A 57,454-nucleotide genomic window follows, 5' to 3' on the forward strand; every position below is an offset into this window, starting at 1 on the left:
GGATTTTTATCCATTTGAAAGATATAAGTTGGAAACAAGGAAGCCAACGTAACTGAAATCTACTTGAAACTGTGTGTCTATCTGGGTTGCTACTAAATACATTTGAAAGTGATGAGCAACAAAGTAATCCTTGTGCTTAAAGAACCATGGACCTCCAGAAAACCCTATTAACAACAGGCTGAAACAGGCAATGTAAAATATTTTAAATAGTCATTGGATTTCAGTGAGGTAAATATTTCACTGCAGGAAATATGGTTAAAAAGACATTTTGCCTAGTCTTTAAAATAATGGTATTATCTGCTGTAGAATTATGCATGATTGGGAGAAATGCTACTCCTATTTGGCTAAAAATGGTCAAATAGCAAATATCGACCATTGTAAAAGCTCCTGGCTTTTGTTGACGACACCAAGTCCTCTGAACCCTTCCATCTACAAGCAAAGAAACATCAAATACCGTTCAAAGAGGATTTCACTCAAAATGAAAAATATTAAAATTATTAAAATTTAATACTAAAAAATTCAACTTACATGAGTCGTCTACAGAGCGTGGACCTGATATAAATCGTCAGCTCTTCCTGACCTCCTCCCCTCCCTCCCTCCTTTCCTCTTTCTATAATGAGCATATTGTGGACCCACCACGTGTCCAGCAATGTTCTAGGTGCCAAGGAACCATTTCAGTTTTGACATCAGTTTGGGCAGAAATCACAATGGCAGGACTTGGCTAAGATCAGTTTTGAAGTTTGCTACCTACCTATGAAAATACAGCTCCGGTGTCAGGTGGGAGTGAGGATCACGGGCCAAGCCTGGAGCTTACTCTCCTTCCCAAGATATTTCTGGGCTGAGTTTGCACATAGGAACCCCAGCTCACCTTCTACCATAGCCACCCACACGTTTCTCAGGCCTGCCTAACCCAGGGAGTGAACCATCATTCTGGTTGCCTGAACACGGGCCATTATTCATTGCAGCCCAGCAGGCAGCTTCCTTTAGAGGGATTCCCACAGGAGGTATCCCATTGCCTGCGCTTCCCGGGGCCAACTGTTACTCACACCTGCAGCCTCCCCGTGATCGATGGGAGGCCACAGGGATGCCACCTGTGAGGCAGAGAAGTCTGCGTTGACGAAGGACAGAACCTAGGCTTACAGGTTGACTGGGTCTGCAGGGAGAAGTTTCAAAAAGCTTCAGATTGGAGACACTTTGCTTTTCATTAATTTTTCTAGAAGCAAGAAAGGCAGCTGCGTGGAAGACGATGACTCACTTGCTTTGGCTGTACTGCTTCGTGTTTCTTTTGCCCACAGAGTCTTGCAGGATGTTATGCCAGGTAAGAAAAGGGAGGTGGGAGGAGAAGCCTGGTGGGAAAGCAATGGGAGCGAAAACCCATCTGTGAGGCAGCTCCTACTTATCTGTGCTCAAGTGGAGGGAGAATGCAGTGGTCCAGCCAGAAGAAGTTGCAACGACAGGTATCCAAAACCCACTTTGGCTAATAGCCTCAAACTATTTTCGCTTTGATTTTTTCCTAAGAGTTCCTGAGATGTGACGAGACTCAAATGATTTGAGGTTGATAAACTCCTTTTTTTTCCTCATATCCTTTGATGGTGAAGCTTGTCATTGCTCATAACCAGGGAAATGCTACTTCCGTGGAGGCACATGAAAATGTGGGGGTGGTGAGGGCGTGTCACAGTGACTGGGAGATACTTAACGGCAGTTAGTGGGCAGGACCTAGGAATGGTCTGGCTCAATGAAGCATTGTCCCACCCAAAATGAGATCTCTTTGAGAATCCTGAGAGTGAATGCAATGGATGGGCCGGAAGGAGGAATGAGCCCCTCAGATAGTCAATGGTTAATCAAGGTTTAACTGGGATGAAGTTTGTAGCAATGTACTGGTTGTAAATTTTGTTGGGGCAGTGAGCCCTATGACGCTCTCTAGAATATTTTCCCTCATACCATAAGTTATTTTAATGTCCTTAACAGTTACTTACTTAAAATAAGGTGTGGAGGATCATTGAGATAGATAGATGGAGAGAGAGACATCAAACTACTTTGATGTTCTTGGGAATATCAAATTATTATTATTATTGGACTACAAGATCTGGAAGGGAGATTTGAGTGGTGAATCTGGTGAAGCTCCATCTCTTACATGAGAGGGAAACTGAGGCCCATGTCGTGGAATGTGATTTTCTTGAGGTTACATACTGATCCAGCCACAGGACCACCAAGGCAGGACCCCTGTTTCGTTAGATTCTGTTTCTTGTTCTTTCCATTATATTATGTGCCTTCTTGTAGAAGCCTCCTTAGGAAAGAATGACTTTGGAAATTCTTTGTAGGAGTTTCCAAATGATACTTACTTTACATTTTAAGTAGTGTGCCACTGACCGGGAGTTTTCTCTATGACTCCCCTTCTCCCCAGCACTGAGCTGGTGCCTTGCTTTTGGGACAGGCTAAAGACTCCTTCAGAAAGACTTCCAGAAAGCATTCCAACCCCACAACTTGGTTCTCCTTCCCCTCTTCATTTCCTCATCCATATTTTCCCACAAGACAGAACGTGGAGCGTAGACAGGGCCTGGGATGTTGGTTTTATTTTCTTGGTTATTGGGGACCACCTTACGAACACTCCATACTTTTCTTCTCAACGTACAAGTTGCTGGATGCTGAGCTTCTGGGTGCTACCCCTCTCCTGACCTCCCTTCTCACTCAGGCCGCTTCTCAGGGTTAGCAGATTACAGGTTTCCAAAGGGTCTTTTTCATAGTATTCTGCAGAAGATTGCAGATGTCTGAAGCTGAAGGGGCTCATATTGGAGGCCACCCTAGAAGTGAAATGAACAGGAGGAGTTGGATGTGGATGTGCTTTGGCAAGTTAATTGGGAGGAAGTGAATCAGGTCCTTCACTTAAGAAGACAGAGTTTCCAGAATTCCTTGTAAATAGCACACCATGGTCTTCTGCCCACATATCTGGTTAATATAATGTGACTTCATGGGGTTCTGTTTAATGGGCCAAGGGTTATCCAGAGTTGTTCACTTTGAAGTGCTTTATTGTGGTGTATTAGGGACCATGGCCCTCTCAGGATGGGTTTAGGGCATCACTTCCCCACACCCTACGTCCTTGCACGTGGGCTGACTTGGTGGAAAGGAAAGGACAGTGTCATAGGATTGAGAAGAGCTGTGTTCTAGACCCAGGTCTAAGAAGAACCCTTTGCGTGGCCTCAGGTAAGTCACCTCTTCTATCAAAGACTCACCTTCCTTACCTTTAAAATAAAAAGGTCTTTCAAAATGCAAAAAATTACATTTTATTATTCTTGTTGGGTCAAAAGCCTTTAAGTCTTCCAGGTATATAATAAGGCTTGGATCTCTAGACTGTGAAACGAGAAGTCATTTTACATCAGGGCTTTGAAGGACATTGTATTTCACGAATCCTCGGTGATACCTTTTTCCCCTTGAACAGACCCTAAATGCTCAATTCAGATTTTCCATAAATTCTTATTGGTGGAGAAAATGGAAGATTCAGGCTTATTTCTTGATAACATAGAGAGAAACAATATTTTGAAGGGGAAAGGGACATGAACTCCACATGTTACTCACATAGCTAAGTCACTGAGTTTCTAGGTTCTTCCCTGGTGCTTTAGATCTTGGAATGCAAGTTGGAGAATTGGACCATGGCTCTTCCTAGCCACTAGAGAGCAAACTTCTGGCACAAAAACAGGACATTTCAGTCTCCTTTTCATTCTCTCTTCGCACACACACAAACACATACATGTATGCACATGTCAGTATATACATACATGTTTATGTACACATACACACATATGTGTGAGACACAGAACTAGCAACGTAGGGGGATATAAAAGACACAACACACAACCCATGTTCTTAAGGAACATACAATTTAACTGAAAAGATAATATGTGCATATAAAAATGGTTAGATAGTAAATAGCAAGTAAGTGAGTATGTGCATGTATAAGAAGCATTGAATGAGTGCTATAGTGGTATATATAATAAATCTTACAGGAGCCAGAGAGAGAGAAGGATGTATCATTTAGAACTGGATCAGGAAAGACTTCTTGGAAGGGACAAACTTGAGCTTTGTATGTCATAGATATTCAGTAAGTCCCTATTCAGAGAGTAATAATGGGAGCTAAGTCTTAAATACCACTTCCAATATTCCAGGCCCCATTCTAAGTGTTTTCCATAGGATGATCTCATTTATTCTTCATTAAAGTGCTCTGAGGTATCACACAATTATAATACTATCATTCTTACCCTACTTTACAGATAATGGAACTGAGGCCTGGAGAGATGAACTTTTCCAAGGTCTCAAGTAGTAGTATTGGGATTTGAACCCAGGTAGTCTGTTCCCAGAGTATACCCCTTGACTACAATGTGTGACTGCCTCTCAGTGAAGGTTCCAGTCTGATATGAATGGGTGGGATGAAGAGGGGTTTTTACTCAGGAGAGGTGGGAAGTACTCATGATAGGGGGAAGCCTAGATTTGGAGGGGGTTTCCTTAAAGAACAGGAATACAAAATTACAAATACAAAATTAAGGGAAAAGTGAATGTCTACTTAAATTGAGGAAAGTAATTACAATAAATTTCAAATTTTACAACAAATTTAGAAATGCTAAAGAGTTTTACATTCAGCAATTACTCAGCATTATTCAGTAATAAACCCAGTAAAATCACAGTATTTTTATTCATAAACTGCCCACATCTTTTTCTCTACATTTTTGGCTCCATACTTGCATGTCAATAATTTTATAATATTTTTTTTCTGTAGAGAAAATAGAAAGATTATTCAGTTTTTCCTCCAGCATTGCTGATCAAATTTGTTTTTTATTATTGCTAGTTTAGAAAAATATCTTTCAGCTTCTCCTTTCATTATTAGTAATGCCATGTAAATATGTAAGACTGTTGTCAACTTTGGGAAAGCATCTAACAAGTTTCTTTCAAATATGAGCTACCAGGTGTCCCAGAACACTTAGAATTTTCTAGTTCTGTGACTCATTGTAAATACTATATTTTTAAGAATTGTAAATATTCTAAAAACGAATGCCACTTACATGTCGATGTCCCCATTGTAATGTGGAAATGACTGCAAATTTCATAACTATATCCTATTAAATTCAAACTAGATGGATCCCCAATTCAACCTTTCCTTGTCCAGATTCCATAAATACCTACAGCCTCTCTGGTGATATCCATCCAAAATGAGGGAGAGTGCAAAGGAAGGCAAAGTGGAGTGGCAAAAAATAGTGGTCCGAACAGAAGATGGTTAAACTGTTTGGCTTTGAAAATTTAATAAAATATACAATTGTGTGAACACATTGCTGGACCCTCTGTCAGTGTTTTGAAAGGGCCCATGCAAGCAAGGGATTCCAAAGCTTAGCCTCCATTAGCTTCCACGTAATTCTACCTCTGCTCTTGGTGTATTTCTTGGATAGAATGCTGGTCCTTCTTGCTGGAGAGGAAGGAGGGATCCTGCTGAGTTGCAGCAGGAGAGAAAACCGTCCAGACTGATGACAAAATGATGACGTACTTCATGGTCTCGGCTGTTGGTGGTGGCCTGGCATCAGAGATGATCTGGATGTGGTCATTAGTCTGTGACTAAAGTGGATCTTCGGGCTGGCATTGCAACAGTTAGTTTTCATGTGGATTTTGATTTTCCCTTTCTAGGTTGCCAACAAAAGCAAGGAGAAGATCTCTGCCAGGCCACATGGTATGTTGGCAGTGGTTAGTAATCAAATGGAAGTTTTTGTTTATTTATTAGGACAGAGAGCCATGCTCAGCCCTCTCTTGATGGTATGACAGATGGGACTCCCTGATGGCTCGCATTTGGACTCTTTAGTTTTAGTTTTCTCATATTAAATTGTACCTTTGGCCCCTGCTCCCCTCTCCTCCCAGGACCCTCTGCGTCATCCTGGCCAGAGAGTTCTTTGCCATGAACTCTTTCAATTGAGCCAGGCCAGCCTGGAGCAGTGGCCAGAGCAGGGCTGTGAGAACTCATGGATGATATAACTCATTACGAAGTTCTGGAGCTGAGAGCTTTCTCAAAGAACACGGGGTGCACTGGCTTCCATACTGTGTTCTGGGGAGCTGGAGAACTCTGAGGGAGTTGTGGGGTATGCGAGACCTCGTGCACTGAACGTGGGCTCTCCCTTGTCACTTCAACTGGGGAAGTTCCACTTTTATTTGTTTTATACGTTTGAGTTCTGGATAAGAGTTTGTTGGAGACAACAGGTGTTTGTCACTGAAATAGATGACGATCACTGATCTCTTGCAATCTTCCTCCACTTTGTGAAGAAAATACATCTGATGTCCACGGGGTTTATGTGTCCTCCTTATGCTGACACCTTGGTGATTGGCCCCTTCAGTGCAGAGCCCTGAGCTCTCCATCTGATGCTGATACCTTTTATTTCCCCAGGTGTATGTGATGGTGTCTGTGTAGACAATTCCCACTGCAGCCAACCTTGCCCTCCTGACACTCAGGGGAATACGGGATTTTTATGCAGGCAAAAGAAATGGCACAAGATCACTGAAACCTGCCGGACTCTTAATGCCTTCAACATCTTTGAGGTAGTATCCTTTTTCTCACACAGAGGGGAGCCCCAAATTAGCAAAGCCTAGCGTGGTCAATAAGAGAGAGGGGGAGCATGAGGCAGGGCTGGTAGGTGAGTGCTTTTTAACGTGAATAAACACCTACTCATTTTCTCTCTCTGCATGAGAATGGAAGTCCTAAATTTGGGCATCTGAAAGTCTGTGCTCTGGGCTCCCACATGCTTCATGACACAAAGGAACCTGATCCTCAGCTCAGAGCTACAAGAGCTGTCGAGAATGATCATGGCCTACTTCTCCACCTTTGCTCTTAGCTCTTTACTACAAAGCCTCGGTCCTCAAGTACCCTTCTCTGACCAGCAGCATGGGCCACCCTGAGAACTTTTATTTGTTCATTTTTTAAAAAAAGATTGTATTTATTTATTTATTTATTTGACAGAGAGAGAGAGCAAGAGAACACAAGCAGGGGGAGCGGCAGGCAGAGGGAGAGGGAGAGGGAGAAGCAGGCTCCCCACTGAGCAGGGAGCCCAAGGCGGGGCTGGATCCCAGGACTCCGGGATCATGACCCGAGCTGAAAGCAGATGCTTAACGACTGAGCCACCCAGGTGCCCCTACCCTGAGAACTTTTAGATATGCAGGCCCCACCCCAGACCTGCTGAATCTGAAGCTGCAGGTTATCAAGATCCCCAGGTGATTTCTGTGTTCAGTAAAGCATGAGGAGCAAGCTGACCTAAAGGGAAGGACTTCATTATCCAACAAATGAACCTACTTCCATACATACTTAAGTAATGACACATTTTAAAAAAATCAAATTTTGATAAATAAAATCAGGTGAAATATTATTTCTTCTCTTTTTGTTTCTTTCACTCCTCTTCTCCTAGGGGCTTCACCTTTCTGAAGTTCAGCTCGATTCCTTCAGAGAAATCAGCGCTTTTGCATCTCTTTGGTCCTAGGGAACATTCCCCATTTGGTGGTTTTGGGGGTGACCGGGGGAGTGCCAGTGGATGCTGTACCTGAAGTCCCCGACCAGACTTCAAAAGACTGCCCACCCCAGGGTGTCCATCACCGGGCCCCCCCTAATTTGAGGAATCTGGGCAAAGATACACATAGAGACCCATGTACCATATGTTTTAATATCTAAATGCTTTAAATCAAGCTTCCAGACTGCTAAGTAAAATATGTTCTGCTGGCCAAAACAGACCAGCAGAACATATTGGGGGATAGATGTTGGGGGATAGAATCCCCCAACAGATTCTATCCTGCACCTTCAGGGTGGTGGAAAGCCAAGGTCACATGCTCATAACCCTGAAAACCAGTGTCCCTTGGCCATCTCTCAGGCCTAGTGGTGAGCATACTGGTGGCATGCTCCATCCTTGGTAGCATAGACTTTGGGAAGAGGCCCATGCAGGCCCCGGAAGTGGGCTTGGGGTTGCTGAGCAGGGAATTTGAGTGTCTAGATGCTGGGACATGAGTTCAGAGTGGGCATATCCTCTAGGCCCCACAGTCTCTTTGTCTTGTGAGGGGGCAGGCCAAAGGAGGCCAAAAAAGGGTCCTCTAAAGTAAGGGTTGGCAATTTTTTTTCCTGTAAAGGGCCAAATGGTTAATATTTTAGTCCTTGTGGGTCATAGGGTCTCTCTTGCGAGTATTCAACTCTGCCACTGTGGCAAGAAAGCCGCCGTGGACAATACTTCAATAATGAGCAGCCTGGGTCCCAGTAAAACTTTATTTACAAATACAGGCAGCCAGTCGGGGGCCATGTTTGCCCCCCTGCTCTGAAGTGTGGGACCCAGAGCCTGAATCTGTGGGACAACCTGTTTATCACTATTTTCAGTCACTCTTTTGTGCTGGTGTCAGTTGATTCATCCAAATCTGGTTCAGAATGTCTATGTTTAAAATATGCTTAGTAAAAATAAGCTTAAATGACATTAGAAATTTATCAGATGTCCAGGACATACATACGGTGTATATACACAGAAGCACTCTGAAGTGCTATGGTAGAGATAGCATTTGTTCTCTGCAGGGGGAGGGTTTAGGTGCAGTCAGCTGGCAACCTGGACCTTCGGTTTTCTGTTCACCTACCTTGGTATGGGGCAAGTTATCCCACAGCAAATTGTAAAATTGAAAAACATTTTGCAATGTACAATTGCATGATAAGGCTATGCCACATTTTATTAAAGGTACTTTCATATTCAAAGCAAAAGTAACCTAATACAAACTTTCTTTTTGCCCTTTCTTAGACAAATTCATATTCGGTTCAACCATTTGGAGGAAATACAATAGTAAAAGAGTATGCCAGAAAGTCTGAGACCATCACAGACATGCTGATGCAAAAGTGTCCGGAGGATTTGTCCTGTGTACTCAGAAACATTCGGCAGTCTCCCCGGATCCCGGGAAACATCGCTGTCATCGTGCAGCTCCTACACAACATATCCACGGTGCTATTGACAGGTGTTGATGAGGCGAAGATGCAGGTGAGTGACCTTGATTCAGTAGAATGACATTTTGGTGCAAAGGAATGCAGGTTCGCTGGAGTATTCTGTGGGCTTTTCGGGGTCTTTCACATCAGTGTCTGTGATGCCTTGGGTAGCAAATGCTCAGTAAATGTTCACCATAGAATAAGCAAGGGAAAATGGAAAAGGTGAACACAATCAATATGCGTTTAGAGACAGAACTTAACGGGTGCTGGGTCCGACATAGGAATGTTTTCCAACGTACATTTCAGCTACTGAACACCTATAAGAACCATTCTGGTTCCTGCAGAGAGAGTCTTTTCCTACTCTCACTTGTGAGTCAGAACAGGCTGCTAAAATGGAAAATAGCCACATGCAAAGAAAACAGCCACACGTGTTTGCTGCAGAAGTGTGAAGTGGACCTGGATTCACTTCTTTTATTTTTGATCTTTGAGGCAGAGGAGAAAAAGGAGGTTCAGCCTCTGGTGTCACATTTCGATTTGCTACGTTCCTGTCCAGGGTCCTGCATACAGTTGGGACTTAATAGATGTTCGTTGCATGATGGGTCCTCTGAGCAGGGTAGACAAGTGGCTGGCTTCACCCTGGTGTGAAGGGAAACCGATGATGTCAGTGAGCTTGGGGAAAGCTGCCCACTTGCCTGCCTCACAGGGAGATGCTTCATACATGACATGAGGGCAATTCCTTCCTTGCTCTATTCTCCGGCTCAAACTTCCGTGGCCCGCGAGTACCCTGGGGATTTCATTACGATGCTGATTCTGATTCACTAGCTCTGGGGTGGGCCCCGAGATTCCATACTTCTTTTTTTTTTTTTTTAAGATTTATTTATTTGAGAGAGAGAGAGAGCATGAGTGGGAGGGGCAGAGGGTGAGAGAGTCTTAAGCAGGCTCCATGCCCAACAAGGAGGCCCACACGGGGCGCGATCCCACGACCCTGAGTTCATGACTCAAGCCGAAACCAAGAGTCGGAAGCCCAACCGACTGTGCCACTAGGCGCCCCGAGATTTCATACTTCTAAGAAGTTCCCAGGGGATGTCTATGTGGCTGGCTGGAGGACCACACTTTATAAAAGTGAATCCTGACTGTCCTGGCAGATTTGGGTAGTGGCTCAGTACTAATGCTGCTTCTTCACTGGCAGAGTTACAGCATCATGGCCAACCACATTCTTAACAGCAAAAGCATCTCAAACTGGACCTTCATCCCTGAAAGAAACAGCAGCTGTGTCTTGCTACACTCGGTCAATTCCTTTGCAAGAAAGCTATTTATAAATAAGTATCCCATTGACATATCAGACGTCTTCATTCATACTACGGGCACCACCATATCCCGAGACAACGCTGGGAAGAATTTCACTTTTTCAATGAGAATTAACGACATGGGCAGTGAGGTCACTGGGCGGGTGCTGATCGGTAGAGATGAACTTCAGAAGGTGCCTGCTCCTTCCCAGGCCATCAGCATTGCATTTCCGACTCTTGGGGCCATCCTAGAAGCCAGTCTTTTGGAGAATGTCACCGTCAATGGGCTCGTCTTGTCTGTCATTTTGCCCAAGGAACTTAAAAGAATCTCACTGATTTTTGAAAAGATCAGCAAGTCGGAGGAGAGGAGGACACAGTGTGTTGGCTGGCACTCCCTGGAGAGCAGATGGGACCAGCAGGCCTGTCAAATAATTCAAGAAAACTCCCAGCAAGCTGTTTGCAAATGTAGGCCAAGCAAGTTGTTTACCTCCTTCTCCATTCTTATGTCACCCCACAACTTGGAGAGCCCGATCCTGATTCATATCACGTACATAGGCCTGGGCATCTCGATTTGCAGCTTGATCCTTTGCTTGATCATCGAGGCCTTGGTCTGGGGCCAAGTGACGAAGACAGAGATCTCGTACTTACGCCACGTGTGCATCACCAACATCGCGGCCACCTTGCTGATGGCTGACGTGTGGTTCATTGTGGCTTCCTATCTTAGTGGTCCCGTGACACACCACAATGGATGTGTGGCAGCAACATTTTTTGTTCATTTCTTTTACCTTTCTGTGTTTTTCTGGATGCTTGCCAAGGCACTCCTTATCCTGTATGGAATCCTGATTGTTTTCCATACACTGCCCAAATCAGTCCTGGTGGCCGCTCTCTTTTCAGTTGGCTACGGGTGCCCTTTGCTCATTGCTGCTGTCACAGTTGCTGCCACTGAGCCCAGCAAAGGCTACCTACGACCTGAGGCCTGCTGGCTCAACTGGGACATGACCAAGGCCCTCCTGGCCTTCGTGGTCCCAGCCCTCGCCATCGTGGTCGTAAACCTGGTCACAGTCACACTGGTGATTGTCAAGACCCAGCGCGCCACCGTTGGCAGTTCCATGTTCCAAGAGGTGAGAGCCATTGTGAGAATCAGTAAGAATATCGCCATCCTGACACCGCTGCTGGGACTGACCTGGGGATTCGGGATAGCCACCGTCATCGATGACAGCAACCTGGCCTTCCACATTATCTTCTCCTTGCTCAATGCATTCCAGGTAAGTCTAGATGGTACTGACCAGGTAGTAAGTGTGAGAATTCAGGAAGAAGCTTTGTTATCGGAACTTCTGCAGTCATATTTCTTTATAAAAGACAATATATTCGGGGTAGCATATTGAGTCAGGAAATAAGCTATTTTTCCCCAGAAAGGCCTGGGTTCAAATCTTGCCTCTCTCACTTACTAATGTGTAAGGATCTCTTAAGATACTTGCTTAACTTTTCTGAGCCACATTTTTCTCACTTATAAAATGGGTATAATACTGCCCACCTTATAAGGGTGTTAGGAAAATGAAATAAAACACCGAATAGGAAGCACCAAGTACCAAAATGACCTAAAGATCATAAACAGCACAACAGTAAGGCTGAGCTCCTACTGTTTAGAAATTAAACATCACCACTTCCCCCAAATCCAGATACCTAACTGGAGGTATTAAAATGTGCATCTTTATTATATTTCTTTCCATTTAGAATTTTTAATTCCCATTGGAAACTATCTTATTTTAACGAGGCAAGTCATACAGAGTGATATTAAAGAGTTTCTCTTCTCTCACCTCTATGAATTAAGCAATGTTCACAGTTTCATGTGTCTCCTTGCCAAATTTTTATGCTTATATACAAATATATTTTGACATATTATAGGGGTTAAAAATATACATTATTATGCACCTTACTTTTTCACTTAAAAATACATAGTAGCTTTCTATGAGGTTACTATGTATAAATATGTCTCTTTAGTGACTGTATAGTATTTCATATTCAATAATTCCTTACTGAAATTTGTTTGTTTTTCATTTTTTTTCTGTCATTGTGTACCAATGAGCCAAAGTTTATTCTACTGAATATTAAATATGTAGATAGGAACTGATTGATAAGAAAGCTTTGATTTTTCTAATGACCTTTAAAATAATCCTTTTTTCTGAATGTAGGCTTATTTGAAAATAAATGTTTTACCTGATGGATAATAGAGATTTGAAGTCAAATATTTTCTCCTTTTTCTCTTTCAAAAATGAAGCATACATAATTTCGTTTTACAATAAGCATTTTGACGCCTTCGCAAACAAGGTTAATAATAATAGGGGTGCCTCATCTTTTGAATCTCTGTTTTTATGCATTTCTACAGGAAAAAGATGAAGTGTATCCAACATTTTTTGTATAGCTTTTACCCGTGTTTATGCAGCTAGTCACAGATAGGGCTGGGATAACCACCTAGTGTTCTCAAATTTCTGTTCAGTGTGTCCCATGGCTGTCAGGAGCCCTTAAGGAGTTCATGTATCTACTCCTCTGCATTTCCCTTTCCTCGCCTCCCCGGGGGCCATCTTGACTGTGAGTTTTGTTCTGGACTAGGCTGTGTGCATTTGCATTTTGTTACCATGAGCTCCTTTACCTGTGGTGACAGAATTAATTTGTAATTTCAATTCAGTTTCTGCCTTGACTCCTGCCAAGGAGGGTGGAGCTCATCTAAATGCTGGTACTAATGGAGGTGAGAAGCTGAGAGCGGGGTGTGGGTGAAGGGTAGACACTGGGGCAGGCCATAGGCACTGGTGTGCTGGAGCTGGTGTGTACTGGTTCAAGAGAAATGACTTCTATTTTCAGGAGTTTTGCCAACTGACCTCATTAAAAATTAAATATGTAAGCTTGTAATTAAATAAAACAAAAGTTTTGTGTAAGGTCCTACATCCTCAAAAGGCATTACTTACTAATTATTTGTCTACATTTTCCTATGCTCCTGAGGTTATTTGCGTCTGTTGTATCTGTACGGTGGAAACACTGTATAATGATGTGTCCGCCGCTTCCTAACTCCACGTTTGGTGATGTTGCATTGCTAGATTCAAGCCAGCCAGTGTGGGAGTATTTAACCATGGAGACTGGCAAGTGCTACAAATTAGGAGAGCTGGTTATTGCTATTTGCCAGCAGGTCAGTGGGCCAGGGACACCCAGTGTGGGAGGAGAGAAAGGAGAGCCATCAATCTGCTGAGGTGGGGGACACAATCAAGCAAGAGGAAGGAAGCGGGACGAGCAGAATCTTAGGATGAACTGAGATGAGGGGCGCTGATGGAGCAGACAGAGAAGAGAGACCCCTGAACACACGGCGAGGTCCAGAAGATGTAGGAGAAAGACTTTTCTGGAGGTTTCCCGGTCCTAGCCCTGTTCCACTGGTTTTAAAGCGCCAACATCCCCGCCCTCCGCCCCCCCTTTGCTAGGGAACGATTAGTATGTAGTCAGTTGTTGACTTGACTGCTTACTTTGTAACCCACAACTCCTGGTTGGTATCCTCTCTTGTATTTACTGAGAGTAACTGTAGGCTGGGTAAGATTTTGGGGACCCCCTCATAGCTGTTTTGGTGGGAGAAAAGTAAATGTCTCAGTCCATTTGGGCTGCTATAACAAAAACACCAGGGATTGGGTGGCTTTTAAATAAACAAATTTATTTCTCACAGTTCTGGAGGCTGGCAAGTCCAAGGTCAAGGCACACACAAATGCGGTGTTTGGAGAGAGCCCGCTTCCTGCCTCATGGACAGATAGCCATCCTCTTGCTATAACATCACATAGCAGGACGGGCAAGGGAGGTTTCTGGGGTCTCTTTTAGAAAAGCACTAATCCCTTTCATGAGAGCTCCACTCTCATGATCTAATTACCTCCCAAAAGCATGCCTCCAAATACCTTCACATTGGGTGCTAGAATTTAACAGATGAATTTTGGCGGGGGGATACGAACATTTCCTTCCATAACAGTAAAGCATATATTTTAAAAATTTGGAGAATACCTTGAGATTTATGTGCTCAAATTGTGCTTTATCTACCAAAAGAAATGCAAAGAAGCTGCTACCAGTGAATTTTTATCAATCAGATACTAAACCCTTGATTAATAATTTATCCACATTTTCTGAATGATGCTTTGTGTAACTTTTCCCAAGGTGGGACCAATGAAAAGTGGAATATTTCCCTGTTACATATTTATGACTGTACAAATGCAGGTTGCATAATAAAGCCATTAAACACACACACAGATGTAGACACAGGCACACACACAAATAAATACACAGAGACATCACATTTACTGATGATTTTGTGTCAAGCATTATGCTAAATTTTGCAGATATGAATATACTTAGTTTAGCCTCGAGAAATTGAAAATCTTATAAGGAGAGAAATTCCTCTTCATCCTTTAGCCAGAGGAATGTATTTTTTGGAGGAAACAGGCTAAAATTATGGTTCCTAGATATTTAAAAAATTTAATTCTTAGGCAAAATTCATGGAGATTCTGATTTAAAAATGTATTCCTAGTCCTGAAACCAGGCCTGGATGTATTTGTCCCAAACATCTTTATACAAATGACACTTTGTAACCTAATGGACCTTGCTATCTATGACATTTTCTTGGTAGACACAGTGACAGATTTCAATAGTTATCTTGTAGGCTAAGAGCATCACACAGAAAAGCAATCCCAAAGAAGCTCTCCAAGCTTTGGAGTGCTTGCTGGACTGGCTGAATGGATAGGTATATTTAGTATGTTTGGGGGGAATGGATGAGTTTTATGGCCAGCACCAGTCTCTGTGAAATCCTCCACTTCTCAGGTAAGCTTTTCTTACAAATAGAGGTAGCAGTGGGTTTGGTGTTGTTCCTGCTGAGGACCACAGGGGTGCAACATCTTTATGATGCCATTTACATGAAACCCATGTGTCTTAATAGACCTCTGCCTGGGTAAGGGTTCACATTCGATTATGAAATCAAAGCAGCTTAACAAGGTGATGCCTTGTTAACCAAAGGTCATTATCTCATTTCTCTTCTCAGGTGAGCCAGGACCTGAGTAACCACACCTTCAGGAGAAACTGTCTAATGAATGTTGCAATCTATCACATTTTGAAAGTTGAATCTCTGAGTTTCTTTCTCCTTGTCTGAAAATGGGACAAATACTTTTCCTTCCTTCTTCCAGGGTGGTTTTGGGCCAATTCAAAGGGACTGTATCTATAGAGGAACAGCTTCCTTTTGACTTTAATGGGGTCTGTGTTTGGATGGATGGTAAGGGATCTGAGAGCTAAGGAATTCCCTCCATGTCCTCATATCTGGAGCATCTGTTTCTGAGTACATGTTATGTGCTTAGCAGCTCAGTCTGTTTTGGGTCTTAGTCTTCTGAGGGTCCATGCAATTGATTTTTCTTTGCAAGTTTTATAACAATCTTTGGCTATGGATGGGGAAGGAGGTTGAGAGTGTTAACAGAAGCTGAGCATAGCCACTTTTGCTTTTTTTTTTTTTTTTTCTGTGGAAGTTTCTTTCCTTATAGTTTGTCCAAGGATTGCAAGGTGCTGTCCATGGTTAAACATCTCCTCTAGCTCTTGCTCAGACTATTATATTCTGGTGAGATATACATTGTGGTGAGCTCCTGATAAATGCAAAAACACTTTTATTTTGCCCAATTTAAAAAGAAAATCCCATCATCTGGTATGGATCATGGACCTTGGTCTGTTTGATTTACTGAGGTATCCCAAGTGTGTGGCACATGCAAGATGCTCAGTCAAAATTCGTCAAATGGATGAATCTAGGTGTTGTGACCTTAAGAGAGTCAAAGATTTAATAAATTGTTTTTATTTTAGGTGTTTTTTTTTTTTTTTTTTTACCAGAATAAGAACTGATGAGTACTGGTATTTAAAATGACTCTTCTTCCCTCTTCTGTCTTTCTCAGGGCTTCTTCATCTTGGTGTTTGGAACAATCCTGGATCCCAAGGTATTGTAAATTCTTCTTCTTCTTCTTTTTTTTCATTATCAGTACTTGGCCCTGAAATCCTCACTTGTAAAGACCACTTATTGAGCATCTTTGACCTCAATCATTTGTGCAGACACTTGCACACAGCATCACTCTTCTTTATGATGCAAGTAAAATCGACCCTCTGGCAAACTCCTACGGAGCTAAGCATTTTATGTATGTCAGCTCTAATCCTTAAAACAATCTTGGGTATTTTTATTTTCAGTTTTATAGATGTGGACACTGAGACTCAGAGTGATTAAACTTGCCCATGAGCTCTACAGAAACCCATTCTAACAAGTTGAAGGAGAAAGAGGATTTATTAAGTCTCACAATATCATCTTCGGGAAGGTCTCTCTGGCTTGGAGGCTCAGAGGCTACACGCCAGGAACAATTCCCAATCTAGAGCACAGAACTAGACCCTAGGGCTCCTCCCACTTCCCTGGGCACAGATAGCACAACTCATTCTCAGGCCCATGTCAGGCAGCAGATGCTGAGCTAGAATTGCTGTTCCTGTTTGTCCTGGAGGTCGCTTCCACCTAGCCTGTTGGGGTCCACTGGCACCTGCTTCTTTGCACTGTCATGACTGATTGGCTGAGTCCAGATCACATGGCTGCACCTCCGCAGCAAGGGAGGTTGGGACAGTGAGTTCCACCTTAAAGAGCAGGAGACTCAGGGAAGGGAATTTTCCAATTGCAGATCGAGTGTGTATAGGTGGTGAAAGGAAACATGCGTGAAATATCAAACGTTTCCTCAGGCTTCTGCTCTCACCCTCTTTCCTTTGTACTGTGCTGCCTCCTAGAGTGAGCAAAGTAAACAACTCTCTCAAATGTAGATGCAAACACCTTCACTGCAGGGTTGATTTTTAATTAATTCTATTATTAAGTTAATAGCTGAGGTTTATGAAAGAGGCATTTCACACTGGTCCTTCCTTTATCTTGTTATTAGAACACCATATTGACCTAATAAAAATTATTTAGAGGTGGTAGAGTATTGGTGTTTCAGTCTTTCTATTTCTGTGTACTAATTCTGCGCCACTGGGAGAGTTCCTTAATTCTCAGGAACCCAGATCCTCCAAACGGAAAGCAGAGATAATGATGATTTTCCTGCCTCTTCTGCTAGATCCTGGTAAAGAACAAATGTGATTTTGCAAGTGAAAAAACACAGAGCATTTAAGGTAGTACACAGTTGTATACCATATGATTATTTTTTTTTAATCATAATACCACAACTAGCATTTATTGTCAAAGCATCAGCAGCAGAATTATTATTAATTTACCAAGTGTCATGAGATGTGCAAAGAACTCTAAGACATAGAACTTTCTATCAAGATCAAAACCTCTTACATTTAACATTATAGTGTAAAAGGTCAAGATTCAAAGATGTCACAGGACCATATATGATTAATTGACATAAAGTTGTTTATGCCAGTAATCCTCACATTTTTTTTTAGGATCAGTAAAAAGCAGTGAACATATGTCCCCAGATGGGTTTATTATCAATTTACAAAGTATGTATTTTGCACATAATGAAACATAAAATTTAAAAAGGATGAGAAAGAAAGAAATGTAAATAGAAGGTCCAGGTTGTCTCCCCATATCCCCATGGACCCTTGAATGCACAGCCCCCAAGTCCCAGGGAGTGCTTCTCCCCCTTTGGATCTCATGTGTGACAAAGAATACTGCATTTCCTGGGAAGCGTGAAGTCACTCTGAGCTGGAGGAGTTAGGTACCTCTTAGCTGTGAAGGCCTTGGAAGGTGAATGACATTTTATGAAGTAGAAGGGAAGATGGAATAGAAATAAGACAGCGCCTGCATTCAGCACAAGAGATGTAGGGAAAATGACAGGCTGGTCTGGAGTCTGGACACATGAAGTCAAGTCTCAGTTCTTCTCAGGAGTCAACTGACTTTGGATGTCACTTCATCTCCTGATCTTACTGTCCTCAGTTGTAAAATGGAAATAATAGTATCTATTTTACAGGATTATTTCTTGAATAAAATGAGATGATAGGCATGAAAATTGCTTTGAAGAGTTTTTAAAAAATATATGAATATAAAACAAAATATAATTTAAGAAACAAAATGTATTTGATATATTAATAAATTATATATAAGCATGCCTTATTAACATTATATTAATATATATTATATATCATGTTAGTAAAATATACGATATATTATATATTATATTACTTAATACATAAACATGCTTTATTAGTATATTATATCAATTTATATTATTATTGATTACATTAGCATTAATATATGATATAAAATTATATATGATATATTATTTAATATGTATTAAATATATTTACATTTCATATTTATATTTATGTGAAATCTAGTTAATATATATTTAGAAAACAAAATATAATTGTTATTTATTATTCTTATTTTCTTCATTCCACGGACTTTTGCTAGGTTGCATAGGATTCTTTTTTTTTTTTTAACTATGGATCGGCCTCTAGAAAGGGTTGTTTTTTTTTTAAAGATTTTATTTATTTGTGTGAGAGAGAGAGAGCATGAGCAGGGGTAGAAGGGCAGAAGGGCAGAGAGGCAGAGGGGGAGAGAGAGAGAGAAGCAGGCTCCCCACTGAGCAGGGAGCCCGACGCGGGGCTCCATCCTAGGACTCCGGGATCATGACCTGAGCCCAAGGTAGACACTTAACCGACTGAGCCACACAGGCGCCCCTAGAAAGGGGGTTTCAAATAACAGACAAGCTATGGGAAATGTCTAACTATTCAAGTGCTCCGAAAACCTACTCCCAAAGCAAAATCAAAGATTCCTCCAACTTGTGGCAAACTGTATTTCTTAGCCACGGGATTCATGTTTAAGGCCTCTGAGTAGGAGCTCCTGTGCCAGCCTCATCTCCTTATGTCTCTCTCTCTCCCCACCTTCTCCTGAAGCACTCCTCCCAGTTACTGACCCCAACACAACCTACGGCCAGGGCCTGGCTGGTCACACACTCTCTTACCAGAGTGTTCGCCCCACTTGAACACCTGTGTTGACTTCTCATAATCTTTTAATTCTTAACTCCTTTTTTTCTCTCTCCAGATAAGAGAAGCTTTAAAGAGTCGAGTAACTTCTGCAAAATGGGTCTCCAGAATATCTGAGGTAAAGCCTTCATACTCATTATTGCATGTGGAGGGTTGCTAAAACTGTCACCCCAACGCTCTGTGGTATGGGTGTTTCCGAAGTGCCCCGTGAGTACCTCTTTGAGCTGTTCAGATTCTTTCTGGAGCAGTGGCACCACATCCAAGGAGAGGAAGGCAGACTTATATGCATTTAGAAGAGAGTGGCCAGGCAGGGGATGGGGGTGGGGGCTTGCTGCGGGGGGCAAACCTCAACCTAGGCAGCAGGAGAGCAAGCCCATGCCGGAGCACAGAAACGAGAGCAGAGAGAATCTGATCTTCCTGTGACAGCCTGCTCCTTCTCTCTGACTCCAGTTGGCTGAGCCACATACAAAGTGAGGAAGTCCAGGGAAACAAATTCTGCAGCTACACAAAGAACTTCCTAATAGCTTGATTTTCAAGAGGGGCTGGTTGCCACAGTTACTGGAGGTGTAAAGGAAGGCTGGGGCTGGCTCAGCGGTGTGGTAGAGAAGGCTCTACAGTCTAGTAGCATACGTGCCCTTTCCTTGACCTTCACTCACACAGTGCAGAAACCATGTATTGTTATGCCAAGCTTCGACCCCTCAGCTGTTCTGAGTGAGGGAAACATGGGAAAATGTTTGAATAGCAGCAAAAGGGACATCAGCGTTGGCCCAGGGGACATTCCCAATCACAAGAGAAGTTTGGAGTTTTCCACGCCAACACTGGATGGGATCCATATCCACAGTAGGGCCACACCCTGTGGCCCTGAGTGGCAGCACTGCCCCGCCCCGTATCCCTTGCCTTTCTAGTCTCTCTTTTGATTTCCTTCATCCCCCTTTTACCTTCCCTCCTTTCTCTTCCCTTTATTTTCCTAGGTCCTTTGGTGTTACTCCTACCCAAACTTGGTCCTTGGTCTCCAAACCTGGGGGATTGTTGACCCCTCCATATCCTTTCCAGCTGAAATTTTAAAAAGCTACATTTTATTGAGAATAAACATCAATAGTGATTTAAAGCAGTGGATCTCAACCTTAGCCAAAGATTGCAGTCAAGTAGGCAGCTTCCAATCATGTTGCCTGAGTCCCACCCCTGGAGAGGCTTACTGGATTGGTCTGTGGTGTGTCTGGGAATTTTACGAGCTCCCGAGGTTGTTCTAATGTAGTTGAGGCTGGGACCCTCTCATCCACGCCTTCCTGAAGTACCTAGCATTGTACATATTTGCTCTAACCAGCCTGCCTGGCGAAAGTACACCCCGCCCCCCCCAACCCAGCACCACACTGGTCTGCCTGGTGCTCTCTCAGAGGCTGGGCTCTTGCAATCCCTTCGGATTTGGCATGGCTCCTTTCTGATGGGATTTCAGTACCAATCCATCCAGCCACACAGAGCTACTCCGCCCTTCAGTGCTATCCAGAAATAGTCATTTGGCCCACTTCTCTTGGTGTTTTTACATAAAAGATAAGTCAAGATTATACCCAGAACTTTATTATCAGTTTGTTGGTTGTTGGAGTCCGTGGTTTTCAATGTGGGCTACACCTTAGAAACACCTAGAGAACTTTTAAAAAATACCACATACACCCAAGAAAATTTAAACCAGAAACTCTTGGGGTTAGGGCCTGTCACTTTTTAAAAAAATTTTTATTTATTTATTTTTAAAAGTCTCCAGTGATTCTGATGAGCTCCCAGGGCTATGAACCACGGGTCTAGGAACTGGGTAAATTTATGCTAACTTCTTGCAATCCTTCCTCTGCCCACTAGCTTTAGGCTCTTGCAAGTCAGTTCCTCCTCAGAGGAAGTAGGCTTATCATCTGTCTTCTCTCCTGCCTTGTAGACCTGGGCTCCCTGTGTAGCAAACTCCCACAGGCCAGACTGAACTCTGTCCCCTCGCAGTACCTGCCTGTGGGGTGTCAGTCCTGGCTCCCCATACCCAGGATACAAAATGTGCTTGTCTGCGTTCTTTTTACATCCAGTGTGGTGCGTTAGTCTATGCTCATGTGGGGATCATCCTACTGGCGAGTTAACGCATTACCTGTCCTAAGCAACATTTCCCGAAAACACGAGGCTGTTTTAGACTCAGGTGCATTATAAAAGGATGACTGTAACATGGAAGGTTCCAGCAGACCAGCTGAGGAGAGCTATTTGAGGGCTAGGAGGCATTCTAGTGTTGCTCGGTCTCTCCACACCACTCAGCTGCCTCCTCCCACCTTCCTCCCACACTAGGGACCCCACAGGCGAGAGAGCCAGGCCAGGTGTGGGTGGAGGAGTCCTCACACCAGCTTGTTCCTATGTTGTCAGCAGTGCTAATATAAAGCAGGAGGGGCTGGAGTGAAAGGATAAAATCAATTGCTGTAGGTCACCATTCTCTATGTGCTTTGAATAATTGTGATAATCGAAAACAGACTAATGATGATTAAGTGCAATTGTACTTTTGTCGTCAACAGAACCTTCCTACTGATTTCTCTTGTCACCCCACCAAAGGGCCAAGCTAACAAACCCGGCCATGCTCCTAACTTGGGAGGTGAGTGCGAAAGAAGGGGGTTCTCAAAGACATGCCATCTGTATGACCTTTCTTTTAAAAACAGCACAATGTGAGTCATAATTAGGAATGATTTCTTTCTTGATTGAAAGGATTCTTATACAATCCATTCTCATCTAGGTATGGTTAAAGTTATGTTCACACTTCTAATGGTTGCACTACTGAAATTTTTGTTGTTGCTGTAAAATAATGAGGCGTATCTGAGAATGGTTGTAAGTCAGCCTGAGTGCCTTTTAGGGGGGCAGTGAGCAGAGGTGCCAGTTCTCTGTGGCTGCCGCCCCCTTCCTTCTCTAGTCCCCCATCCCCAGGGCGTGAGACCAACAATATCTGCACATATCCCACTGTGGCCCCTCTCTTTCCCTAGTGTGAAAAGATCAAGGAATTATCATAAACATTATCTGTGTGAGGCCTCAGGGATAATGTAGACGTTCACTCACTTTTGAGGTAATGTCTGAGAGACAGAGACATAGAAACAGAGGGAAGGGGGAAACAGAAATACAGAGACACTGAGGGGCGTGGTGACTCTGGGTTGTAAGAGAACCACCCAGATATGTGGACATGTGCAGACAAGTCTTCCAATCCTCCGTGTCCGTGTCTCTATAGATCTAGAGAGAGAAGATCAGACAGGGAGATGGAGACACCCACCACAGGATACCCACATTCACAGCGAGTCAGAGAGACGCAGAGAGAGGCCAAGGGTTACAGAGAGAAACCCAGAAAAATACAGAAAGAAACAGAGATGTATAGAGAGACTGAGGCTCACTCAGAAACACATAGAAAGTGACAGAGACAGAGCAGAGGGAGATACAGAGAGAGGTGCTCAGAAATCCAGACAGAGCTTCCCTCCCCCAACCCCAGTACATCGGGGCTCCAGTAAGCCGTGTGTGGCTCGGTGTGGCCGAGACTTTCTGTGGCGGCCCAGGGCCTTGTACAAAGAAAGGGGTCTTTTCCAAGAGGAAAGGAAGTGGTCCAGCTTACAGAAAGACAAGGGTTGTAACTCAGTGTTTGTAGGCAACAGAAAACCAGCCTATTCCCTGGATTCCAGTGATTTAAGAGACTCCCATTTGCCCAGGGGACTCGACCCAAAGGGGCTTATTGTTCAAGAAAGAGTGAGCCCAGAATGCAGCTGTTGTGAGGCTTTGGGTTCTTGCTGCTTGTACATTAAAGTTGTGATTTTCTCTTCTTGACAAGGTCATACGTTCCAGGAATGGCAGAGCCCCAGGAAAAATGTGCTTCTTCCCGTCTTCTTGCCTCCGGGGAGTATGAAGGAAGGCTCCCATGCTGTGGTGCTGATGGAAGAATGCATGAAGTATGGGAAGGCTGGAAGGCCCCCCTGGCTAAGCTGTTCTTCTCTGCTAAACATTTCTCCCCAACAACTGTCAACATACATGTATATATGCCATGCCAGGCATCCACAAGGGAACAGAAAGACAAAATGAGCTGCAGCAGGACCTTGGTCCTGTTGGAGCCTCCAGCTCCATGCTGTTGGGTCATGTTTATCCTCAGGACAAGAGTCTGGTTCATCTTGGCCAAGGTGGCCTGGGATGTCACCTGGCTGGTTTCTGTGGGTTGCTAAGGGAGGGGCCCTCATGAATAGTCACCAACAGTTGGGCTGACTCTAAGTAGGTCATTGCTGGTTCTGTGTACAAAAGGAATCCAACTGCCAGCATAGTCCACCTGTCCAAATTTAAATGGATTACACAGTTAACCTGGCTTGGTCTTGGATGAAAGTTGGCCGTGAGCTAAGTGAAAAATATAGAGCTTTTGAACCAGAAAGATGCTCGTTGTAAGTTATGGAGTCTGGAGCCTGCAGTGATGGGTCATAGCTAATCCAGAGCTAGAAACTCAAGTCTGCAGGCTTCCAGCTCTGGACTTGCTCCTCAAGACACGGAACCACTGAGGGACTCGGTCTACTCTGATGATGTAAGATTAACCCTCACCAACAATATGTTTTTTTGAAACCAGTGATGAGGAAGGGAGACTATCATATTTCAAGTACAGAGCTGCTCATTTTCTTAATCTTGTAGGTAAACAAATCGATGTTCAAACAAGGAGCCCCCCAATAGGAGAGCACTGTAATAGGTAGAAGCTCCTTTGGGGGTGGGGGGAAGCTCCTTTATAAAGCAGGCACCCAGGCTGATGCATCAGAAGGAAATGAGTGGATAAAGGAAAAGGGGGCAGTGAATAGCCCCTAATTATCCTAGCAAGAAGCCAGTGTTAATGATGTTACATTACAAAAGGGAAAGTGAGACACACTTTGTGAATGAATGGGGTCTCTCTCTTTCTTTTTTACTGTAAAAAACTTTCTCTAAGTAAGGAAGATTGAAAAAGCAAAAAATATAAGAAGTCAATCAGAAGGTAGAAAAATACACCAACCTGCAGAGTAAGTCATCTTTCAAGTGGCATTGCTTATCTTGTGACAAGAGTCACATTTTTCTCAAACGAAGTCAGAAAGGGATTTTAACTTGACATTTCCCTAGTTATTTCTGTCGAGTCTCTTCCAGGGAAGGGAGTGGGGTAGGCACAGTCCCGGTTTTCATAACTCAGAGATCTCAGTACAAAGAAATGGGACTTACCCAGAGTCAAGATATTTAAGTGAGGATGGAATCTCATGAAGCCAAATAGTTATAGGATTAGAAATCTGGAAAAACTTTAAAAAGGACTGGGTCCAATGGCCTCATTTTATAGATGGGAACTCTGGGCACAAACAAGAGAGAGAGATTGGTCTTTCATCTGTATGTGCATTAAGCAGGGAACAGTCCCATCTAGGATGAAAGCACGCTTACTCAGATGCAGAGCACCTCTTAGGATGGGTTGGCAGTAAAGGCACTCGGACTTGGGATTATTATTAACCAAGAAAGGGCCCATGGATGCTAACAGAGAAACTCCAGAAGTTTTTGGAAATCCTTGAAGAAGTTGTGCCCTCTCTCCTGCTGCCCACAATTCAGTCTGTCCCCTCCTGAAAGATGTCAGTGAACCGCACGTTTAGGGTGACTATGGAAGACCCTGAATGGAGACATATTCAGTGCCCTGCTCACACCTCACCAAGGAAATGACTTGGTCAGGTGGCTCAAGGAGAAACTGGTGCTACCAGTGTCTAAGGCTGATTCGTGGTTAGACACTTCAGACATGATTCTTGGGGAAGTTATTTAAATTCCTTAGACTTTCATTTTCTCTCCCGTACGTTGAAAAAAATAGAGTCTACCTCATAGGGTTGTTGCAAAGATTAAATGAATACGTGTAGGTAAAATACTTAGAATAGTATTTGGCCATCGAAATGTTAGCTGTCTTTGTTAAAGTACCTATGAATTCACGTACATACACAGACACCAGCAAACACACAGCCGTGGCCTTGTGCAGGAGTCTGGACATTGACACCCTCATGGAAGTTAGTTCATTGACTTCTAAATAAAAGAATTAAGCATTTGATTCAGTCTGTTCAACATCAGGGGGATCAGCCAGCAAAATCTGCTGAGCTTATCATTGGACAGTTCCCTCATTCAGTGTTACCATGGTTGTAATACAGAGTCCCCTGCCTGGGAAAGACTCTGGGGTTCTATTCAGGGCACACTGTCTGAGCTCTGCTTTGCTTTTCGCCTTCTCTGTGAAGTCTTCCCTGATGAGTCCATCCAGAAGTGCTGATGGTCCCCATCTGATTCCTATAATAGTTATAATCTGTGCCACTCACTTTATATTTATTGTGTTTTATTGTTTATTCACTTTTAATCTTTTGGTGTGCAAATATTTTCTTTCTCAGATAAGACTGTAAACCTTTGGGGATTGGGTTACTCGCTTGATTTGCTCACTATGTTACTCCCTTTTGTACGCCCGAAGTGCAGAGCAGGTGTGTTGCACAAAGAACATGTTCAATAAAAGCCTCTGATTACACAACCGCAGGATTGATGATACTGGCTTTTCCAGTTCCCAGATGACCCGGTACTCAACTAGCAACCTCAGGAGAAATGACCTATTTCCGCAAATGTGGCCTCCTTAGTCGTCATTATCATAAAGATGTAACAAAATTGCCTTTCCCTTATTTCTCCTTCATGTCAACACTTCCCCTGGTGATATTGAAGTGGCGGTTTTCCTTAGGTTCTGGGGCTCAGAGGAGGGTATGTAAATAGGAGACACTAGGATCCGGATGTGTGGGCTTTGGTGGTGAGAGAGGAAATCCAGCCGGGCTACCTTGTCAGAAATCAGACCATGTGAAGTTTCCTAATAACTGCGCCTTCTGTGTCTGAATTGCCCCCGGTCATGGCCCGAGGCTCAGTAAGAACTCTTGGCCCGGTTATTAAAAAATAAAACGAAAATCTCTTTGGCGTAAGGTAGGGATTAGATCACGATTTACTGATCCATTTGCTAGCCAGTTTTTCTCCAAGTTCAGCACCAACACAGGCAAAACTCTGATAGCCCTTAAAACTCAGCGTCCACAGTGGCCCGCCCACCTTTGCATTTTATCCCGTGTTCTAATTACACCGGTGCAGTAGATGCAACCCGGTCTCATGTGATTGAGATAAAGATGAGGAATTAAAGCACAAACAAGTGACTCATTATAATGGATTTGCTCCAGACAGGAGAAACCTGTAATTTCTCTTAGGCGTGCTTGATGAACCCATCGTGGAGTGAATCACAGACTTACACAAGCCTTGAAACCCCGGGCGGTTTTACAGTTCTCAGATAGGCTTCTCACAACCAGTGGCTGGTTTGCACCGGGGCCTCTTGGATTTCCCTTTCAAAAATGGAGAAGAGGGATCACAGGGGCTGAAGGGGGGGACCATGGGAAATGCAAAAGCAGGCACCCGTGATGGTGGGGCACAGCGGCCGGACGCTCGGTGCCGACTCTCCCTCCGGGCTGCTAGCTTTCCTGCATGAGGTGAGTACACATGCCAGGACCAAACCTGCCTCCGACTGAAGACTGGGTTGGTATTGCATGTATTCCGGAATGGGGAAAATGTGTGATTTATGGTGGTATCCTCTGGAATGCTTGATTCTGCAGGAAGCTTTCCTGACACTATTTAGAAATTGGCTAGCTCAAGGTTAAAGTATGTCCTAGATCTCTTTTACATTTGTTTTTCTTTAAAAGGTCATTTGTCAGGATCTAACTGCTCCCTCCTAGGAGTGAAAATGCAAAGCACTTTGTCAGGCAATTGGACTCTTTTCTGATCCTGCCTTTGCTTGATAAAGTGGATAAACAAACCAGCTTTCAATTCCCTTCCTTTAGGCTGAACGTAAAGTTGTATATATATTTTGATAAAGCATTCGTTAGTCGTTTTTTCTTATAGTGGGGCTGACAAAGCTGTCTTTATATCAACTTAAAAGGAAACATTTCCTCCAGTGACGGCTAAAACCTTTTTGCAAAGGCATCTACCCTTGTTTTGAGTGGTCTACGGCACACCATTTAATCACCCATATCCCTTGTCCTCTGAGGACAGTTGTGGCCTTTCTGATGTGTGCCGTAAGGTGCTCTTGGGTGTGTGTGTCAGCACTCCAGTGAGCTTTCTTCCTGGAGCCGAGCAATTGCCCAGTTCACCAATTACTTTAAAATCATGTAAGTCTCAAGATAGCTGGTGAGAGGCTAGATAGCTTCCAGCTCTGAAATTGTGCGATTCTTCAAACATAACAGTATTCGAACCAGACTGCTATTCTCAGAAAAGATACTGAGCTACAAAGAGATTGGTTGGAAGCCATCTAAAATAGCCCAGGATAAGATGCTTCTGATTCTAATAGATCTTTCCTGTCTTTCTTTCCCCCAAGGCTCTTTATGAAACAGCTCTTCCATGGCAAGGGACAACTGGTAAGAGTGACTAAATCCATTCTGTTACTGAGGCCACGCAACATGCAAACAACTTGGTTAGCCGTCTGACTCAATAATCAGAGCTCTAATTACCCCAGCGGAGTAGACGGAACGGACGGTTATGAAATTCAGCTGAGGGGAACAAAACACACCCCGACATGTGGGTCAGCAGCCTCTAAGTTCCTCACCCTCAGTTAACCTTTCTGAACTGGGCCTTCCCATCAAAGGGATTGGCCAATGAATGTGAGGTGAGTTGCTGCCTAGAAGGTGAGCCAACAAGTGGAAGGGGCCCTCCCTCTCACATTGGGGTGAAGTTCATGGAGGGGAATACTTTGGGGCAGTGTCCACTTCGTGGGCAAACATCCTCGTCCAGCTCGCCTTGGGGTGTTCTGTGTGGAGGGGTTTGAGAGATCACGGCTTCCCATGCATTCCTTCCTTCCTGACTACGGTTACCGTTCCCAGGCTGTACCCTTTTTAATTTGCTTTGATAGCCCTGATGCTAGCCCTCGCACAGCGTGTCCGGGCAGGTGGGGAGTGCCTCGGTTCCATGACTCATATCCTACAACCCCATTCTAGCGCAGATCAGAAACAAGCTCTGGGACCCAGGCAGAATAATTCCAACTCATTCAGAAACCCAGCTCTTAGTACAAGGGAGGTGGGACAAATAGGAAATGGTTGTCCGAACAGCTGGGGTCTTCTAGGTCTGTCCAAGAAAGTATCTTGTGAGTTCTGACCGTGGAGACAGGGCAGAAAGGATGCTCATGCTGCCATGCCCGGGGCAGACTCACTCATCTGATGTGGCGTTGTCTCTTGCCGAACCTAGAAAGGACCTCACAATCTTTTGGCACAGAGGCTCCAGGTAGTATAACAAAGAGGTAGGCTGGGAGCATATCTACTTAAATCATCGGGTTCCAAAAGGATCTAGAGTAGCACATATGCTCGCCTTTCCCTCTGAGATAGAGAGGTTGCCTTGTGATTTTAAAACAAAAACTTCAGAAGTTGGTATCATTCTCTGTGAGGGCCATTCACTTATTCAACAGATGCTGACTGGGTAGTTACTATGTTTCTTACACTCTGCTGGGTGCTGGGGACAGAGAACTAGCCCTTCCTGTTCACCTCCTAATGACAACCTGTTTTTTTTTTTTTTTTGGTCTATTCTGCTAGGTGCGGGCCAATTTCTCTCAGGCTCTGGGGCTGGAAGCACTAAGTCTTGTGCTCTGTTGACCCCTTATCAGGGCTTAGAGCACAGCCAGTGGTGTGGGAAGCATCCCTTGCTAAGAATTCCCTGGGGAGGGACATCCTGAGCGACATGACCTCTGGGACCCTAAAGTCTAGCTACATTGTCCTCCCAGCCTCAGGGGCCTGCAAAGGTTATTCTCTCTCTCTCTGAAGTCATCACTCTGTTAGAGCAGAGAGTCTGGCTTCCATTTGGTGGCCTAGAATTGCTGTTCATTATCAAATGAAAGATGAAAGTGGATGGTAGTGGGCAATTCACACTTTTATGAGGACGCATGGAGGGAAAGAGAGGCAGGTTGGGGAAGCAGGGAGGAAGAATTTGGGACGCTACTTGTCTGGTACCTGAGAAGCTGCCAATTCCAGGTTGCTGGTTGCTTTTATCTCTGAAATAGGCCAGCTTTCAGGTACTTTGGGAACAAGACATAGGGCGTGTTTCTTTGTAAATGTCAGGGAACTATTTACCTAATCACCACAGAAGCCTCAGGCATGAGTTCTTCTGCATCTTGTTTTCTCTTCCTCTTTTTAATTATCCATTTCTGAGTCTGCTTTCCCCTTCCTGGGATCATCCTAGACATCTCAAGGTCATCTCATGGTCATCTCATCTCTGCTTGCCTTTCCTCACCTCTCCACCCAGAGCATCGTGTATCAGGATAATTCTGACTCTTCTCACTGTTAAAGATGACCTAGCCATTGCCTCCTTCTTTCAGGATTCCCTAAGGCCAGGTCTGTTACTCTCTGAGGTGCTACTTTGGGTCCTGGTGAGTGACCTCCTGTGCAGTATTAGCATAGGGGCTGGCATGTGGCAGGTGCCCAACAAATGCACATGGAGCCTGAGGCTGGATACATTCACGTGTTCCACGATGATGGGCGGTCCTTGAGCAGTAGCCTTAAATCCCCCAGAGCGCTTTGGATGATAAGGTAAATTAGGTATAACCAGAGTGAAACAAGTCTTTTTACCACAAGGATTCCCAGGAACTCTGCTATCCGTCTGCATATATGTGAGGGGCTGGGGGTAGTGGTGCTGGGACGCACGGTTTCTCCAACTGATCTGACCGTGGAACCCCTTAGTCTTTCACGAGACCAGTGTTCCACAGAAACCCACTTCAGGACACAATATCTTGGCCAACTGCAGTTGACACCAAACTCTGTATTGTTTGCCTTACTAAATAAAACAGGCAGATTTCCTGAAATCACAGAACATAAGTCAGTGTATACAAATGTCCTCAGGGTCAAGTTTTTCTTCCATTCTTTTAAAAATTCAACTTTGGTGCCTGCTACAAACTTGGCAAATAAGTGGCGCGTAATATGTGTCAACCCTAGGCATACGTACCCCTTGTTGCAGCACTAGTCCGTCAGGATTACTGCTTACTGTTTTTATGATCCCCCACCAAGTACTAGGATCTTGATTTAAATAGCCAGGGACAGTTCTTCCCAACAAAGCATTTTTCTGCCACTGTACCCCAGGGGTTTCGAGAAGTAGCGATTTTATGAAAACACACAGTTTTGTCGTTAAACTGAACACACTACAAAGCCAGAAGTCAGTGAAATGGTATTTTAAGGTAAAGGTTATTTAAGCATACTAGACATAGAATAACTCCGGATTCTCCATGGGGGAGAGGACCTGGCCTTGACTCCAGCACTCTTCACTAGGAACCAGGAGACCCCTGGGCCTGGCAAGTTGTCCTTGATTAGGTTCACATCTGAAAGCTGCCTCTTTCAGTTCTGTCCGTGTTTTTGTCGATGTTCTTTGCGACAATCCAGTCTTGTCACATGTATTTAGATTTTGTGTCCTTGTTCTTTTCTACATTCTTTCAAGAGGTCACTTAGTACATGCAGACACTGTGCTGGATATTGGAGAAATACTATCTATCTATATATTTTTTGTATTTATATTTATATATATAGTTTTTTTTTTTTTTTTTTTTTTTTTAGAGACGGAGTGCCAAGGGAGAGGGAGAGAGAGAATCTTAAGCTGGCTCCATGCCCAGTGTAGAGCCCAATGCGGGGCTCAGTCTCACAACCCTGAGATCATGACCTGAGCCAAAATCAAGAGTCAGACGCTTAACCAGTTGAGCTACCCAGGTGCCCAGAAATACTTTATATTTGCAGAAAATTTTCATTCAGCATTATGCAAAACTCAAAGTTCACTTTCATTATTAAGTCTTTATCAATGGTGAATCTAAGTATGTCTCTTCCATTCTGTCCTATAAAATATCAGCCTCTGATTATGAATTATGCTGGATATACTTTTTTTTATTTTTTAATTCCCCATTTCAGAGCTCTGAAGCTCTGGCTCATTGTGTGCTCTGCAGAACCCTCTGGCTTTTGGCTTCAGCCATCTATATTGTGATGGGACAGATTCCATTCTACTCTTTCTGGTGAGAAGAGAAACAACCCATTTGGAGCTACCTTGAAAACATTTCTCCATCTGACCCATCACTGCCAATCAAACTAGGCAAAAATAAGAATGCTGTGCCTTCTCTTGGGTAACATTATTAAACATCCCCTCCTTCCCAATTGTAATAGTTGAAGGAACTTTACCATATAATTATCATACAAAATGGTAGATGGGTTACATACACCAGACTATAAGAAAAAGAATGATGAAGTAGCAAATTAATTAACCAAAACTCTCCAAACAGCTAATTGTGCTCAGTTCAAAGTTTGTGTTTCTTGAGGTCATGCTTATGATTTCATACTACATATAAATGATTGGCTAGTAAATTTTTTCTTAGGAAAAAAATGAATGTGTCATTATTTCATCATGTTCCATAAAGAGCATAATGACCTACAGAAAATGCCATGACTATTAGATCCTTTAGTCCCTGCACACTTTCGGGAGCTGTGGACTTACAGAGGCCCTAGCACTGCTCAGGAAAACAGTATTGGACTTCCTAAATCACAGCACATCACATCACATCACATCACATCACATCACATCACATCACATCACATCACATCACATCATTGTACAAAATGCCTGACTTTCTTCCAGCAAGATTAACTTTAAATGAAGTTCTTGTATTGAAAACTGTGGACAGTAAAAGCTTCCTTCTGAAGCCTTAGATAGCAGGCATTATTACTTTTAAGTGGCCTCCTGTTGGCTCGTCTTCACCCATTTTCATTGTACATTTCAAACTATTGCTCTCTAGGTGGAAGAGAATTGCATTTACCCTTAGTATTAGTCCTATTATTTGGCTCTGAACGTAAGTATCTTCTTTCCCTAATGCATGTACCTTGGGAAGAAGATTTTGTTAGAATTGTGAAAAATAATAAAGAGAAAGGACCAAAAGGACCACTTCAGTGGGAGAAGTGAATGATTTTCAACTTGATAATGAAAATGAATCTTCTAGTCTGTATTTCTATTTCTCAAATTGCAGGTTACAATCCATTAGAGGGTTGTGGATTCAATTTAGTGGGTGGCAACCGATTTCCAAAAGAATGTCAGATAGAGTGGAATGCAAGATAAAAATCACAAACACAGCAGAGTGTCTTGCTTATAGGTGGGGAGGATAAGTAATACGTAAAAGCTTTTGAAATATAAAAATCATATATTTTTCCAGTTTTGTATATGGATACCTGCATACATACATATATATGTCTGTACACAATGAGTCATGATGTAAAATCTGTTTTATTACTGTGTCAGGATAAAAAATTTTTGAAAGCCACAGGTGTATATGTGAAACATACAGACATGTCTAAGACAACTTATACTGGTTCTTCTGGTATTTCCTTTTGTGAGGACAGTTAAAAATCTATCCTAAATAATATTAATATTGCAAATTGCTTAGTGTGCCCATCCACCAATTTGCTGCATACTTGAGAACTTCTTTCCACCCACTCATGTAAGATCTTGAATTCCACACACATATCCCAGCAACTATGTAAATCCATTACCACACTTTGCCCATCATTCTGCCATGTTTCCTTTCCCTTGCTCAGACTTGCTCTACAAGAAGATAATATAAGTCAAAATACTTCCCCCCTGTTCATTGGTTAGGTACTCAAAGAATTTTAAGCTCAAAGACAATTTGGAAGCCTTCCTGTAAGTGTCTTTGGCTCATCCTCTCATGTGAAGGCTCACTGGAGTCTTGAAAGTCCATCTTAGTCTTGACTCCACCCAGGAAAGTTCTGATCCCTGATCAGTGAGTTTTCTTTGCTCCCTGGCCACAGATTGCCTGGTGAGCCTAGATGGATCAGAGTTAGTTTGTCTCCATTAGAGCATAAAGGAATTTATGTTTGCTGAGGCTCAGTTTCTGCTTGGCCTTATTCACTAGCTGCAGTGTGTAGATGATCTCTCTTCTCACTATTGGTTTGACTTGTCTGCATTCCTCACTGGACATCCTTTATGGAAATGACAGCACCCTTTATTTCCCTACCCCCAGCATCTGGCACAGTTCCTGGCAAATAGGAGGCACTTGATAAAGGGTGGTTGGTAGAATGAATAATCATCCCACATTTTATGAGATGGATGAGAAAGAAAATAGGCTCAACAAAGGTCAAATAGTTCAATAGCATAAATATGATTAACAACTTAGCTCATGCTGAATCTAAAGTGTTGCATCTGTACTACCAGAAAATTGTTCTAAGGAACTTTGTTTCCAATAAATGGTCTTAGTTTCCACTATCCTGTAAGAAAAGTACGGTGGTGACGATCATGATGATGTTGATGAATTTCAACTATCGTAAAGATGGTTTCTTGGAGATTTGTCTTTGAAAGGTGGAACTATCAAGAAAAAAGGCTTTATCAAAAGAAAAATAATTGTAACTATGTGTGGTGACAGATGTTACCTAGACTTACTGATCATTTTACAAAAATACAAATATCGAATCATTATGTTGTACACTTGCAACTAATATAATGTTACATGTCAATTATATATTAAAAAAAGAAAAAGGCAAGAAACAGAGACGTGGCCAAAGAATAGTTATCTTCTCATGCTTCTAGTTTCTCTGTATAATAGTTGATCCATCTATAAGAGAGAGTCTCAGTGCTTGCTCCAGTAACAGACAATAGTGTATATTCATTTCATTTTAAGTTACTTGACCTCCTTTGCCCCTCTGTAGTTCTCAACTGGGAGCAATTTTCTCTCCCAGGGCATACTTGGCAATGTCTGGAGACATTTTTGGCTGTCACAGCTGGGGAGGAGGCTGTTCCTGGCATCTAGTGGGTTGAGGACAGAGATGCTACTGCACATCCTACAATTTACAGGACAGCCTCTGACAACAAAGAACTATCCAGCCCGAGATGTCAATAGTACCATTGCTGAGAGGTCCCGTTCTAGAACTTGGCTTTCCAGCTGCATCATCTGGCTCCACCACTTTTTATGAGTGACCTTGACTCATAGTTGTTCCACACTTTGTACCTTAGTTCTCCACTGATAAAATGAAGATGGTAATACTGTCGTATGCCATCTGATTAAATGAGTTAATGCAAAGAAAGTGCTCAGAACAGTGATTTGCAAATAAAAGTTCTTGATAAATGTTACTATTAAAGAAAATTGTGGATCAAATAATCAGAAATGACTCCTTGGTGAACATACATCATTCCTACTGCGTCCCTCATTCCTGTCTATTGTTTGTAGACAAGTTAACAGTTGAGAGAAAGTCTTCCCCTTTTTTTACATGTTAGCTGGCCTGAAAGTAGATATTGGGGTCCTTTCTTGGAGCAGGAGGTTTTGGTTTGGACATCTTTCCAGTAGGGTCACCAAGGGGTTGGTTAGTTGGCTAAGTTTTGTGTTGTCTGGCCTTATCACCTCCAGCTGGATCCACTTTCATTCTGTATTGCAGGTGAAGATCCTAATGTGTGAAAATGAAGTCCCAGGCAACCATGATTTGCTGTTTAATGTTATTTCTGGCCATAGAATGTTCTCACTATAGATCCAAGATCCACATAAAAGTAAGTTTGACCCATTCTCAGGTGGTCCCATGAGAAATCTGTCAGTTCTCCTAGATGGCTAAATTTATGATCAATAGCATAATCTTTAATAAAATTTCAAATGACTACAATTTTACTCCTGCTGATATATTTTTTAAAGGGAAAAAAGAAAAGTTGAGAGGTGGCTGGGCCCTGCAACAGTATATTTGCAGGGTGCAACAGAATGCAACAGTATAGTAGAAAAATCACTTTGCAAGCCACGGAGAATGTAGACAGGCAGCTGTTGGGAGGAGGAATACTAGCCTGGCAGGTAGCATTTCAGCTCTAGACCTTACTTTGCTTCTCCTTAGTTGTGCAGGTTGTCTTGCTTCTTTGAGTTTTAATTTCCTTATCTATAACATAAAGGGTGTTTTTTTTTCTTTTAGATATTTTATAGCCCTTTATAGCTACAAAAGAGTGTGATTCTATTCTATTCTATTCTATTCTATTCTATTCTATTCTATTCTATTCTATTCTATTCTATTCTATTTACCTAACGATTATTCCTAGTGTCTGCTCATTTCTTCCTCTCTGGGGATCTGTGGTATCTGGTGGATCATATTAGCTTCACTTCAGTCACAGTTAATACAGAAGGAGACCAGCTTAGCAGTCTAACTGTTACATCTCTTTTCTCCCTGGGTACTTAAGTTTTCCTAAATATGTACCCAATCCACTAACCTGACCCTCAGGGGCCAACTGACCACTGGCAAGGTTCTAGCCCTCCTCAGAGGAGAGTTTTTTCTCTATCTATGCTCACCTCAATGCTTCTGTCTGCAAATTCCCGTGACATCACACGTGGACCTGGTGCAGTTTTCTTACGAGTCCTCAACACATTTTCTCTTCATCTCCACATGGAGCCTCTACGTTGAGATAAGAGAGGAGAGTCCCACAGTAAAGAGGACCTTTGGGAATTTATGTTTTACAGGATGGAGATAAACTTCAACATCCTGAAGGGAAACTCAAGACTGGAAGGATACAAGGTATGTGTCTACAGAAGAGTCTTCTTCCATATGGAGCCTGGGCAGAGTAAGTGAAGGGCACGGTTATTGCCGAGCACGTCCCCAGACCACAAGCTTTCAATTGGAATAATAAGTCTCTAACAAGTTCTCATTGTTTACCAGTATTGATAGACTCTCTTACAACTATACCATTATACATGGCATAGTCAATGACCCAAGTTGGCAAATTATTCACATGCATTCTAGAGTAGAAGACAAGTGGTCACTTTAAGCCCCCAAAGGGAAATCTGTTTGAACTGATGAGCTAAGAAGAGACAGAAGAGGGGACTGGGAAGAATTCATTCCTTCATGCGAAGATATTTTCAGAAAGCTTAAATGTACGTAACACTCTGGTGCTGAGAAGTCTACTGAAGTGATGTAAGTAAGATAGGTATTGTGTTGGTGAGACAGGTCACTCAGAAACTCAGAGATAAACTATGGAGATAATCATTACTAGTAAGATAGTGAAATCACATGGTTCTTACCCAAATAGTAGAGATCACTGGATTCTGCACAGACATTGCCAAGTATATTTTTAGCAACAGATACATCTCTACATAGATGTGGAATTGAGAAAAGAGCAAGAGAGATGGCTAACCTTCAATGAGCATTTATAGCAACACTGATTGAAGTGCTTAAAAGGATGCTCCCTCAGTGTTTGTAACAAGACTATGGCATCACCTCCAAACTGTATGGATGAAGAAATTGAGAAGCACTGAGCTTAAATAACTTGCAAAACCAGGGACAGTGGGTAGGTGGTAAAGAAAAATGCAAACTTACTTGTTTCCTTTCTCCATGAATGGAGTCATCTGCAGAGCTGTCCAAGCCATAAATATAGATGCCTCCTTTGACTTACAATTAGTCACCACATCTTATTGATTTCAACACCTTACTAGCTTCCATTAGGATCCACTTCTTTTCATTCCATTACCACTATCCTAAGGCAGTTCTTCCTGGGAATACTTCGACAACTTCATTCTTGGGCTCCTTGCCTCAAGTCAATCTGCTCTACTCATGGACCAAATTAGGCCTGCCACCAGGTTTTAGAAATGAAGTTTTATTGGAACACAGCCATGCCCATTTATTTACATATTGTCTTTGATTGCCTTATGTCGCAAAGGCAGAGTTAAGTAGTTTTGATAAGGACCACATGGCCTACAATGCTGAAAATATTTACACTCTGTCTAGAGTGGTCATATTTAGCAAATAAAAATATGCAATGCCTCATTAAACTTAAATATCAGATAAACCATGAATGATATTGCATGGGTCATATGAACACTAGAAACTTATTCATTGTTTAACTGAATATTTTCAGTTGATCCCTGTTATTCAGGGATTCTGTATTTGTAAATTCTCCTGTTCATTGAAACTTATTTGTAACCCCTAAATCACCGCTCACAGTGCTTTCTGGATCATTCACAGACAGAAGAAAAATTGAGTTAGCTAAGGTGCAAGTTCCCAGCCAAACAAGGTGGCTCTCTGCCTTCTTGTTTCAGCTGTCCTACTATAAACAAGTGTTCTTTTGGTGGCATTACTAATACCATACCTTTTGCATTTTGTGCTTTTGTTTTTGTGATTTTGCTGTTTAAAATGGCCCTCAGTGTAGTTCTGAAGCACTGTCTGGTGTTCCTAAGGAGACTGTGATGTGTCTTAAGGAGAAAATTCACATGTTAGATAAACTTTGTTCATGTGCTGTTATGAGTTATGGTGCTATTGGCCATGAGTTCAATGTTAATGAATCAACAACATAAATAAAGTCTTTAAATAGAAACACACGTAAAATGAGCTCATATATTAATCAGTTGATAAAAATGTTGTGAGAATGATATGAGGAATTCTTAATCTCAGGAAACAAACTGAGGGTTGCTGGAGGGGAGGGGGGTGGGGGGATGGGTTAGCCTGGTGATGGGTATTAAAGAGGGCACATTCTGCGTGGAGCACTGGGTGTTATGCACAAACAATGAATCATGGAACGCTACATCAAAAACTAATGATGTAATATATGGTGATTAACATAACAATAAAAAATAAAAAAAAATGTTGTGAGAAGAAGCTCCTAAGAACCTGCCTTGATTTGCCCTCATTTGGTGTTTGTGGAAGCAACTCCATAGACCGTAACTACTGCAAATAATGAGAATAGACTGTGTCTGAAAATAAAATTGGTATTTAACCGGGCTTTCTGTATTTTAACTGGCAACTCTATCTGGGCCTTTATAGAAAATTTTATTGCTTTCTGCTCTATGCTATTTTTTTTTTGGGGGGGGGCAGGAGTTAGAGGTTTATTATCAGTCTATGTGAGACTAAATACTCTATGCTATTGTTAATTATCCTTCAAAAACCCAATCATATTTTCTGGTAACCCCTATATTTGCACAGAATTCAAAGTCCTTCATGTCTTGACTCCTGCTTTTCTCCCATCTTCATCTCTTTCCCCACTCCCCTCAGAGGCTCTAAACTAGCCTTTCTGTCTGACCTGCGACCTCTCCTCTCCATGTGGAGGCAGAGTGTGCAGTTCACTCTGCCTCCACATCAGCGCTGCAGTCTGCCTGGCATGCCTTACTTGGTGCTGAGGACACTGCTCAGTGTCACCTCCTTTGGGAAGCAAGCAATCCCCAAATCCCTAGAATGAGTCAGCTGCCTCATCAGAGCGCAGCAATGCTAATTAGGTCCCCTCCTCTCTCTTTTCCTTTTCAGAGAAATGCCGAGGACCTTGCATCCCTGCTTCCAATTGCAGCCGGCCCTGTGCTCAGCCCTTTCATGGAGAAATAAGGTTTACATGTCATCAAAACAAGTGGCAAAAATCAACTGAAACATGTACAAGCCTTTCTGTGGAAACACTCTTTAAGGTGACACATTTGCATATTATTGGCTTCCAGGGCTAATTTCCCAGGAGATGGTAGAGGCGTTTTCCTGTGTTCTGTTCGGTGCAACAATCTCAGATCTAGATTTGGGAAAATGGCAGAGTGGGTGAAATTTGTCTCTTCTCCTTCCTTCCTTACCCAAATTCTCAGACACTCTCCGCAGCATCTTTTCTTAAAAATAGATCTCTCTCCCTCTCAGCATCTTTTCTTAAAAATAGATCTGAAACTCATTCACCCACTGGTAAATGCTTTGAGGTTAAAGTTTGAGCTCTGAAGATGGATTTGTGTGTACCTTTGTCTAATTAGTGAACTCTAAACTTCTTGAAATTGCAATTTAGTATTCTTTGAACTGCCAGCCTCCAAATCCACCCCCCCAAACAAATTCCATGAGACTCCCCTTTCAAAAAATTAAAATAAGTAGACAGATTTTGATTTTAGCATTTCTCCACATCTCTGGAGAAAACTGTCTTGTTATCACACTTGAGTTAAAACCACTGTCCTGAAAGCAATACATCCGTGTGCTGATCTCAGTGGGAATTTGGGTGGAACTTCTCATTTGTGTGTGACTCCATCTTACTCCTTCTGTCTTTCTTGGCATCTAAACCCCTTTTAGGACTACTTGCTTCTGTGTTTTCCCCACGTGGTATATTGGTGCCTTAGCTCCTTTACTCTGACATATGTTAGGTACTTAATCACTTTTGAACAAAATTTTTTTTTTTTTTAAGCAGGACTTCAATAGTGCATCACGCCTTTCTCTAGCAGCATCATCCATACCCGTGCACATTCTTGACTTTCAAGTGCCAGAGCCCGTGGAGAGTGTAGCTCAAGGAATCCGCAGGAACTGTCCAATTGATTATGCCTGCATACTCGATGTTGTGAAATCATCAGAAGCCACATCTGGAAACATTGCATTTATAGTGCAGTTACTAAGAAATATTTCTACAGATTTGTCCGATAATGTTACCCAAGAGAAAATGAAGGTATTCTTTGATAATTTCGTTAAAAAAACTGACAGATTTCCTTTTTTTTTTTTTTTTAAACCAAATCTTGCCTTTTAACAGTTTCAAATGTACTTTTCAGGGTCCAAAATATGACAGCCCCAACAACCGTAACAACAAGGATAGGCCTTTTATTTCACTTTTGCATATTGATTCACTCTAGTTTATGTAAGTTTTCAAGAAGTTAGCACATTTTTAACACATGTTTTTGTACAGACTTACTATTTTCAAGAAAATGTCCCAAAAAGGATGGCTGTGAGCAAGACTGTGTCTACTCCAGTGTTGCCCAAATTTCATTCTGTAGAACGTAATTATTTGGAGAAATGTTAATGGAGGCTCCGTTTCTAAAAGGGAGATCTGTACCTAGCAGATGTAGGAATTCTGGGTTAAACAACGTTAAGCAAGGTTTCCTTCTGGCAGGACTTTTTAAAGTTTTTCACGTGTTAATGAGGTTTGACCCTCTTTATAAAAGGGGGGGGTTATAGAAATACAGTATGCAGTATTTCTCAAACTTAGGTTTTTATAGAATCTACCCCCAATTCCCTCCATTAGACAATCATTAATATCTCATGAGAATCTTGGGTTATAAAGACTGCGGTTTGGAAATGCTGCCCTGGAGCCCATAATAAAGCAGGTAAACTTTACCTATGATTTTTATTTTATTTTAATCATTGTTTTACTTTACTTCCCTCTCTGAAGGACTCATCTCTCAGCATGAGATTCTAATAAACAGTGAATTTGAAGAGCAATATGTCAAATAAGATCCGATCACTTGATCTTCAGAAATTGCAAGTTTTAGAAATTGACTTTCTACAATAATGTGTAAATCCTTAGCATAATTTCCATTTTTTCTCCATTGCAGAGTTATAGTGAAGTGGCCAACCACATCCTTGACACAGCAGCCATTTCAAACTGGGCTTTCATTCCAGACAAAAATACCAGCTCGGATTTGTTGCAGTCAGTGAATCTGTTTGCAAGGCAACTCCGCCTCCGCAATGAATCTGAGAACCTTGCGGATGAACTCTTCATTCAGGCAAAAGGGCTTCGCATCAACCACAATACCTCAGAGGAAAAGTTCAATTTCTCTGCAAGCATGAACAGTACAACAGAGGGTATCTTAGGAATGATAGAAATTCCCAGGCAAGAGCTGTGGAACCTGCCACCAAATGCATCCCAAGCCATCAGCATAGCCTTTCCCACCTTGGGGGCCATACTGAAGGAAGTCCACTTGCAAAATGTGAGTCTTCCTAGACCTGTAAATGGTCTCGTTCTTTCAGTGATTTTGCCAGAAGGATTGAAGCAAGTCTTATTCACCTTCGAGAAGATCAACAAATCCCGGAGTGCCAGGGCACAGTGTGTTGGCTGGCACTCGAGGAAAAGGAGGTGGGATGAGAATGCCTGTGAAACCACGTTGGAGATCATGAACAAGGTGAAATGCTTGTGTAACTACACCAACATGGTGATGTCCTTTTCCATTCTAATGTCCCCCAAATCTATAGACAACAAAGTCCTGGACTACATCACCTGCATTGGGCTCAGCATCTCCATCTTTAGCCTGATTCTTTGCCTGATCATCGAAGCCGTGGTGTGGTCCCGGGTGGTTGTGACGGAGATATCATACATACGTCACGTGTGCATCGTGAACATAGCTGTGTCGCTCCTGATTGCTAACGTGTGGTTCATCATAAACTCTAACTTTCACAAAAAGGCCCAGAACTCCAACTGGTGTGTTGCACTGACATTTTTCAGCCACTTTTTCTACCTCTCTCTGTTTTTCTGGATGTTCTTCCAAGCACTGCTCATCATCTATGGAATATTGGTTGTTTTCCGTAGGATGATGAAATCCCGCATGATGGCCATTGGCTTTGCCGTTGGCTATGGTTGCCCGTTGGTCATTGCTTGCACCACAGTTGCTGTCACAGTGCCGGAGAAAGGCTACATGAGACCCGATGCCTGTTGGCTTAACTGGGACAATACCAAAGCCCTTTTAGCATTTGCCGTCCCAGCCTTAGTCATTGTGGCCGTGAATCTTGTGGTGGTTTTGGTTGTTGCTGTCAACACTCAGAGGCCCTCTATTGGCAGTTCTAAGTCTCAGGATCTGGCCATAATTATGAGGATCAGCAAAAATGTTGCCATCCTCACCCCACTGCTGGGACTGACCTGGGGTTTTGGAGTAGCTACACTTCTAGAAGGCACTTCCTTGGTATTCCATATAATCTTTGCCCTTCTCAATGCTTTCCAGGTAAGTACCGAGAGAGAGACTTATTTTATTCATTAATTTTATTAATTAGTATTTTATTTGTAAGATATTACTTTTATTTTATAATTTGCTATTCTGGCTATATGACAAAAAAATGGCTATGATTGAAAAATACAGAATACAAAATGTGCCTTTCATTTCTTTCCATGTCTTAGAGACATTCAGCTGTGGCATCTCTCACCCTATTGATTGTCAAGTTGGATTTAGCTGGTCAGGCTGACTGGGTGGGAACCTCTTTCCTTCTCTCCTCAACTGATCCACCTGTGTCCCTCCTAAAGTTTCAGTGTCAGAAGAAGATGACCTTCACTTATAGAGGACCAGTCTTTGGTCAAAGATGTGTGAGTCTACACTCACATGGTATGCCTCAAAACAAAGAAGTTTTTATCCTTTCTCAAGCAATTTGGGAACTCAGTGAAATAATCATTTTCCATAGTATGACGAGACAGGACCTGCCTTTCTCTTTGAGTGTTAACCAGGTGGGAGTTCTCATGGCTCTTTCCTGTGAAATAAATCTCGGTTGTTCTTCATTGAAATGGATCTTTTTTTTTTTTTTAAAGATTTTATTTACTTATTTGAGAGAGAGAGTGAGAGAGAGAGCCCAAGAGGGGGTAGGGTTAGAGGGAGAAGCAGGCTCCTTGCTGAGCAGGGAGCCCGATGTGGGACTCGATCCCGGGACTACGGGATCATGACCTGAGCCGAAGGCAGTCGCTTAACCAACTGAGCCACCCAGGCGCCCCATTGAAATGGATCTTGCTGCATGTTGCCTGATCCTAGAAATGTCACTTTTCTCTGGGCCTCACCCATCTCCTTAGTAAGATAAAGATACGAATCTGAGATCATCTCTCTTTTCTTTTCTTTTCTTGTTCTACCATACTTGGTTTGGCAAAATTATCCCTCTAATAGTTGCTCTACTCTATGTTGGCTACTGAACTTGTACTTTTGGGAAGCTGTCACTAGCCAGACTGCTTTCCATACCTATGAGTAATAGCAAGTTTGGCAGGTTCATATCCTTAATTGTGCTTTTAATCAGGGGTTGGCAAACTCCAGCCTGCTGCCTGTTTTTGTAAATAGTTTTCCTGGAATAAAGCCATACTCATTCGTTTACATTTTGCCTATGGTTGCTTTTGAGCTACAATGGCAAAGTTGAGCAGTTCTAACAGAAACTGTGTAGCCCGCAAAGCCAAAAATATTTATTATCTGGTTCTTCACACACAAAAAATTCCCAACCACTGCTTTACATATATAAATATAACTGCTTAGTAAAGCAGGAATGTATTCCTATTAACGTGTCACTATTACTCTATTTAAAAATGTGGTACAAAATACAAAACAGACTTAAGAAATGTCAGCTCAGATCAATTATATATCTTACTCATACTTCTTTAATAACTATGGAGAACATTCATTTCACGCTTTGCCTTACATGGCTTTAAAGAGAAACATTTGACTTATGGTTGTTTTTGTTGGTTTTTTGTTTTGTTTTGTTTTGTTTTTTGATCAAAAGCTCTTGGACTGACATAAATCTCCCCGACTTTTGAAGTTACTTTGGTGACTAATGATCTCATTCTATTTTTTTTTATTTTTTACTTTGCAACTTAATTAAACCCCAGAAAGTTTTATTCTGTTTCTTTTCCGAATCACCTCTTTTTCTCTTTTCTTGATAGAAAGAAAAATACTGAAACACTTTTAGTTAAATACACTCCACCTTTTCTCAGCAAGCTTTTCCTGTGACTCACATTTAAAAATTTCCGTCTTCTGATTAGCGTTTCTCTGCCATGAGACTATCCTTGGAAACCCAGCCTTCCTTCCACTCTCACAGCAAGATCCAGAATTTTCTTAAACTTCAACTTCCACCATTTAAAAAGATTGGCTATCGATTATTGTGACTTTATAGGTAACCAAATAATTTAAACTTGAAGAGACTCTGGTCTTTTAGATCTCTGTAGTTTTCTCTCTTTTATGCATAAACTTATTTCACAAGCTCAGAGACCCTGCTGTTTCATGACTTTTAACCCTCAACTGAAAGTAAACTATAATAATAGGCTTCACTTCTCAAGAAACCTTCCATGATTGTCACTTTGAGCTACAGGATTCCATGTCATGTTATGTCATGTTACTGTTATGATGAGTAAGAACAACTACTTAATATTTGGAAAGAAAGTAAACAGATGTGATAAGGTGGAGAAACACCATCCTACGTCTGCAGCCTTTCAATAAATATCAATAACTGTCATGCACAGGAATGAAGGTGACCCTCTTTCTTTGAGATACAGTCACAGAAAATACTTGCCAAAGCATTTTCTCTGAATCAGTAGAAGCTGAAGTTTCTAATACCCAATAACTGTCCTTGAAGATATCTAGAAGAGTGGTATTAAAATTACAGTTGGGATGTTGTCTGCCAAACCATCCCTCATACTTCTGTTGAATTTTGCCATAGGGGTTCTTCATCTTGCTGTTTGGAACCATTATGGACCACAAGGTAATTTGAATTTGTTTCTCTCATTGTAAAGATTTCCATGTGGCTCAGGGTAGCCGGGGGATGAAGCAGTTTTGATCAGAAAGCCTGGTCTATGGGGGTGGTGAGTTTATGGGGGTGCTTCAGGCATCAGCTGAGAGGAGGAAAGGAGAGAACTGTACTCTCTCATTTGTTGACTTAAGTCAACAGAAGGCTGTGTGTGAGTGTATCTAAAAGAATGAAAACCATACCGGAATTTTAATTTTAATTTTAATCCTAAATCTAATTATAATAGCCAGAACTTTAATTTTAATCCTAAACGGAATTATAACTACACCTCAACTTTTATCCAAGACTTATTATTGGCTAAGCACTATGCTAAGCCATCTGATGCTGCTTCTGCCAGGGGTAGTGGTCTCGAAGTTTCAAGACATGGGTTTGGGTTTGGGGGATGTTGTCATTTCTTCACTGTCATTGTTTCTTCAGATAAGAGATGCTTTGAAGATGAGGATGTCTTCACTGAAGGGGAGATCCAGGGCAGCAGAGGTAAGCCCTCCCTTTCAGTCTTAATACTGAAGGGTCAGTGTCCTCAGCAGAGTCACGCAGAGACAAATATTGTAGCTTAGTATTCAGAATTTGTTAGCAAAGAATTCTTAGGGTATACAGTCATTCCTTCATTTCTTCACTCAACAAATTTAGAGTATCCCACTAAAGCTTAAGGTCAGTAGAATATACGTCTCAAGAGAATTTTCTACCTTGGATGTATTTCAACTTGATATCTGGACCATTGAGATGGGACAACATGAAACCAGGATCCTAGACTCAGAAAACAGAGCTGGGAAACGAGAGATGAGTTAGAAATGAGATTCTAGGCCAACCTAGTTATTTCATAGGTAAGGAAATCAAGGCCCAGAGTACCTACCAGATTTGCCTGAAGCCACCCAGATAATCATGAGAATTCACATTCTCCTTGCTCAGAACTCTTTTCAGTAAACCCTATTCTTGGATTGAAGTATATGTATACATATTGATCTTGAAGATGACTTTGACCAAGCTATCCGTCTTTTAAGGTACCGACTGAAATTGCCATCATTGCCATATTAACACAGTCATTTACTCAAACAACAGTTTCTCAATAAAAACTACTTTCTTAAAAATCAACAAAACATTTTCTGAACACTTTGAGAGTCAGCATGTACAGTTAGCTAGTATTGGGCATGACTTTTGGTACCCTAGTTCATCAGTGCTAAGATAGGCATTTTCTTTACCTTTTAACATTTCTGAAATTGGACTGTATCTTAAAATCCGTGTCATGTCATGATTTAATTGGCAAGTTTTTTCTTTCTTTTTCTTAGTGGAACATAAAAATAATGATGCAGGGGCACCTGGGTGGCTCAGTCGTTAAGCATCTGCCTTCGGCTCAGGTCACGATCCCAGGGTCCTGGAATCGAGCCCTGCATCGGGCTCCCTGCTCCACGGGAAGCCTGCTTCTCCCTCTCCCACTCCCCCTGCTTGTGTTCCCTCTCTCGCTGTGTCTCTCTCTGTCAAATAAATAAATAAATAAATAAATCTTTAAAAAAAATAATGATGCAGCTAACAATGTTAGGTTCAATGAAATATAATTTAATTCTGTGTAGCTGTGTCATTTTGAATGCTTCTTTTCGTGTTCCCATTTTTACGTGTTTATCTCTGGGCAGCCGTATACATAAATATAAATGCATTTTTTGTCAATGACATTACTTACTGACATCACTGTTACTTTTTTTTCCATTTAGAATGCATCTTTAAGCCCAACCAATGGATCTAAATTAATGAATCGTTGAAGATGAGATGTGAGTATTAAAAACTGAAGGAGAAGCTTCACTTTCAAGTTGTGACAAACTCCTTAATGCCCCTTGTGAGCACACTAGTGCCTATGGTGTGATGCAGGAGTGAGGTGGGAAGGGAACAGGTGGATATATCTTTCAGAGATTAGAAACTTCTTTATTGCCCAGTGCATAAATGAAAATATGCACATCTTTAAAACCATGTCATCTCAGTGTGTATGTCCAAATCTTTTTTAAAAAAACTTTTGTTTAAATTCCAGTTAGTTAACATACAATGTAATATTAGTCTCAGGTGTACAATATAGTGATTCAAGACTTCCATACATCACCCAGTGCTCATCACAGGTGCACTCCTTCATCCCCATCACATATTTCACCCATCCCCCTGCCCACCTCCCTCTGGTCACCATCAGTTGGTTCTCTATAGTTAAAAGTCTGCTTCTTGGTTTGCCTCCCTCTCTCTTTTATCCACCTTTGTTCATTTGTTTTGTTTCTTAAATTCCACATATGGGTGAAATCATACGCTATTTGTCTTTCTCTGACTTATTCACTTAGCATAATACTCTCTAGCTCCATCCATGTCATTGAAAATGGCAAAATTTCATTCTTTTTTATGACTTATATATATATATATATATATTATATATCACTTCTTTTTTATCCATTCATCAGTCAATGGAAACTTGAGCTGTTTCCATAATTGAGCTACTGTACATAATGCTGCTATAAACATTGGGGTGCAATATATCCCTTTGAGTTAGTATTTTTTATTCTTATATGACCAAATCTTAAGCATACGTTTCTTTTCTCAGCGAGAGGATGATGTCATCACATCTACAGTGATAGGGGATACACCCTTGCTGTCTATAGCACTTACACACCCTAATTCCATCTTGTCAGTGAGTGGTGACACTTATAAGTGTCTCCTTGTTGAGAAGGAAGACTTAATTGATTGAAATCACAAAGCAACAAGCCTGTCTCTCCATAATGAAGTTGGAGCCCAGAATCATCCCTAAGGCGGTGTGGGTAGAATTGTAGCGAGTTAGCTAACAGCCAACCTCTGAGACATATTTCTACACAGATGAAATTAGGAGAAAACAAGTATTAGGCATCTGTGAAGGGGAGATTAGTACCAAAATGGCAGCCGGGAGCCTGAGAGGTAGTAGGGAGATGTGGGCAGGGGTGATCAATTTTAGTGTGGTTTTGTCTTGGAGAGTTTTCTTGGCCTTTGTACATGGATATAGATGAGTCTCAGAGTCAGGGCCAGGTAGCGAACAATGGGCAAAGCAGAGAGTTGAAAGAATCTCATGGAATCAAAGACATTCTGAGTTGGTAGAACTTTTGGGGGACCCGCTGTGTTAGAAACAGATCCTACAAACCTCATGTTGTGCTGTTGCGGGACATTGGTTCATGGTCCCGGGGCAAGGGAGGGAAAGGAAGAGGGCTTTGTCATACACACTGGCATGTGTGGGGTGCTGGGAAAACACCAGCATATTATTCTCAATTAATCATCCTCTCACATTTGGGTTTTTATATTAGATCTTTAAAAGGGGGGAGGAGGGATACTGTAGTCCTTTAAAAGGGCTAACTCTCCCACCTCTGCCCATTTTCTAGTCCATAGAGCTCCTCCATAGTGGAACATCACTACAACATCTCTTGATGAGTCACTCATCAAGAGGTAATTCAGATGACCTGTGCAAGCTGACCTTTCCATTAAGGTCCCAGTTTGACCTGCTTTAGGAAGTTTGTCAGGTGGAGGAGACTCTGCCTCCTGGGGATACTAAATCTAGCCATTCTAGAGAAGAGAGGCAGGGTTGAAGTCTAATCTCCAGCTATTTGGGCGTACCTGGGTGGCTGTAATAAAAACTGGAGAAGACCGGTAGACCCAAGGATCTGGACTACACTCCTTCCTGTGATTGGGGAGGTGCACAAAGCTTTGACAGGCACTTGGGGGAAAGTGTAGGAAGGAGGTGGGAGTGTACTAACAACTCCCCAAAGAAATCCTCACCAGGTGATTCTTCAGCTTCTATTTTTGAACCTGTGAGGTGGGGGATGAACTGAGGGTTGCATTTTTTTCAGCGTATCCTTCATAGGTGACCCTGTGCCTGCTGAATTTTCTCAGTAATTGTAGCTGTGCTTTTTACATCTGGATGCACGTGGAACCAGAAGGATCAGGAACAGCAGCTGACACCGGGGCAGACCATGTTAGGGGGGCTACAAGTTAGATATCAGGGATGGGAAATTCACTCTAAGTGAATGGAGACCTAGCAGCACCAGGGAGGTCTTTCAGCAGAGAGAGAGAAGGGCTCCAGCCGTGGGTCAAGATCAGAATTACAGCTCAGCAACATGGGGTGTTTGGTAGCTCAAGGCAGGGCTAACCCACAAGGAAAAGGCAGTATTTCAGACCTTAAATCAGAGCACAGAATTGAAGACTGATGGGGTCTGAGGAGATAGGCAGAATTCCATTTGTGAGACAGGGGGCTGGAGCTCAGAATTGGACTTGCAGAGACTTGAGACCCTGAGCATGGGTGGAAGCTCCTCATATCCCAGTGACTTGAGGTTTGATCGCTGTTAGAAACAAGGTTTGGAAAGGTTTGTCAGGAGGTCTTGAGATCATGGAAGGACTGCAGAGATATGAAAACCCAGCAGTTTGCTTCCGGTATAGATTCTAATTGGGGGAATCCCATTCTGGAGACAGAGGAGGGAGGGAGAGAGGGGGCATACTTATTGTGAAGCCACAGCTGCACAGCGCCCTCTGCTGTTCATATGAAGGGCGGGCCTTTACTCTGACGCAAACAGCCTGTTTTCCCCAGGCTTATTCCAGTGTCACCAGGAAGTCTCTTCAGTTCCTGTAAAATCCCTTCCACATATTTGTTTATGCCTGAACTCACCTCCAAGGATGCAGAACTCTTCATTCCACAGTGAGACATGAGACTGAGCAAATGCCACGAGAGGAGCAACACGGTTTTCTATGTAAGGTTGTAAGTTCAGAGGAGCAGTCATTCTAGAGGCCAAGCTTAGGCAGCCGAAGAGGGAGAGAGGGCTCTGAGCATCGAGTTTAGGGCTGAGGGAGCAGCATGGAGAAGGTAGAGGGCACAGAAAAAGGAAGATGGGAGAATAGCCTTCCTAATGTGTGACTTTGAGGAGATAGCTCAGTGCCTCTGTGCCTCTGTTTCTTCATCTGTGAAATGGGGCTAATAATCGAACATACCTCCCAGGATGGTTTCAGGATTCAATGAGCTAACATATTCAGAACTCATAAAATAATGCCTGGTTCAAATTAAGTTATCAGTAAATGCCAACTGTTCTTCCTGTTAACGTGTGTTCCAACCATTTTGCCTAGGCTGCTCCATTCCTCATGGGCGTTCTGTGTCCTGGACTGAGAGTGAAGCTCTGGGAGAGGGAGGCTGGAATGAGGGACAACGGAGCTTCCTCGGAAGACTTTCTCTTCCGGCCAGGAGTGACACCTAAGCTGTCAGGGGTGAAAATGCTTGCTGAGGGAAAAGTGAAAATGACGTTTGGTGACTGGGCTTGAAGGAGCTAGAACCACTGACTCTTTGGCCCATGACTTTCAGGAGCCTGGCTTCTTGGTCAACCTTGGCAAGATTAAGACAGCAGGCCATTTTCTCAGCTCCTGGACAAGCCTGGAGCTGTTGGGGCTCTACTGGATGAGGTCTGCTTTCGCACGCAAGGCCTGCCCTGTGGCTCCGTAAACCCAGCCATTGTCACTGTGCATGGATCCTGCTTGCTTTGGGGGACAGGAGTTAGATCCAGTGTTAGGGGTAGGGGCGGGCATGGGAGCGGGGGGTGGGGTGGCAGCAGAAACACCAAATCTACTTTGGAGACAGTTAAGTCATGGTAGGTTTCCTAAAGATAGGGAACAGAATTAAGAGGGCTTTTAAATGTGTTTTTGATTTTAGTCTATTTTAGACCGCCAGTAAAATAATTTAGCTCCTAGGACTTTAGGTTCCTCATTTGTGAAACTTAAAAATATTCTTGTAGGTATTATTATTATTATTATGTGTGTGTGTATGTGTGTATATGTGTATCTGTGGGTGTTTAAACCGCTATACATAAAAAAAATCTTAGAAATAAAAAATAAAAACATTTACTTTTCACAATTTGCTCATGTGTGAGTTCATTAAAGGTGGATGGTCCCATTGGTACCACAACATTCTTGGGTACAACCCTTTTATCAATCTACCTCAACCCATTGGCCAGATACACAGGAGGCCCAGGAATGTAATCCTACAATGTACTTATAAGGTGAGGACCTGGAAATATTAGGCAAACAGCACTACTTTCGGGCATGCTCAGTGAAATTTCTATTGCCAGTTTGGTTTTAAGCAGCCAGCCAGTCGGTAGGGCTGAAAATGGCCGTGTGTGTGTGTTGGTGGGGGGGGGGGCAATTTGATCAAAGCAGAAGTTATAAAGGCCATTCACCCCTTTTTCACAACACACACACACAAGTACCTCTTTGCAGGCCTGCTTTCAGAACCTTTAGTGTTGGTAGTTTAGAAACAAGATAAGGATTGGTTTCAAATCAAATAGTAATTATTTTAGTGATGAAAATTTTGAGTCAACTTGACATAGTATGCCTTTCATAAAATTAAAATAAATTATTTATATTGAGGGACATGAATCTAACTTCTATATTTGTAAAAATTTCCTGAGCATTAATTTATTGGCCCATATTTCCTTTTTGACTCTAGCCAAATGAGTTATGAAAACAAGTTTTACTTCTCTCAACCCCCTGAGATTTAGAAATTCCAGAGCATCATGTAATTCCAAGCCAAATAATTGCCTTTAGTTTGGTAGATTTACTTGGTATTGTATCAAGGTCAAATTAATAATTTCCTATGATAATAGCATTTAGTCTCCTTTCTTTTCCATATTTTCCCAAGCTCTCCATCTTTTTAGTGCATATTAGGGGAACCATCATGCTGAGTAGTCAGTTCTGCAATAGGAGAACACAAGCATTTTTAAAAACCATCACACTATGCAAACAGGTAATAAAACCTGCAGAACTTATGGGAAAAATGGCATTAGGTACATCCAGGCATGAATCTTAGGCAGAAATATCAGCCCTGATGAGCTCAGCTTAAAGACAAATTTTCTCCTAGGAACTTTTCCCTTCTGGTAATTCTCATCTCTGAACACAACTCAGTGACTCAATGGTTCTACTCCCATTAAGAAATCATTTTTTTTCTATTTTTTTTTTTTGGTTGTTTTAGAGAGAGAAGGAGGGGTGGGTACCAGGCAGAGGGAGAGCAGAGCCTGATATTGGGCTCAGTCTCACAACCCTGAGATCATGACCTGAGCCAAAATCAAGAGCTGAGCACTTAACCAACTGGGTCGCCCAGCGCCCAGAGAAATCCACTTTTCAACTGCATTATGTGGCCAGGTGATATTTTATCATCTCTTCCCAACTTCCCAAGTCCCATTTATTCCATTTAGAGGTGTGGCTGGAAGTTTGCATGACAAACAGAAGGGGTGGCTTTTATTTGGTGTCCACTTTGCCATCCCAGCTCTTCAAAAGGTAACAATCTGCTCTGGGAGTGGGACTTGGTTTCCAGACAGATGCAGGATCCCTGGGACACAGTCAAGGAGTGGAAACACTGAAAGAGACAAGCAGAGAATGGAACTTATATCCCTCAACTTCCCCTGGGAGGGTGCCTGCTAAGATCAAAGAGCCCTCAGTGCAGGACCTGAGGACCAGCAGAGGAAAGATTTTAGCTCATAAAACACATGAAGAATGTTGAAACACAGTAAGCAGGAGACCATCAAGGGGCACAAGACATTTTAAGACAGTGGATGGAACTTTGGTTCAGACACAGGAATGGGCTCTGACATGCAGGGAGTAAGGACTGTAAACATCTCAGCCTTTGGGCCTGGGGATTTTGGGGGCTTGGCTCTGTAATACCCCTCATGCATACGCAGGGTGGGCCAGTGGAAAGAAGAGAGGTTTTGAACAGTCAGATGTGTGTTTCAATTCTGTCCTTTCTACGTTCTACGGGGTGACTTGGGCAGGCAATTTAGCCACTAGGGGTCTCCATAAAATGCTCATCCATGAAATCGGGGCAATCTAAACCACATCTTATGGTCCGGTGCAGAGTGCAGAAGGTGATGTCTATAAATGCACCTTCCTCCATGTCTAACAGATGGGAGACACTTGAGAAAAGTTAGTTCCCCTTTCCTATCCCTCTGTTTGTCTGGGGATGGGAGTGTGAGTACTCTGCTTTCCTCTGAAGGTGTTTTTGGCTCTGTGTGGCAGGCGGGGCAGGCGTGGGGACTGGAGAGGGAAATCGAGGGCTTACATACTAGGACTTTCACTGGGCTCAAGAGCAATAGCCGGAGGAGGGCTTCATATGTCCTTCTCATGGGTTGGCCTGGTCACAGGATAGGAATGGGGACAGGGTTTGAGAGCGAGTGATTTGCCTCAGGAACGACAGTTAAAACTGGATCTGGAGTCTGGCGCAAGAGAGCGAAGGACTGTGTATAGGATAATAATTCTCAGAGTAATGGAGAAGATAAATTCCGTTCTTGAACAACTTAGTCACTGAATTCCACAATTCAAAGCAAGCTTCGTGGAAGATCAGTGGTGCGGGCTCCGCCGCGCTAAAACTAATGAGTGTACAGAGGGTTCCTTGGGGAGAGACGACTGGACACTCCCATTACAGTTAAGAAGACAAACCATTGAGATGGGTAACGTGAGCTGTGCACAGAGCCATCGACATCCTGGGCTCAGTTTCTCTGTCTACAAAATGGTAGTGAAAGCATGAGCCCTTCCCACATGCTGTTATGGGCCAGTTGTGTCCCCTAAAAATTCCTATGTTCAAGTCCTAAGCCCCAGTTCCTCAGTATGTGACTGTACTTGGAGACAAGTCCTTTCTAGAGGTGATTATGTTAAAACGAGGTCATAAAGGTGGGCCCAAACCAACATGACCGGTGTCCCTATAAGAAGAAAACCTCAGGACACTGGTAAGTACAGAGGGAAGACCATGTGGGGATGCAGAGAGAAGGCGGCCGCTGCAAGTCAGGGAGAGAGGCCTCAGATGAAACTGGCCCAGCAACACCTTGATCTCAGACTTTTAGTCCCCAGAGTATCGAGAAAATAAAGTTCTGTTGTTTAAGCCACCTAGTCTGTGGTATTTTGTTACGGCACTCCTAGCAAACTAATACACATGGCCAGAGATTAAAAAAAAAAAAAAAAAAAAGACAATTCTTTTAGAGCAGTTTTAAGTTTACAGCAAAATTGGGAGGAAGGTACAGAGATTTCCCGTGTTCATCCTGGTCTCCACACACGCACAGCTCTCCCATCACCAACATCCCCAGCCAGAGAGGTACATTTGTGACAAATGATGAGCCTTACATTGACACATCATAATCACCCCCAATTCATAGCTGACATTAAAATTCACTCTTGGCGTTGTACATTCTATGATCAACAAATGGTCAATGAGATGTATCCATCATAGTGTCATACAGAGTCTGAAATTTTAATATGACAATACGCCAACAATAGGGCATATTTTATTTCAGACAAATCTGATCCTGATATTTATTGAAGCCGACCTACCATTTGCAAAGAGCATTGGGGCAACTAGTAGAGTAGATAGAGACAAAGATGTGATGCCAGTCTGCAAAAAGGTGGCTGTGAAAATGGGCCACCCATTTATATCTCGAAGGAAGCTGTGGTCGCGCATGCCGTGATGCACTGCGGATACTCTTCCTTGAGGACCGAGACACTTGCTCCTCCAGCTGCCTGGAGCCTTGCTGGCTGATGGCTCACAGCCGAGTTCTTCTCTCACGTTGCCCCGCAAGGTCTGAGGGAAGCTGCCTCTCCCAAGGTCATGCTGGAGTCAGCGTGTATCTAAGGACTGAGTGATGCTGCACGTAAAGGGCCAGCCCCCTTGCCTAAATTTGGAACGTATCTGAGGGGCCACCCACCTCCAGACTTCCTGTGGGATCCATGGCGGAGGCTTCTGTTGCCCCTATACCACGGTTTGATCCTCCCTCTGCCCTCTCTGGCTCCCATCCGTCCCTCATGGGTATTCCCATGAATACTCCCCACTAAACTTCATGCAAGCAAACCTCCGTCTCAGAGTCTGTTCCCCAGGGCATGTGACCAGTGACATCATGTGTCCTATACTGTTGTTATTGATGCACTAATGCTGTTCTTTGTGCAGAATGAGTTGAAGCAATTGACAGTCTGAATGTTCTGCAAGGTAGACCAAGAGAGTGTTGGTGAAGATTTTCTAACATCTAATGATATGTCATGTCTTATAGAACTAGGTCTCACTTTTTTTTTTTTTTTAGTAAGCCACATTGCGGCAAAGTAATCTGGGGTCCAAATATTTCAAGTTCCTCAGCTTTTATTAGAGACCTGCCAATCAATGACCTTGTAGGTCCTTGCTTATAGGACCCTGTAAGAGGAAGCACAGCTCCTGACCTTGAGCGTGGCCTCCCAGCATGAATACGCTTTGAGATGTGATTGTTTACCCGAGGAGTGAGGCCCCTTTGAAAGCAGTCTGGTGCTCTTTTTGATTTTTAGAGTGATTATATAGCAAAGACAAACAGGGAAAAACTCAGGCTCTAGCACCTGCTCTGAACTCTCAGAGCACCTGAGGGCTACCAGGCATGGGATCTAAGAAAAGCCAACCTTTCCATCATCCCGTGTCCTCACCTGTCACTGTGGACGAAGAGGAAATAGGTTGGCTGTGATCCTGAATCTCCAATTCCTTGACCTCAGAGGCTCCCAGAGAAGAAGTGCAGGGGGAATGCTCGGCTATTTCTTTCTCACGAGCACTTTTGTGTGCAGTCATATTCTCACAGGGAAGCCAGGACTGGTGAACGGGGCTGGACCACGTCACTGAGAGCCTCAAGGACACCTTTTGTCTTTCTGGCCCCAGGCCACATGTCCTTGGTTTCCTTCCTCTTTAATCTTGACCCTCAATGTCTAAAATGAACTCAGACAAGTGCCTCAAATATAAGCAAATATTTGTCTTTTAACCGTGGAGCAGTGGTCTAAGCTTCGGGCTCCAGGTTTCCTATTTCTGCTAGTACTGTGGTGAGTGGGGTCACCTCTGAGGTCAGTGGGGTCACCTCTGACCCGAGCTCTCTGTAGAGCATCTGTGCTTCAGCCCTGGCCTCTCAGCCTCAGTCACTATGATACTGAAGCCTTTTACTTATCAGCTCAACTCTGCCCACTTCCGAGCTAAGTCCAACCATTTTGGAAAGCATGCTCAGAGCATCATACACACTGGGGTTTAGGGCATGCGATTTACAGCCATCAATCCGGGTTAGATGTGCCAAGGATGAGTCCTGAGTCCTGAGTCCTGGGTGTCTTTAGCCCGTTCTATGCCTTTTATCTCCTATATTGGCAGGGTCAGGTTTACTGGACTTCTCTCGCTCTGTGACTATTCCCTGTTCATAGTCCATCTTACAGGACCAAAGCTCCGACTTCCCCTCTGGACAGTTTCATCCTTGGAGACTGTCCCATGTCCTGGCTGGAGTCCTGCTTCCTTTGTCAGCTGCTTGGGATGGATTGTCATTATCAAGTGTGTTTGGCGGCTACACCCTGTGGTATCCTGGACTCCTTCCTTAGACAGTGTTCATGGCTCAGGTCAAGCACCAGTTACCCAGCACCTGTGAACTCTGTCTGGGACTCCGGCGGCTGCTCACGCTCTGTGGATCCAGCCCCGCTTTGTTTCCTCTCCTTTCCCATTAGCTTTTTCTACTGAGGTCTCAGAATACTCCAAGAAAGAGCTTCTTCTTCCTTCTGTCCCCTGTCTGTCCCACCTTACAATCTGCTATTGCTATCTAGCCCTGCCCCTGAATGGAGCTCAGTAGAAAAGTTCTTAAAAATAACAAGTTCTCCCAATGGGATTTTTTAAACAGAAAAAATCCCCCTATTATTTTGTGTTTTAATCAGTGTGTATAGCAAGGGCCTCCAATATGTGATGGAGCTACTTGGACTCCGGTGTTTTCTCCTAGCTGATCTTAAAATTTAGGATCAATCTTGCCGTAGGCTTTAGGACCGATTTTATCCTTAATCAAGACAAAGGAAGCCTTGGGGCGCCTGGGTGGCTTAGTCGTTAAGCGTCTGCCTTTGGCTCAGGTCATGATCCCAGGGTCCTGGGATCGAGCCCCACATCGGGCTCCCTGCTCAGCTGGGAGCCCGCTTCTCCCACTCCCCCTGCTTTGTTCCCTCTCTAGCTGTTTCTCTCTCTGTGTCAAATAAATCAATAAAAAAATCTTAAAAAAAAAAAAAAGACAAAGGAAGCCTTGTTTAGGAGGAACTAGCTGATTCAATAGTAATTAAACATGCCTTTTTTTTTTTTTTGGACCATGTGCCCCCGTTATAGCACGTGGAAGTTTCTACCTTTCTCCTGGGACCGACTTTCCCTAGTGTACCAGCCCTAATAACAAACCTGTGCCTTGTGTTGGTGGACTTCTCTGATTTTAGGTCCACATAAGACTGGGTCTTCCCCTTGTCCCACACTTTCTCGTTTCCTCTAGATCCTCCCTGACCATAGCCAATGTCTGTTTCCAGATGTTCTTTACCACACTCTGCCCACTTACTTAGAAACCCCTCTTGCCTTCCACAGGAATGCCTTCTTGCCCAATATTTGCTCGAACTGCCATCTATTTCCTATTTCAGTATTTCCAAATACATTTATTATTTTAACATGTCATTGAGCATCTACACTGTGCTTATAATTGTGAACAAAACCCAGTCCCCATCTCCAAGGAGCTCACCATGTACTGAAGGAAAGAGACAAATAAAAAGGAAATATTAGTAGCAGATAACTCTGCAAAATATATTATCTAAATTAGTCCATTTTATTCTCAGAATCCTATGAGAGGGATATTATTATCTTCATTTTGTAGATGTGGAAAGTGAGGTTCAGCTAAGTTAAGTAGCTTGGCCTGGATCATGCAGGCAGGAAGGGGTAGAGTTAGGTTTAGAACCCAGGTCAGCCTGACTTTGCTATATTAGTTAGTAATCCTCATTGTGTCTTATGAAAAATCTAAGTACAGTTTGTCAGTTCACAGGGAAACAACCTACTGACTTTGGCTGGAGTTACATTGACCTGGCAGAGAATTAATAGCTTGGCAAGATTGTGTCTTCTAATTCATTAACATAGTTTATTCTTCCATGTTAGTCTTTTGGTCCATGGGTCTTCCTTCCTTCCTTCCTTCCTTCCTTCCTTCCTTCCTTCCTTC

General features: G+C 42.8%; 2 protein-coding genes across 3 annotated transcripts; both read left to right on the forward strand.

Annotated features, from left to right (window-relative positions):
* Positions 1–1,223: 1,223 nt before the first annotated feature.
* LOC112837821 (putative adhesion G protein-coupled receptor F2P) lies at positions 1,224–25,707 on the forward strand. Its single transcript, XM_073905247.1, has 9 exons — positions 1,224–1,318; positions 5,665–5,707; positions 6,413–6,564; positions 8,781–9,014; positions 10,149–11,510; positions 16,191–16,232; positions 19,307–19,366; positions 21,780–21,856; positions 23,066–25,707. The coding sequence occupies exons 1-8, from the start codon at positions 1,247–1,249 to the stop codon at positions 21,825–21,827; spliced, it is 2,013 nt and encodes a 670-aa protein (XP_073761348.1). The 5' UTR covers positions 1,224–1,246; the 3' UTR covers positions 21,828–21,856; positions 23,066–25,707.
* A 901-nt stretch (positions 25,708–26,608) lies between these two features.
* On the forward strand, positions 26,609–50,328 carry LOC112837820 (adhesion G protein-coupled receptor F4). 2 transcript variants are annotated; one of them, XM_073905248.1, is made up of 11 exons: positions 26,609–26,747; positions 27,629–27,668; positions 34,698–34,806; positions 35,750–35,804; positions 38,520–38,671; positions 39,415–39,666; positions 40,547–41,926; positions 44,382–44,423; positions 44,886–44,945; positions 46,175–46,231; positions 49,569–50,328. In XM_073905248.1, the coding sequence occupies exons 3-10, from the start codon at positions 34,720–34,722 to the stop codon at positions 46,220–46,222; spliced, it is 2,076 nt and encodes a 691-aa protein (XP_073761349.1). In that variant the 5' UTR covers positions 26,609–26,747; positions 27,629–27,668; positions 34,698–34,719; the 3' UTR covers positions 46,223–46,231; positions 49,569–50,328. The 2 variants fall into 2 exon arrangements, with proteins under 2 accessions (XP_073761349.1, XP_073761350.1); XM_073905249.1 differs by having other exon boundaries at positions 49,801–50,328.
* The last annotated feature ends 7,126 nt before the right edge of the window (positions 50,329–57,454 follow it).

The sequence above is a fragment of the Callorhinus ursinus genome, unplaced genomic scaffold, assembly GCF_003265705.2.
Source record: "Callorhinus ursinus isolate GAN/ISIS: 27379988/994484 unplaced genomic scaffold, GSC_fseal_2.0 scaffold22, whole genome shotgun sequence".
Lineage (NCBI taxonomy): Eukaryota > Metazoa > Chordata > Mammalia > Carnivora > Otariidae > Callorhinus > Callorhinus ursinus.

Coding starts and splice junctions, on each gene's coding strand:
- LOC112837821 (XM_073905247.1), top strand. CDS start 1,247: ATGACTCACTTGCTTTGGCTGTACTGCTTCGTGTTTCTTTTGCCCACA. Junction 16,233..19,306: donor GAACAATCCTGGATCCCAAG/GTATTGTAAATT, acceptor TTCTCTCTCCAG/ATAAGAGAAGCTTTAAAGAG. Junction 19,367..21,779: donor GGGTCTCCAGAATATCTGAG/GTAAAGCCTTCA, acceptor TGTCGTCAACAG/AACCTTCCTACTGATTTCTC.
- LOC112837820 (XM_073905248.1), top strand. CDS start 34,720: ATGAAGTCCCAGGCAACCATGATTTGCTGTTTAATGTTATTTCTGGCC. Junction 35,805..38,519: donor CAAGACTGGAAGGATACAAG/GTATGTGTCTAC, acceptor TTTCCTTTTCAG/AGAAATGCCGAGGACCTTGC. Junction 41,927..44,381: donor CCCTTCTCAATGCTTTCCAG/GTAAGTACCGAG, acceptor ATTTTGCCATAG/GGGTTCTTCATCTTGCTGTT.